Source organism: Aulonocara sp. 'chitande type north' Nkhata Bay, linkage group LG23 (assembly GCF_057382095.1).
Source record: "Aulonocara sp. 'chitande type north' Nkhata Bay isolate Kocher_YH1m ecotype deep benthic linkage group LG23, A_spYH_male_GT1.1, whole genome shotgun sequence".
In the NCBI taxonomy this organism is placed as follows: Eukaryota; Metazoa; Chordata; class Actinopteri; order Cichliformes; family Cichlidae; genus Aulonocara; species Aulonocara sp. 'chitande type north' Nkhata Bay.
The window spans coordinates 5,344,976-5,416,586 of NC_141365.1; the positions used below are offsets into that span (position 1 = coordinate 5,344,976).

The window sequence follows — 71,611 nt, forward strand, 5'->3', positions numbered from 1 at the left end:
TTCTCAGTCACTAGACGAAGCCAGGAAAGGGTTAACCTGACGGAGCGGTTGTAGCCCCGCTTGATTGACGCGTGGAGCATTGTGCTAGCTATCCCCTCCAATCGGCAAACGGTCGCCACACCCCACGTGGGTGTTCTCCATACTCATTGGCTCGTTTTACCAGTGTTTACCGTGCCGAGGCCGAGCCCCACGTGGAGATTTCATTCAATCACTGAACAATTCCTCAGAATCCCTTCTTTCTAAATACATTTTGGACTTTTTTATAAAATTAAAAAATTCCCAGTTGTGCGGATACGTCTTTATTTCCGACGCTGGATGCGAGTAAAGCTGGTTACAGTGCATCCCTAACAAGACACATGCTAAGGTTTCTTGGCAAATATCATCAGGCTGTTTGAAGAACAGCATTGTGTAAATGCTCTGATTTGCCCTCTATTTATATCCTGCATAGACTATATGTGCAATATTTCATTCTGTTAAAAGAACAATAGAAAATCTTAAGGCTGATAATTGTGAAGCAAACCGTGTCTTAAGGTTCTCCCCCAGCCCCCCCTTCCTCAAAGAAAGCTACTCATATGTAATGTCCCATTGAGGATCAGAGCAAGGGGGAGTGAGAGAAGTGAGGGACTGGGAGTGTTGTGTGAAAAGAGTGCAGGCCAACGAGCGAGACAAAAGAGGCTGCGGCTGCATTCAGTGTGCTGGTGGTGTGTCCGTCTCCGAAGCCACAAGCGAACCACATTTCCCCCCTTCCTTCTCTGGCGTTTTACGCTACAGACGGCGAATATATATATTTATATATATATTTATCGAAGAGGAGGGAAACAATTTGCCTCAGTGTAATTGCTGGAAGCGTGAAGTTGAGGACTTGGAGGAGAGCTTCCTTGGACCGGGTGTTTCTCCCTCTCCTCCTCTCCCCGTCCTTACTACTCGTCGAGCGCGGTGCGGTGTGGGGTTGGAGATATAACCCAGAACAAAGGAGTCTTGAAGCGAGGAATGAGCGAGTCGAGGCTAGCTTCGCTATTATCTTTGAAATCCGGTCAAATGCCTCTGTGAGACCAACAATAGTACATCGACTGCTCGTATTTTTCGACGAAGCTTTGGGCACCGAAAAGGGGGAAAAAGGACAAAAAAATAAATAAACGCAAAGACTCACAAGTCGGCGGCTACAATGTTTCCCCAGAACCGACCACCGGTAAGTAAGCTAGCTACTATGTAACCACGCGCTTATTGAGATTATTGTATCAGACTGAGTAGCAGTTAAATTCAGTGTGATTGAAACATTTTTTGAACCTCAACGAGAAAGTGCGAGTCAAAATTGCTTGTCTTTTGTCCTCAGTGTGTATTTCCGGGGACTCTCTTGTATGGAAAGTGTGATTCTCCGCAGGCTCTTCTCTAGAACATATATTTTTTGCCTTCGTTAGTAACGCTGGGTGTAGGCTTTGTCTTATGAAGGTCAGGAAGATTGTTGTCAGTAAGGCAAAGCCCCACTCACACAACGTCCAACTTTACCCACTGCCTTTGTGTGTAAATCTCGTGTCCTTGGTGGCCACCACCAGAAACGCAGAGCCTCCCATCTCCACACTATTGTGGACTTGACCCAGATGATGAAGTGTGTGTGTTTGTTTCTGCTTTCCTCGTGAACCATGAGGGGGGGAAGTGAGTCAGCTTGGCATGTCACCTTCCCTTAATGGCCTGCCCTTCTCAAGTGCCACTCATTGTTTTTACAAATTCGGCTTTTGCTTTTTTTCCCTCCCATCATATCAAGTGATTCATCGCCCTGATTTACCGATGTGATGCTGGAAACTATAAACCCTTTTCAAGAAGATAACTGCTAGTGCCAAACGATCTCAGTAACAGCACGTGGGCTCAAAGAAAAATAAAATAAAACAAACGAAAAGAGAAAATGACAAGGTGTTTGTGTTTTGAGATAGATTTCTGCAAGGTTAGGACAGGAAATCTGTGCTGCATGGGTTTAATTTGCTTTAGTGGAGTTTATGTGGAGAGCTTTTGAGCAGGCTGAAATACATAAACACTGGTCCTCCAGCTGTGTGAAGTATCAATTAAGACCTGCTCATTTGCCTAACCCTCCTCTACATCCCTCAGTCATGCCACCCTGCACCCCACCCCTGACAGTGTTTTGACATTCACGTCCCTCGTATTGAAAAGTTCATGGGAATGTGTGTGTACGCCATTGTAATTAACGTTTCACAAATCCAGTCAAGCAGGTGGAGACTAGAAAGACATCGTTTGGATTTTTGTGGGTTTGCCATTGTGTCTATTTCAGCATTTCAACCTATACTTCCTTGTAGGAAAGACTGCATTATTGGAGCCCCCGTCCCAAACATACAGCACATGCAGAAAGATTACACACTAGCAGCAGCTGTGCTTGTAGTATAGCTGAGTGCAGGAAGGCAGGGCAGGAGGCAGACTGTGGGTCTGTGGTTTGCACTGTAAACCCAATCCCTCTCATCCAGCCTCTCCTCACTGTGTTCCTGTGAGAGCTAAGAAACCACATCTTAATGTATGGGCAGGCGTCCCAGGGTGAGAGTAGCAGACTGTGGCGGGTCTGGGTGGGATGTTTAGGACAGCGGTCCCTTTTGATTTGAACTCTCCACAGAGCTTAACGGTACCATGTGAGGCAGCCGTCATAAGGAAGTCTACGGCCATCAGCGGCTCTTGTTTGCACCTCGGAGTGAAGGGCCACTCAACCCAGCAAACTGTTTAATCTCGGAAATGCTAGGCTGGCAGTAACCTGTCATCACTGGATATTGGTGTGCTCTGAAGGAAGTGACCCATATAATATACAAACACGCAGTCACGTATTCTGACATGTATAGTTGCCAAATGGTAACTGTAAAATGCTGCATGTATTTTCACATTCTAAGAAAGAGACTTTGCGGTTGTATCTGGCAGTCAGCAGGTAAAATAACCTGAATCGTGAGAGCTTCTTACAACAGATCTTCTTTCCCGATTTCCTTCTTTCAAATACAGGTGCTTGGTAATCACGAGCTTCAAATATTCTACTAGAAATGACTCTTACCTTCAAAAAAAATATACGCACATACTGTTGTAAAGTGCAAGAGGCAAATCAGAAATTAACTTTTCAATCACACATCTTGCACATCTTGGAAAATGAACGCTCTGCATGCCAGGGCTGAACTTTTCACCAGCTAATCAAAGTAAAATTATGTGCACAAATTAGATCCCTATGCCAAAATAGCATTAACACCGCATGGAAGAATTCAGTGTCTGTTTTCAGATTATTTTAGGGTCCAAGCGATGCCAAAAACAGAATAGGAAAGAAGTGCATAGATCATGGCAGGCATGTCTGGCTGTCTTAGGCCATTAGTGTTCATTCAGATCAGCCACAGTGGCACAAACACGCACAAACACAAAGAAGAAAAACATCAGAAACATAATATTAAAATATATTTAAATAGGAAACCTCCTACACTGACCCTAACCATTTAATATACATTAATGACATGTAAGATAAATGTGATGATTATTGGATGGCTAGTTAGATGTCAGGTATTCCTTGACCATCTGTTTTACTGATTCTTTTATTGTCAGAGTTTAGGGGCAATAACATAATTACCTACCTGCCATTTTATCCTAAGCAATGTCCTGGTCTAAGGGGAAGGGGTTGGTTTCTATTAGTTTAAGTCATTATGTCTGATTAAAACTGTCTATTATCCATTTAGTAGTGGCTAATGTTAGATGCACTGATAGAAAACTCACCTGAGGTCTCTCCAGAAATTACAGACATCAGTTAGCAAATCTAACACAACATCCTAGATGGAAATATCGTAGACTTCTGTGAAGGTGACATTATTGCTGATTAATATAAAGCATTTCTTTTTCAGCCTAACTCATTACCTCACTGATGCCAATTCACCCCAGCACCTTTAAGAGCAGGGACAACAGGAATTAGAGTTCTGGATCTCCTTTGGTCTCTCTTTTCACAGTTTGTTAAGTAAAGCTTGAGCTGCTAAGGACATTTGTTTTTGTTTTTTTTAGGTCTGGTAGTTAGTCTAGAGTAGCATAACAGACAAACATAATGAAAAAGGCTAAGATGTGCCTGATGGAAGCCTAGGGTTCAAATCCAGTGTGAGGCCAGAAATCAGCAGAAATATTTTAGGGCTTATGCCCCAGCTTGTCTGGTAGGAGGGGCTTAGATTATAGATGGGAGAGCTGCAGGAGGAGCGCCATGTGTTTTTAAATTCTGGCTTTTTCATCTCTAGATTTTCAGCGTTGCTGCTGTTGTTGCTTCAATCATAAGGTCTACATCATTTTCGAATTACTGTTTTGCTTTTGAGACCAAAAGGAGGCATGCATTTTCACCTTGTATATCTCCTTATTATCCACTAACACCAAGCAAGGAGTATTTCTTACTGAATTAATTTTATCTAGAGTGAGAGTAAAATGCAAAAAAGAAAAAGAAAAGAAAAGGTCAGAGAGACGAGTCATCGGCTCTCCTCCCTCAGAGCTAGCATAAAGCAAGACCCACTTCCGTAGTCCTAGCATGCTTTTAGCTCTTTATCACCAGTGTTGTCCTATGGTGAGAGCGTGGCTATCGATCTGCAGCTCGCCTGCTTTGCTCAGCCAGTGATTAGAGAGAGAAAGAAAAGGTAGAGGAAAATGAAGGAAAAGAGGCTGAAGGGATTTCAGGTTTATACAAGCTGTTGTGGCGATGTGTCTCGGCGGAAGGAACAAACGAGCTGAGGGGGTTACCTAATAAAAGAAGGCACCTCCAGCAATTAAGCCAGCTGACAGGCAAACTGTGGCGCTTTGCTAATGTGGGCTGACAGCAGGGAAATTTGAATAACGAGGCTTGCGGGAGGAAGGAGACGGGAATGAGGAGGTGGTTGTGGGGGGGTGCTGGTGGTGGTGGGAGAGAAGAAAACTGAGAAAGAAAGATGTGTGGCACTAATGAAACAGGTGCCTGGCAACCCCTCCCCTGTAAGAAGAGAAGTCATTGAGAGATTACCAGCAGGTTTCTCCAGCACCGAGACCTACTCGATGGAAGGTGGCGGGGGGCCAGAGGTGTGGGGGCAACTTCTCTTCCACACTGCACACTGTTTTAACAATGCAAATGACTGTCAAATGTTGACAGTCATGCCTGAATAATTTCATATGAGAGGCTTTAATTTCAAAAGCTTTTTTGAGAGGACAGGATATCGACACGTTTCGTGGCCCTCAGAGATGAGTAGGTGTGGGGGTGGCGACACACAGATACGCATTCGGACATGCTGTTCGTGGTTAGACCTATTGTCATTGCGTCCTTGGTGGTATTCAGATGAGACACAACAGGAGAGAGCTCGGTGGGTGTTTACTCTGATCGACTCTGTGGGTAAGCGGTGTAATTAGTAGCCTGACTAATGAGCTATATGAGGGGAGGCAGCAGTAAATTATTTTCCCAGTTGTAGGAGACAGACGGAGGAATTGACATTCGATGAAACAATTAAACATATATTTGGCAAGGGTTTTTTTTTTTCAGTCATGCAAGTAGAGTGACTCGAGGGATGAGTCGGTTGGTCCGCCACTTGGTGTCGGTCCAGCCTGAAATGTCTCATTAAGTCCTGGCTGGATGAAAATGAAATTTTGTTGACATTTATGCCTCCCCAGCAGTGAATCCTGCTGACTTTCACTGGTGTTATTATGTTCCTGTATATATATTTTATTTGTGGAAACAAATTTATTGACTACATTGTTACATTGCTGTTCCCCTCACGAAGGATTTCAATCATTTTCCTGACCTCCTGACTCTTTTTTCTAGTGGCATTAAGTCAGAATATTGCCATATGCTCTCTTTCTTACTTATGATGTTTCAGTACGTCTCAGCTATAGTTCGTTTCCAACCCACTACCCAGAAGAGCCTGGATACTATGTAACGAAATACAGATTGAATGTTCAAAATGGGATTTTCTATGAAATATAGCGTCTTTCTGAGTTTAAGATTATGGCTTTATTAGGAAGGTGATTCTGTTAAGCTGCTCAGCATAAAGTTTCAAAGAATTTGGATTTAAATCTGGAACCGTATCTGGAATAATCTCTGTATGCAAGGCTGAAGACTGAAAACTAAGACTGAATTTCTGTGATTTTTATTGGCCTTCAGACGGCACTGCATTAAAGCATGATTCTGTAATGGAAGCCCGCACATGGTCTCAGGGACACTCCTGAAAACATAATTTGGAGCTGCACCCACAGGTTTGGGTAAAAGACAACAAAAAACCCCAAGAAGGAACAGTCTTTTCTATTTCGCCAAGATGATGCCAGATCACGTTTTGCTTCTATTACAACACCGTGGCTCGTATGAGTCAGAGTGCTAAATTGGTTTACCTGCAGCCCAGATCTGCCACCCACAGAAATTTGGCACATTATGAAACGAAAAATATGACAAAAGCTTTTTAAAAAAACTAGGCCACGCACCACCTTGCACAAACTTGCCACGTTTTAAACTTTTTTGATGCGTGTTGCTGGCATTAAATTTTCAAATCAGCACATAATATTCAATTATGATAAAATGGTGACATTTTAAAGAAAATGCTGTGTTATTGATTTACAAATCCATTCTTTCTGTTTTGTTTACATCTACAGCATCATTTCTTTTGCAATCAGAGTTGTACTTTTGATTGGAAAATGTAATCACGCTAACACACAATGAATGTGGACATGGTAAATATATCCACTAACTGCTGACGCTGTCGTGCGGAGAATGTCTCACCTAACTGCTAGTGTTATTTGAGACTCTTAATCTTGTTTTACTGTGAGCAGGCTTATTTTTAAGTTGAACATGTTTTGCTGCAATGTAAATATTGGCGTTGGTTGCATTCTTTTGCAAAGGCACTATTCAGGATTTGCAGTGTGGAAGTCAAATCTTTTATTTTTTCTTTCTTGGATTGTGCATATGGAAAAACACATTTTTTAGTGGTGAAGACTACAGTTTAAAAAAAAGTTATTGTTTTTGTCCACTGGAAATCTCTTCCTTCCCTAATTACCTGCATCCTTATAAAGAAGACACTGAAAAGCATTCTTCAGAGTGGACACAACTACCTCATGACAGCGACGGCCCCATTTCCGCTCCATTTGCGAATTTTGTATCACTGTAGGTCAGCGTGAGTAGCGAGGACGAAGACACATCTTGCAGGTTTCCGCTGATACTGACGTTGGAGCTGCAGTCATGTGTGAATGCAATGAAGTGCATATGTGCTTGTAAATACTTGTGGAAAATTTAATGTTTATAATGGTCATGTGTGGGTGTGTTGTCTCATCTGTGAGTCTGATTGCACATGTTTGTTTGAGAGCGTGGGGGTTCGAGCAAGGATGTGAGGTCATGGCGGTTTGCTGCTCGTGGTGTAATTTGAGGTAACTCAAATAAAAACAGGAATGATATAATTCAGAAAACACCACACTGGCAATGGTCCCTTTACATCAGATTTTTAATGGGTGCTTAGTTTCTCCTTTATTCATACATTTATAATTTTGCTTGTCTTTGCACTGTCGGGTGCATTGTTGGATTGTCACGGCCACGCTGCTGTGTTTGATTTTTGGATGCAGTGTTTGATGTTAAATAATATCTGTCTTTATGGATGGCTGTGCTCTCTTCCAGGAAAGATCTTGTTTAAATCTGTGAAACTGAACTAGGCTTTTCAGTACTGACAAAGATTAGTGGCGAATATGTCTGTGTGTGTTCGCATATACATTTAATCTGATGGGGTCGCAAGTTAGGGTCCTGGACCTCTAACTTTAACTTTTCTCTCTACACAAGAATGAGCAGTTTCATAATGATTTAACTGAACAGTTGAGTAATCAGATGATCTCTCATCATAACAGATAAGCTTTCCTTCCGTGTTCCTTGCCACCCAACTTCCCGCAATCCCTGCCCAGTATTACAGAACCTGACTTCATAATTGTATCACACACAAAAAGGTCGAGCCTGTAATTGTGTAACAGTGATTTTCAGCCTATGTAAGCTTTGTTCAAGGGCAGACGGCATGTCTCTTGTTTGCCTTCGAGCCTGGGACACGGCAGAGGAGGGAGGGAATAACTGACCGTGGGATTATCAGGTGAGGCTCCCCGCCTAGATCTATTCCCAGAGGTTACCAGGTCAGCTTAATGGTCTGACCTCTCACTTTTAAGCCTGCTCAGCTGTTTGCCAGATCAGGGGTTTGGACAGACTAAGAGCGCTGGTTCGTGGGAGAGGAGTTAAGACGCTATGCTGTGATAGGATGGATGCTTTAGTGTTTCACAGGCAACATCTGTATGTGCATCAGTGTAAAAAAACAACAAAAAACCCAACAGACTGACATTTTACATAAGAGGGGAATGGTAGATTCCTTATTTTCGGAGGGGATAAAATCCTCTCTTTTTGAAGAAGGCACAGTCTCTCCTCTCACCTGTCCTTTGAAGACATGAATATGAGATAAAATGGGGGATATTTTTTTCTAACGTCCAGAATATGTTGAAGAGAAGTAGAGGAGGAAGGAGAGCGATAAAAAGTCCCCTCTTTCTTACACCTTCCACTGTCCTATAAAATGGCCATGGCCTTGGTGTTCTTTTTTCCTCTTGTGAAGAGTAATTGCTCTCCGTGTGTGCGCGCGTGTGTCTGTGTGCGTGCGTGAGAATGAGCGGAGTGTGTGCGTTTAATCAGAAGTGTGTGGGGAGTGTGTGACTGACAAAATGTGTGTGTTTTGTGGGGGTGAGTGTTTGTAATACTGGGTTTGAGTGTGTAAGGGAAAAACGGAGTGTGCGCGCACACGTGTTTGTGTGGCTTTCTGTGCTCTAGGAGGGGGATCTGGCCGACAGATTGAGAGCAGCTTGTTAGAAAGAAAGAGGAACAATGAGGCCACAGCCCTTCTTCTATCAGCCATTTTTCTTTTCCTTCCATTTCTTCTCTTTTCTCCTTTTTCTTGTTCCATTTCTCCCCCCTTTCTCTTCTCCATTTAAATCTCCTTTTAGAAAATTCTTCCTCATTCACCTCTTCTCTGTGTATCTCCAAAAATAGTCTCATCCATCTTATCTGTCCATTTTTACTTTTCATCAGTCTTACCTTTTCCCCCCTTTAAATTCTCCTCCCAATTTCATCTCTATTCTCTGTCCTTGCACTCCCCGTCTTTCCTCAGTATTTAATTTCCTTTCCTCAGATAATGTTTCACCTGCTGGCAAACCTCTCCTGGTTTAGGGTTAGGGTTCTTTCTTTCATGCGTCTGCACACATGTGGACACGCACGTTTTTATTTAACATCTTTTACACACTGTTTTGCTGCATTGTAGCTGAGCGATGTTGTAATTAAGCCTTTAATTATACATCATTAATGCCTCACAGACACTGCTGATTTGTACAACATCAGGATTTGTGGGGTTATTTTTTGAAACCAAATTAAAAATTGTCACAATCCACGCTTAGAGAAATAACCTTTTAGGTTATTTGATGACAAGGTGGGCAGCTTATTATTTTTGGACACGCTGTGATGGAGAAATTCTAGCCAGATGGCTTGGAAGACAGGATAGCATATATAATGTAGTCTCCGGAAGAACTGGATGGGAAATGTATATCGTTAAAAATGGAATCAAGCAAAAAATGTTTAACCCTGCATGTGTTTAACTTAAACACACAGTCTGCTATATGCTTGGGTTTGACAGAATGCAGGTGTGAGCACAGCTTTCTCCCTTTGCATTCAGCATAAATATTCCACATTGCACAGGGAACTTGAGTACTTCCTAGCAAATCTCCAGGCAGCGAGACAAAACGTAGCAAAGCTACATGACTACCAGTTAAGAATGCATATAAGAGAAAAATGAGTTGCACTCTTCTACTACCCTCAAAGGAGAAAATAATGCCGCAGGGTAAACACAATGTGTGTGGCACTAGTAGACAAGTCGTATCTGCCCTGGCTGGAATTGTAACACTGCCCAAACTTTTGGTTTATTCTTTTCAAGAGAGAAGAAATCTGCATTTATATCATGAAAACGCTCAAGAAATTCAACGTTCCAAGTCTGTTTGTACAATTCCTGATTTTAAAAACGGCAAAACATCGTCAGCTGTTTCAGATTTTAAATGTATCGATTAAGCAGCGCTGTGTAGAGTAAAATCTGTGGCCTACCAAATATAAGTTTTAGTACTTATGCTTTAGTTCGATATAATTTTTTAAGTGCTAGAAGCTAAAAATGAACATCTTAGATGACAATCATGAAGCTTGTGAACCGGCTGTCTTTTCTTCCCTCTGTTATTTTGAGAGAGAGCCAAACAGACAGACAAATGGACTGACAGCCCCGACCACCCTCCTAGGCCTGCTCTTAGCCCCCTTTTGTCTGCCTGTCCTGCAGCATTACCCCTATGGTTGTAGTCTCCTAATTGCTCTGGATCCCGCAGAGAGGAGAGGCTATACACAGGGGTTGGAAGGGGTCTTTGGCCACGATGGGGTCCTTTTCCTCCCCCGTTCTGCACCCCCGCTGCTCTATTTTGCCCTTTATTTCTTTTTTCTTCTACCCAGACTTGCAATTAAACAAAGTGTGCTCATTTGGCTGAGAAGCTCTTGTGTCTCTCCGCCCTATTCTGCTGACCCGCTCACATCTGGCAATAACAGTATTTCTATATTCAGCAGCTCCTCACAGACGTGAGAATAGATACGGTGCTCACGATTATTGCTTCTTTGATAACATTCACTGTAGCAAATTCCTCAAGGACACCGGGAATGACGCGATTTTGACATTTAATTCCAACAATCTTTTTAATAAATATTTCTTGTATTTTCAGGCACCTCTACAGGCACCCCCAGGATCCTCTGCGTCAGTGGTGGCAGCTGCAGCGGCAGCGGCGGCTGCAGCTTCGGGGACGCCCCAGTCACTGAAACTGACCTACCCAGAAACTTTGGACCGCATCAAGGAGGAGTTTCAGTTCCTTCAGACCCAGTACCACAGGTGGGTGTGGAGCAGTTTTCAGTACTGTTTGCAGTCTGTTTGCTTCCAGTGCCCTGGGCATTCAGGGTGAAAATTAAATGATCATGTGAAAGCTTCATGTCTGAGTCGCACCATGATCACTTCTCTGTAAACTTCACATTGGAATGGACAACAGCTACATGAGATTTTAACACTGATCATAGCTGCATAAAGTCTGAAAACAACACTTTAAATATAGCCTGCATAAGAACACTTAAATATAACCCCCCCCCCCCCCCCCCCCCCCCCAATATTTGCTAAAAAAGTATTGGTGACACGAAGGTGTTGTCCTGGTGTTAAATCAATGAGTTTAAAGCTTATCAGTCACTAAATGACTGCGGTGATTTATTTTACTAGAGGAGCTACAACCCTGGATCACAGCAGCATCCATGCTGTTATCTGTGGGAAAAGCAGAGGGCTAAATAGTAGAATTAGCATCTTCAGCGCTGCCACATGACTGTGCAGTAAAGTGTCGTGGCAGAAGTTGAGGCAGGCTCAGCTTTATTCCCAGGCGACACACTGGAATTGTTTCTCTCGCCCATGCCATACACATGCAAACACACTTGATCTGGCTGAAATAATGCAAGATAATGCTATGTGACGTTTTGACATCTACTCTTTTTGCCTGACTGTATGGTGTGCTTGATGCGCAGGAATGTGCCCAGAATGCCTTTGAATGTGGGATTTGGGCTGGCTGTGCAGTCCCAGCCTTCTCCCTCTTTTCTCTCTCCCTCTCTCTGCTCTCTTGGCACACCTTCACAGGGTCATTCCCGCCTCCCAACTCTTCTCCTCTCATCCTGCTTTGATATAGCTGGCCAGAATCTCCTCTCCCTCCCTTTCTGTCCCACTTCAAACTTCTTTTGTACACCCATCCCTCCCCGTGCACAGCCCCTCTAACCCCTGCGGCTACTGTTACCCCTGTTCACACCACTGCCTGCATGTGTTGCTGTTCTTATTTCACTGTCCGTTTTGTTCACCACAAGCTCGAAAGTATAAATCTAGAGAAAGAAAACACACAAATTTCATACTTTCCAGTGGATTGCTTCCGCATATACTGCTAATTTTTTCTATTGACTATGAACCGGAGCATAAAGTTTGTATGGAGATGCATAAGAGTCACATTGACGAAGATAAATGTAAAATCTGTAATTAGCATGGCCGGTTAGAGGCTTAGCAATGCCTGTTTGGTTTCTCTAACTTCTGGTTTGTGCAGCATTTTTTTTTAGTCATGAGACTTTTTTTACGAATACCGACTGGAGTAAACGATGTATAAATGGTAAAGCAAGCAGTGAGAAGAAGGCACCATGTGCTGTTTGTTTTAACCTCAAACCAGTAAAAACATATATCTTTACTCCAGTTTTCCAGTCTTGTCACATATGCACACTTATTCAGTGCAATGCTAGAGGTATGATGCCGGCCACGTCTAAGCCGTATGATATGTTTTTGATGTGTTTGTTTGCATGGATGAAGCAGTTTATCTCCTTGTCATCGCTGTCAGCAACAAGCCCCCCTCCCTCGTTATTTGCATTGTCCCTGCGACAGATCCAGTCATTCACTGAACACGAGTTACCTCTGAATCTCATGGTGATGAACTCCTCTGGCGGGAGCTTAGCATAACACCTCATGTTACAAAGCACCTGGAGCATCGCCCTCTTGCAAGTGCTGGTACTGAGAACTACTGAGCAGGATCAACAATAAATTAATGATGTGATTAAGAACACGACCGAGAGCGGGATTGGGATTCTATCTGCGTCGTCCAGTTTCGATAAGTCGGCGTGTTGTTTTAACGGGTTCAGGTTTCCAGGAAAGATTGTTTAACCACCCTGCAAGGTTTCTCCCAACAGCCCTGCGGGATGTTTAGAGCACAAAGAATCAGAGCAGATTAATTCACTGCATATGACTACAACTGAAAACTAATACTGTAACCATGGCTTGGAACAATAGCAACAGTTTCTGCAAGTGGAACAGCTTGTGTTATCAGACATCTTCTCACGTATCTGTCGGGTGCATGTTTAATCTGGCAGGTGGGGATGAATCTGTTAATTGGATTGACTGGTTTGGCTCGCTCATAATTGGCGTACAAACAGCAATAAACTTGAGCTGCTGCTCGTGTTGTGTTTAAGGAACAAAAACAACTATACTGCTTATCTTTTAGGAGTAAAAAAAGTTATTTTAAATGAATTATTCAATGAAGAGTCAATCAAGCCAGGATCACAATTATCTAATTGGTGTTTAACTTGTTTAACCAAATTTTACATTGTAACATATGTAAAGCAAAACAATGTACTGCTTTGTGAATTTATTACACTAAAGGTTAACTCGGGCTAATCTCAGTAGGCAGTTATTAGGTGCACCAAGCTAAATCTAATGCAGTCATGTACAACAGACCTTTAAAATAATCCTGCCACCTTGAATGTGTAGTTATGTTGGAAGTAGGGTTAGTGTGCACGAAAATCACCAAGTAACCAAAATATGCAGGCCAGCCTCGCTTGAGTCATATGCCACTGTGAGGTCATAAAACCACTGTCGTGCAGTAAAATTAGAAGTAATACTTTACCATTGCAAGTGGCGCAATAAAGCCACTTGCCCCTCTCACAATTGAGTAACTCCTGGAAGCTGTTTGGTTCGGTTACCCCCTCCCCCCAACAGTTTGGCAGCAGTTTTTGAAAGGAGCACACATGCATACAGTGACAATCAGTATGATTAGCAGTGGCCTTGTTTAGTCCAGCAGCAGACAGGTTGCACCACAGAACCACTTCTGATTGCAGGCTACACCTTTATGTAATCAGATCCACTTGTACACTATTCACCCTGCAGGGAAAACATGACCTGAACGCCCACAGAGACAGACACAAACACACTGACCCGTTCAGACAGACTCCCAATCCGATGCATATGCTTAACACGCTTAGACACATGTACGGGCCTCCCCAATTATCTTCACACACAAATAGATGTTGTCTGGAAATAGCTAGGCTTAGTTGTGTATTTTGGCCACAGGGAAAGTGGCCAGATTCTGATAGATGCCGGATTAGATGGCAGGAAAGAGATGGTGGGAAGGGATTTGGGCTGATGAGCTGAAACTGTGCATTGTGTGTGCAGGCGGGCGGATAGATGGATGGGTGGGTGGTAAGGGCGCGTTTCTAAATTTATGTGTCCCTTTTTTTTTAGGTGCTGCACGTGGTTGGTAAGATCGAGTGAGAAAGATTTCTAAGCAACCTAAAGAAAGGGAAGAGTTAATTAATTAGAGGGTCATTGCTGGGTCAGCTCGTGTGTGTGTGTGTGTGTGTACATGTGCACGCGCGTGTGTGTGCTAACTATCTAAACAGGCTGTAATCAGCAGGCTGAAGGGAGACGGGAGGAGCTGCTGACACAGAGCTCTCATTACAGTAATTTTCTTTCTGTACAAACGCACACACACGTTGTTCTCGGTGACTGCAGACGTGCTTGCATTGTAACTCTGTGTGTGTGTGTGGTCTGCAGAGTAAGATAGACTCTCCACTCACCACTAATATGCTGCCACTCATCACTAAAGAGCCCCTCCACTCATCTCTGCCCAAATACGACATAGCGGCACTGACGCACATACAGTCAGTGCTGCGCGCGTGTAATCATTTCACAATCAACCGATCGTCTGATTATTGAACCTTATACAAAAAATACCGTTTTCTAGTTTTGCGTCCGTACACGACCACACAGGGTTTTAAAGCCGACCGATCACGAGACACGTGCGGACTTTCAGCTTTAATTTTGAGGGTTTTACATCATTTTGCGTAAACTGTTGGAGAATTGTGGTCATTTTTATACACAGGCTCAAAAGCAATTGGACAATTGACTGACAAGCAGTTTCATAGCCATGTGAGGTTTGTTTGCTTGTTATTTCATAATTAGAGCGATGGGAACACTAACAAATATGGAGAAGAAGACAAACATCTCATGATCGGACACATCACACATGGCACAGGCAGCGTTATGGCATGGAAACGGGTCACTAGTGTTTATTGATGATGTGACTGCTGGTAGAAGTAGCAGGATGAAGTGCACAGGAATATACTCTCTGCTCAGATTCAGCCAAATGCTGCAAAAACCGATCAGACAACGCTTCACAGTGCAAACGGATAATGACCCAAAGCATCCCGAAAAAGCAACCCACGGCTTTCTCAAGGAAAAGAAACGGAATATTCTTCAATATCAAATAGCAAAGTCAGTCGCCTGATCTCAACCTCACAGAGCAGCTTTTCACTTATTAAATAAAAAAACTGAATGCAGAGAAACCCACAAACAAGCAGCAACAGAGCATCTTAAAGGATTCTTCTTAACCCCTTGAACCAAAGCTGAAAATCTGCACTTCAATCACATATTGATTGTTTGCTTTAAAATCCACTGAGGTGGAGCAGAGAGGTAAAAATTCAAAAACCGTCTCTATCCAACAAATTATCTCTGGGTTATGGACAATAATGGTTTGGACAATAATTCATAACACAGAGATAAGACATATGGAGACAGTGCTCAGACTGAAATCTTTTCACGGTTTCATTTATGTTAATAGGCACAAATGATAAGTTTAAAAAAATTAGTAGCGCTAATTAAGTAACTCTGTCATTTGCATACCTCTGTTAGGCAATATATTACACAGTGCTGCATGAACACCGAATAAAGCGTATTTAATTTCTTTAGAAGCTTTTGCTGTACCTCTTTGTGCTTAAACACAAGTATGTAACTACGCCTGTTGGCTCTTTACTAGAAGGTCGAGATGCACAAATACGGTGACGCGTGATGCGTTCGCTGTCATCAGTCAATCTGCAAATACGATGGCATTTAGCAATGGCAGTGGCCAGTGTTTACTTTTGTGCCGCATTGGTTTTTGGCTTGGTAGATTTTCAAAGATGAGCCATAATTTTAAAATTTTTATTTATTTATTTGTTGGTTTTTGTTTGGTTCACTGGCACAAAAGGCAGAACAAATAACAAAACAAAAAACGCCGTAGATGTTGGTATCGGCCAGTAATGTCAGAATCGCTGCATCTGTACTAAGTCGACTTACATACGCTGTCACCACCACGTGTGGGCCTGAATTGAATACGTCTTTACAGCGCATGTAAATAGATAGGTTGTGTTTGTGCGTGTTTACAGTTATAATTGGATAAAACGGGTATCCTGTGTTTAACTGTCATTCACCAAATGATAAAATTATATTTGCTTTAGAGCAGGCTGAGGGTTTGTGGTTTCTTAATGTGATTCTTTTTTTTTGTGGGTTGGTTTGTGTGATGCAACCTCTCCCTTTTTAATTCAGTGTGTGGTTGTTTGTGTGCATTTGTTGGAGACAGTTATAAAAGACCAGCCTTTACAGTAAGCCTAGCGGCATAGAGGGTAACAGTGTGACAAGTTCCTGGCTTGTGTGTGTGTGTGTGTGTGTTTGCTCTTGTACTTGCCCTTGAGAGATGATGAAAGAGTACACTGGCAAGTTGGGTGGGTCCCTGGTATGTATGTTTGTGCGTTTCAGAGACAGTGTGTGTATTTGAAGACAGAGACTGGGACGCAGGCCGGAGGTTTTTGTGGCAGAGCAGAGAGGGGAGGTTGATCAATAGTTAATGAGAGGTAAAGTGAACAGTCACATACCTGCAGGCTGGCAGGCTAAATGGTCCTGACACTGTAAAGGCACTACACTGGCGCAGTCGCTCCCATCGGTGTGTGTGTGTGTGTGTGTGTGTGTGTGTGTGTGTGTGCGCGCGCATGTGTGCATAATGCGTGTATGTTTAAAGCTGGGATTACTAGTTAGTATTCTGTATTTCTGCAGCACTTTGTCTGAATTGATGGTTCTTTCTTTGTTTCCTATCACTCTGAACTCGGTGTTTATCCTGTGATTTACAAGAGGAAATAATTGAGACAAAAATTTAAAGACAAACCGTTTTTGTTACGATCAGTCCACACATCATTTCTTCTCAGCTGGTCTTTATTCACTTTATTCAAAAGTGCTCAAAACCCAAGTTTTTTTTGTTTGTTTTGGGGGGGGGGGTCATCTATTTTTCCAAATCCCTAAAATATTTGCTTATATTAACTACGAAATTAATTAAACATCTGTGAATCTGGCACCAGCTAATGTTTGCAGTTTTTCAAGAAATATAACAATTAAATAACTCCTCTGTGTTTACGCTTTTCTGAATGTAAATAGATTTAAATGTTATATATAATGTGGTAAAAGCTTTATAATGTAAATCTAGTCCTGCCTCATTTCACACGCTCCTCTCTTCACCTCTGGGGAGAAGATTTTTCGACCACACCTATAACTGGCTTGTGGAAGGAAGAAATTAATATTTTGTCAATATTTTGATGGTCTTTAGCGACACTTGCCCAACGTGTGCAGAAAAAAATATCTGTTATCACAGGAAAAGAACAAATAATTTGGCAATTACTGTTTCATCATTTACCATCATTCATCAACTAGCTTACAGAGATCCCATTTCTGCAAATTTGATCACTCATAAGAAAAATAAAATGCTCCTCTTGTCCCCTTAGCTGAAAAAAAAATCCTCAAGTAAGCAGGAGCAATGGACAAGCGTGTTATTGAGGGAAAATATGAAAATACCTTTGTTCCTTTAGCATAAAAAAATCAATGAAGGAAAAGGAAAAGTATTGTTTAGAAAAACAAATGCTAGGGAGGAAAGCGTTGACATTTTTACAATACCCACAAGCCCAATTTTAAAACACGGCGACTTAAAAAGCAGTCGGCACATTTCTTCTCCAAGTGCAGAATTAGATGCTTTACTGTCTGTAGGCTCTCATTAGAGTGTGTGTGTGTTCCTCGCTGTGTTTATTTAGCAGCTACGTGTGCACGTGTGTGGGTGTATGTACAGTCTGTGCTCACGTGTACGTTATGTTTCCGTGCGCCTGACACATGCAGTGTATTCGGTTAATATGCTGGTTTAGTGTGTTCTCACACACATCACCATTTTCTCCCATGCTTTATGTGGTTAGTTTGCGCGTTTCCTTGTGTGCGTGCGTAAAGAGCATTTGTGTGTGAGTCTGTGTGTGTGTGTGTGTGCTCAGTAGCAGGGCAGCACTGACAGAGCTGTCTGAAGGCTGGCAGGCTGCAGATTTGTAGCGCATTCGGCTGATCATCTTATCTCCTGTCACCGCCAGTGAAAAATTGGAGGAACCGAGCCCACCATGCCACACAGGCACACACGTGTGCACACAGACACACACACGCCATTTCTTTTTTCTTCTTGCTTTTTTCTCTTGTTCGCTCGCTCAATCTTGCTTTCTCTCCATCCTCGGAAACCATCTCTCCCTCCCTCGCAGTAAATGGTGCTGAGCCAAAGACTAATTATTACAGGCAATCATTTCGACATGAAATACCTACTTCCTGCTCACCGCTCTCCTCCCCTCTCTCCCTCATTTTCTTCTCCCGCTCCAACTCTTTTATGCTCCCACAGTCCCATCATGACAACACACACTCGCGCAGTAATTCCAATCCTTGAAGTCCATTTTCTGGGGAATGGTTATTGCTTTCTGAGTACGACCTTGGGGTCTTTCTTGTAAGCACAAGAGCTGTCCATCTGCACGCTGTTTGGGTGTAGGCGTGTATATGTGCATACGTTTGTTTTTGGCACAGCGCTCCATAAATTGCTCAGCAGCATTGCAAGACTTTGTGGCTACATGGATGTTTGTTTTTCTTTTATTATTTTGTAGATCGGGGGTATGGAGGTGTTTGCACTTTAGTGGTTCATAGGATGACTAACTGTTGCTCATTTGCTGATTTAGTGAATGTGGTGATTTAGTGATTGTCTTTTAGTTGTCGGTTGTGAATTCTCTAAAATAAGTAAGGAGGCACGCGTTCTGATGGACGTTATCAGCTTTATTAAACGAAGCAAAAGAAAGTGGGAAACAATACATAACAATGTGTTGATGATAATTGGTTAAAAAGTGAGTCATTTTTTTATTATCATTATCATTATTTTATCATCATTTATTTTTTCGTTTTGCACTTTTCAGGAGAAACACTCAGGAGAAATGGCTAACTGCGCAGGGGAAATGCAAATCAGACCACTCATGAATGATTTCACATGGCATTCCCTATTTTTTGTCCTTTCAGTTTATTGTGATTGTGTGTTTTTTTTTTTTTGGAAAATGGTGAAAGTGTTGCATTATGGCCGTTGTTTCATGATTGTGTTGTATTTATTTATATAGAGAATCGCTTGATTAGCTCTGAGCCGGTGGACAGTTTCTGTGTGTTTGTGTTCACAGCTATTCTGTAAGCATATTCCCAGTTTTTCATGATTAACACACTGGAAGCCATGCAAACACACACACACACACACATACGGAGTTGCATTAGTTCCCAGCCCAGCTGTGAGTGACTTCTGCCGAGAGGCAATTCCAGTGTAATAAAATCTATAGGGTGGCGGTGGCGGGGTGGGGGTGGTGAGGTTAATCCTCACTACCCTCCCTCCTCCTCAGTCACCACCACCTTCCTCTCTCACTCTGCGTCCTGCTTCTCTCCATCTCCTCCCTCGTCCCTCTTCTCCTCAACTGACTGGCAATGATAAATGAGTCAATTATGTGTGTGTGTGCACGCTGCACTGGAGAAAGGGAGCGGATGGGGCTGTTATTACCTGTTGCGGCTGGGGGTAATGTTGCGGTATTAATCATATTCTAATTTTCCTCCGCCAAACGACCCCCACATCACCACCGACACCACCTCCGCACACTCTTTCCCGCAGCACCCACCTTTAATGTCCCACCTCACCGCAACCCCCCCCCAATCAATCTATCTGCTGCCCGCAAACAAGTTGGCGTAAACTGCCTCAGGCCCAAAATGTACTAGGTCTGTTTGGAGGGAGGGTGTGGGTGTTGGGGGTGGGGGGTTGAGGTCAGTGTATTTCTGTGTGCGGGAGATGAAGAGAGCGCTGCAGAGGTAACAAGAAAGGTGTTTGTTTGCTCGGACCTGAGCGCATTTAGAAATTGTGTGTGTGTGTGTGTGTGTGTGTGTGTGTGTGTGTGTGTGTGTGTGTGTGCAAGTCTAGCAACTGACATCATCCAAATTTAGGAGACATCGGGGACCAGTTTGGGTGTGAGGAGAGATGAGCAGACGAAGAGGACAGACAGAAATATAGGACACATGGGAGCTGTGTTTGGCTGCTATCACCTCAGATACATTTTTGTGTTTGATTGCATTAGACTCCACGCCAGGCCTCGGAGTAAGCAGCATCCCGAGACGCTCACAGACAGACACAGGTCACGTCCCGAACACACGCACAGACAAGTGAAACAGAACTGCCACACTTGACCCACTTGAAACAGAAACTTCAACTTCAGTCAAACTTGGCAAAGTTTGCAGTTCAAATTGAAGCAGGGGACGGTCAGATCCAAAGACAAACAGGCTGGCTGGCAAATGGGAAAGCAACAAAATGAGGATGAATGGATGACACATGGATAGACTGAAAAAGAGAACGAGGGAGAGACACCTCGGATGTGCCTTCCTGCCTGCAGTCTTGGCTGAATTTCAGGCCCCGAGCGTGACTTTGTCTATTTCTGCTCTGCTCTGAGGTGATAATGGGCTGTCAGCACCCCGGTCACCCTGCTCCCTCCTCCCCAGTGAATGATGGAAACAGGAGGGGTAGGGGGAAGAGAATGAGTAGGGAATAATTTGTTGTCATGTTGCTAATTACACTGTGTATTTTTTATTTTGGCGTGTGATACAAATCAAAATGGCCAGCCTATATTGTTTCCATTCTTCTCTGTGTTGCAGTTTGAAACTGGAGTGTGAGAAACTGGCTACAGAGAAGACTGAAATCCAGAGACACTATGTTATGGTGAGACACACACACACACACATCTTTCCACATTTACTCACAACAAGTGCAGAGCCAAGTCCCCTGAATCCCTTTCATCTGCTAACAGCTGCCAAACAACACCCAGCAAAAACCACACACAAGACCACACATGCACACACAAACACATATTAGCGAACTACAAAATAAACCCAAATTTTAACAGTTTTTTTTTTTCGATGGGAAAGTACTGGTACGTTTGTGTTTAGAGAAAAATAAAAATGTGGTTTATTTTCTCCAATAAGAAAACTCTTTATTAGAAATACTTTATATTCCTCGAAGGAGGAAACAGATTGGCAGAAGTGATGAATGTCTTAAAATTGTCTTGAATGTGAATTTAAGGTGGTTTATTTCGACTCTGTTGGGATCTTTTTCGTTCATTGATTGGAGCTGAAAATGATCGCCAAAACTGGCGTTACTCAGAGCGTTAGACGTCTCACCAGCACAGCTCTGATTGATCACTTCTGGTCTGTCTGTTCTGGTGCTGCTGCGTAATGTGCCCAGTCATTGCAGATATTCCACCAAGTCTGAAACATTTGCATCTCATCACAAAAATGAGAGAAAGTTATAGAAGCTGATGCAAGGCTGTGATTTGAATAGCAGAAAATATCTGTAAATCTGGGCATGACAACAAGAGTAACAAAGCGTAAAAGTGGTCCCTCTACCTCCGTGCTACTTAGAGGTACGACTGATTGTGAAGGATACATGATCAGCAGATCTTTTTCCAGATAAAGGGAAGGCCAAAACTCTTTGTCTTCTTCTCTTTTTTTGCTGTTTTTTTAGTCTGCAAACCTCCAGCCTTGATTTACCTGTGATCAGAGCCATAAACAACCACAGCTTACAGAGTGTAGGCTGCCCAGAACCCGCTGTGCCAAAAAAGAGCTATGTGGCAATCTTGGCACAGAGCGGGGGGCTTGAAGCAGGGAGGGGGATTGAAGTTTTAGCAATGGGGAGGAGGGGGTAGCTGGCATCAAGCACAGGCCAGGTCTCTTTGCTGGCTGATGATTTGGGGGAGTTTGGATGTTGCTTAGCAACAGACGAAACTTGGCAAAGCAATTGCCAAGCAGAGCTGCCAGCTGCCAGGAAAGGCGTCTTTTATGGAGGCTTACAGGCAAACACACACACACACACACACACACACACACAGGGGAACGTGCACACGCGCCTTGAAAACACACACTCACAGCAAAGCATGCACACAAAGCACATAGATGCACACGCCTACACACTTTGAGACTTGTGCTAAAAAACACATACACCTGCACAGACACACACACAAACACACACATGTGCGCTAACTGCCAGGAAAGATGTCTGGAGAGAGAGGACCCCTGCCATCTCCACTCCCATCCTGCCAGCCTGTTCTGGCTGTCCAACTGCCAATCTCATCTCTCCACAACCAGCCACGCTGAAAAGCAAATGTCAGCCTGCCACTTTTCAAGGCATCTGACTTTAAAATGTTCTCCCTTTCGGTCCATCTCTGAAAGAGAAGAGGGGGGACTGAGTGAAAGAGAGAGATCCTTACCTGTCTCTCTCTCTCTCTCTCTCTCTCTGGCATTCAACACCTCGTGCATTCCTTGCAGCTCCTTGTACTTTCGGGTAAAAGCCAGGGTCAAATAGCTCATATTAGACATGATTATTGCAATCGTCTGCCACCTTCCTCTGCCCGGTGACAATTTCCCTCCCCCGCTTTGGGTTTCTGGCTTCCGAAACACGCCTCAGGGTCATTTTATTGCCATTGACTTTCAGCAGATTCAAGGTGAAATTAGCAGCGATGAGCTTTTAGGGACATGCGGGCACTTCAGAGTGCTCATGCTTGGCCTAACGTCGGGAAACTGGGAGCAAAGGAAAAGGTTGGGAGTGGTCCGGGAGAGTTGATTTGTCTCAATTCTTTTGTGTAAGAAAATAAAAATAGGTATTCTTCTTGGGTATACACTCCTTGTCTAGAGAATATTTGTGTTTTTCAGGTGAGACAGAAATATACTTTTTATATGTTATTGAATTAGGCTTAAAGTCTATTGATCCTGTGAAAATGCCAAGACTTTCAATACTTTTGACTTAGCAGCCTAGTTTGCAGCAGTGTATTTGTTGGGCTGTTTTATCACAGCCTTATTGGTTTAATGAGAGTTGCCGAAAAATATAAACTGGGTTTATTTTATGTTAATGTCCGTGTTTTATCTTTCAGCAGATGACTTGTTTCCTACAGTGTATCCATGGGAGATGATTTCATTGTACATCCTGTGTTACCGCTGTGTTTCACAGTCTCTTATTCTCTATGTACGTTCATGTCTATTAACCGATATTCTCCTTTGTTTCAGTATTACGAAATGTCCTACGGCCTTAACATTGAAATGCACAAACAGGTGAGTCAGGATTCTCTCTCTTTCTGCACCCCCACCCCCATCTCGAAGCTTTGCATCTTTCTCTTGTATTATCACTTCTGCCTTCCTTTGCCCTCAATCAGCTCGAAAACTGTGAGAATTATTTTTTAAGGAAAATCTCCCGTCTCTGCTGCTGTTATGTCAATCCTCTCTGTGACGGACTTGTAGAGCGGTGTTATGCTGTGGAGGTGTTAATAGGATCCACAAACAGAATTCATTTCTCCACCACAGACAGATGAGAATACTCTGCCCTTCCCTCTTGCCCATCATAAATCCCCGTCTGTTATTCCCTCCCTCTGTCCTTTCAATTCTCTCACTGTCGCCCTACTTCTCCATCCCATCTTCCTTTTTTTTATCTTTTCCCTTCAATTTATGTCTTACTGTATCTTTTTAATGCTCCCCGCGCTTAATCTCCATTTCTTCACCATCTCTGTCGCTCTTCCTTTTGATTGATTTCTCTTTCTCTTTATCTCCCTATTTTCCGTGCACCCTGTCTCCACCTCTGTCTCCTTCTAGACATACAGTCCATGCTGAATTTCACTTTAAATCAGGTCACTGCCTTCCTGCTGTCTGCTCTCTTTCCTTCTCTTCGTTCATTTCGCCATCTCAATCGCTTTGCTTTTGACATGCTGCTGTCCCCCACCCCACTCCCACCTCACATACACACACACATGCACACGACACCACCACCACTTCCCAATCTCGATTTTCCTCCTCCGCCTTCCTTCTGTTCTTCTTTCTATTTCTCTTCTCCCTCCTACATCCTTCGTTCATTGGCTGTCATTTCCTCAACCCAATCTGCCCTTTTCCTCCTCCTCCTCCTCCTCCTCCTCTCCTTCCTCTGCCTCCTCTTTTCATTTCCCCTCTCTCATTTTGTCCTCCCCTCTTTATCCTCTTTCTCTCGATTGCTCGTGTTCGCTCCTTCTCTCTCTCCCTCCCTCCTGAAGATGTCATTTAGTAGTTGGAGCTCTCTAACAAGAAATCATTGTGTCTCCCTTGGGGTGGGGGGTGATGGATTCAGAGGATGGAGGGGAGAAGGGCAGGAGTAGAGGGGGGCACTCTGGCTGGCTGACAAATGGAGAGTAGAGGGAGGGAGAGAGGTGGGCAAGCAAGAGGAATGAGAGAAAGAGCATGAGAGAGGAAGAGCAAGAAAAAGGAAGGGTGGAAGTTCAGTCCAGCATCAATAAATCACTTAAGAGAGAGAATGGGGTGGGGTGAGTGTGGCTATGCACACAAACACACTCACATGGATTCTCACACATGCGAGCACACATCCACACAGAACAGGGTCTAGCTGTCAACAAGATAAACAGCCTGTGGCCATAATGATGTTGTCATGATCTCTGCATGCATATCATTACTGGCCCTAACGGCCTTGTTGGGCCTGCCGCTAAACATGCTTTTGCGTGCGTGCGTGCGTGCACACGCGTGTGTGCGTTAGACGTTACATGGCGGAGCTTGTAACACTGATTACTGTGCTAATATTAGGGAGGGAGGAATGAAACGAGGAATAGATGGATGGAAAGAGCGATAAATGGAGTGGGATGGAAGGAAAAAGGGAAAGAGAAATGGCGGTGAGTGGGGGTGGGGGTGGGGGGGCGTGGAGGAAGAGTTTGCTGTTGGCTGTGTAGTAGAGCAGATCGAGACAGACACACACCCACAGCAAGAATCACTGACCCCCAGCAGGAAACACACACACACACACTCAAGCATGCAAAATGCAAACACACACACAGACAAACAGACATGCAAGGACACACCAGGAACACATGCACACACACAAGATGGTGAGTTGGGCGTGTATCCACAGAGACACACACGATGTGTGGGCTGGCTGTGGCCACAGCAGATGCTGTCCATGAATATTTTAGCCAAACTCTCTGGCAGAGTTTCCATTTGCATGGACCAGATGTAAGCAGCTGAAATATTTACCACACTGGCCCTGGGAGAAACAGGCCACAGCCACACTGTGTGCGTGCGCCTGTGTGTGTAACCTTCACGAGGGTGTGCGTGTTCTTTGTGTTCATGCTGAATCTTGGCTGTGCGAGTGTTTGTGTGTGTGTTTATTCATCAAAGTGACAGTACCTTTTTTTCTCTTTTAGACGGAGATTGCCAAGCGGTTGAACGTGATCTGTGCTCAGCTCATCCCCTTCCTGTCACAGGAGGTGGGACACACACACACACACACACGATGTGTCACATTCAGTCCTCTTTCTTTTCTCTCCTGCGTGAGATCGACGCACACAGGAGGTGTGCACATACATACACATTCATCACTGTCACACACAGAGCTGCAGATGGACAGAGCACATTCATTTTCTTCAGCCACTAAAATCAAACAACAAATGCTATAAATTATACTTGTTATGAGTTCACTGTTGGGGGAAAAACAGACTAAATGTCCATCTACCTGCCCTTACTGACACCTTGATTTGTTCCACAGCACCAACAACAGGTGGTCCAGGCCATGGAACGCGCCAAACAGGTGACCATGGGGGAGCTAAATGCTTCGATAGGGGTACGTGGGCTCCCCCCTCTGCCTCATAGCGTGTGTACCTTATACTCCAGCATTTTTATTTTTCTTTCTGTTCTTTTCCTTTTAGTAAGAATATTCATTGGCCAGCTCTAAAATATGTTGATTTTTTATTTTTGTTTTGTAAAAAAAGACTATTTTTGACTATTTATGGTGTCTGACAACCACCTAAAAAAGGCCCAAAAGTCATAAATTTAAATGATGTCCCAGGTAGTTTGTTTGGATGCAAATTAAATTCATGGAAAATTTGGCCTTGCTTTAAAATTACTTCCCATCCCTTTCAATTCGACTGCAAAGCTTCCCATATTAAAGAGCCACTCCCTCGACCTTAACATGCCTCCTCTCGTGCACATCGCAGCAATTAGTTCCCTTCTTTTCCTTCCTCTTCTCTTCCTCTCGATCAATTCCTGTGAAGTAAGCTTGCGCTTGTAAGTCACCCAGATATTTCTGTCTCCTCTTTTTCTGTTTCTTTGTATTTCTCGTTATAGCAGCAGCTTCAAGCTCAGCACCTTTCCCAGCACGCCCAGGGTTTGCCAGTGGGCCCACACCCATCAGGACTGCCCCACCCCAGCCTGGCCCTCAGCAGCGGGTCCGGCCTCCTGGCCTTGTCTGGCGCTTTGGGTGCCCAGCTCGCTGCCAAGGATGAGAGAGCTCACCTCGAGGCAGCCGCCGCCGCCGCCGCCGCCGCCGCCGCTGCCGAGCATCACCGAGGTACAGCGGCAGCGCACTTCTTGTTTCAATTTGTTCAAAGGAAAACACGTGAAAGTCCAGATGAGTTCGTGCCCGAGAGACGAGCTGGATTACACCTCGCTGGGTTAGCAGCAGAGCAAACATCAGAATGCGCTCTATGAGCTCCAATGATCGCCTTTTGCTTTGGAATTTTGGCAGGGCACCGGAGCGCTGCTGATCGCAACACCCCTCAGGGATATTTTCCCACTGAGTCATCAGCTGCAGCGTGATGTATAGTGATGGCATGTAGTCTGACGTTTGTGTATCTTTATGTGTGTGTCTGTCCGTCCTGCTGTCCTCTGACTGGATGTGCTTCTGCATGGAATGAACAGATCGTGAAGCAGGACCAGTGAGTACAATTTACTACGCAGTCGCTTATATATTATTTGTTGATGTTATAATGGATGTTTTTTTCTTTATTTACAATTTCTTTTACTGTTGCGCATTATTTGCCTGCAGACACATTTTCCAGTATGTCGGCATAAGTAAACATTTCCTTCTTGCATGTGAGCACAAAGGCGACATGTTTTTACAGCTCTTCTCGTTCTCATTTAACAACAGTAACGTAGCTTTTAGCGCAGAGTTACTGTCAGCTATAGAGGAACCACTATGATAACAATTTTTATGCCAGCGCTATAAAATATTTATCTGGCTGGGTTAAAAAAAAAAAATGGTATCAGTGCCAAATCATGCTTTGACCACTCGGCACTCTTTTCTGCTGCCTTCAAGAAAACTTGAAAGATTCTTTCTTCTCCTCACTGAGCCGGCCAATCGATGCAGCCTGATATTCTTTCACATTCATCTCTGCAGCTTATGAGCCTGACATGATTTATGCAGTCCCTCTCACCTCATTATCACCCTCTTCCTTCGCGCCCTCACGAATATTTCTCCACTGCTCTGTCCTTCTTACCTTCATCTCCTCCTCTTCTTTGCACCTCCCCGCACACACCTCCCCCTCGCTCCCTGCCTCTCTGTCTCAATTCCATCCTCTCTGCCCTCTCTCCCTCCTCTCCGCAGAGCTCTCTGTCCAATGGGGATAAGGGTCGCCCAGCAGACTACCTCAGCAACGGCAAGAAGAGGAAAGCTGATGAGAAGGAGTTCATGACAGACTATGTGAGGACGTTTTCATAGCGCTCTTAAATGTTTGAGCAACTGTAAGAAAGTTCCATCCAACTCTGCCTCGTCAGATAAGACTGGTGGTGTCTGCGTAGCGAGAGGCCAGCAGACTTTTAAAAGCTGCTCTTTCTTCCAAAGTAATTGAAATAGTTTCACTTTCTGCTGTGCTTACTTTGCTGCTGGAGTAATTGTGAGAGATCAGATATATCAGACCTTGAGAGGATTTGTTTTAGTGAGAGATAAATGCCTCCTCTTATCCCGAAGTTCAGAATTATCAACGTGTTCAAGACCTAAAATAAAAACACAAGCCTGTTTCTGAGAGGATTTCACATGTCCGAGTTAAGAATCTCTAATTAATTACATTTCTATCGTTTATTGTCCACGTTTACTGAACTTCACCTTCACCGGGTATTAATCAAAAATTTTCCAAATGCAATAAACTACACACAGAGAAACTTGTTTGCGTGTGACTTTGTGTGTTGTATATTTCTACATGTAATCTGCATACATCAGACCGCAGAGCGGGAGTGTCTCATCTCACCTTCTTTCTCTTTCAGGGCAGCGATGCGGATAAGAGTGATGATAATTTGGTAGTAGATGAGGTTAGTAGGCGGCCGCTGGCCTCTGTTTGCCTCACTTGACCGCTTTCATCTGCATACATCATGTAAACATACCCAGCAGGAACACGTGAATAGTAATTATACTAATCCCTCTCCACCCTCCTTCACCTCCACCTGTCCTCATTTAGCAGCACAGAGCTATAAAATACATAGGTACACAAACGCCACTGTGGTTCAAGCTGTCCTCATTTTAAAAAGCCTCTTGATTAGAGGTGGGTTTTTTTTCTTCAAGTTATGAAAAAGTGGAATAAAATAATTTATTTACAGCAAAGATTAACAAAAAAAAACAGTCAGCACATTTATTCTTTATCTTAAAATTATGCAAATAAAAGAATAAGCATCAAAGCAAGGCGATGAGCTTATATCGGCTTTTAAAAATGTTGTGTTAGTTTAAAATGAATTAAACAAACAATAGCAGCAGAAGTAGATCTTCCAAGTTTATGTAAGCAATTAGTTTCCACTAAAAATAACACAGATAAAATCTGTGCATCTATCATGTTGGGTCATATATCTTACACATCTTACAAGACTTCTGCTGCCACAGTTGTTTTATGAGTCGCTTCAAATATCTAGCAGTGAGGCTTAATTGGGTTACGAGGCCATTACAATGGCAGGCTCCGATCGGTCGGTGTAGGACCTCCATTGAAGCGATGACCAAAGATTTCACAGCGATTGTTCAACCCGCGGGTCGTCTTTTATCTTCAAAAGCCCAAAATAAATTCTTTGTTTCGCAAGGTGTGAATGCAAAAGACGCGTCTTTACCGATTTGACTTTACCTACTCAATGGGGCAAAGGATGAGGACGTCATTTACACTGGAAAGCATGTCAGCCAAACATTTTTCACCTTATGAACTGGCAGAAGAATTACAGCGAGAGAAATTGGTTTCGTTATTTTGTTTCCGGGCTTTTTTGGAAAACATAGAAATGTGTCTGTTTGAAGTCGGGAAAGATATGACTTCTAACTTCTGTGTTTTCAAACTCAGGATCCATCGTCGCCCCGCAGTGTGCAGTCCTACTCATCCCGGGAAAATGGTTTGGACAAAATGCCCCCGTCCCGTAAAGAGGGTCCCCCGCAGGCCAGTCCCACCTCCCTGGCCTCATCCAGCAGTGCCACCTCCCCGTCCCGTGGCAAAGAGCCCCCACAGGTAGACAGACACAATGTTTTATCTCAAATGGAGACAAGGTGAAGCAAGAAACCCCATTAATATATTAATTTACTGTAGGGTGCATTTTATTCAGCTTTTCTCTTCATGGTTGATAGTTTGTCTCTACGTTATTTTGTTGGATGCTCCCATCCCACAATGGTCCCGTCCACTCTTGGTCTTTCTTAATGTCATCTTGTGTTTTATTTCCCATCCTTCTTCCTCACTGTCTCTTTCCTTCTGTCCTTTATTACTAAGTCCTCCCAGATTGAAAACATTCTTTTTCCTGTTCCACTCTCCCCCAAAAGAGAGAGAAATCCAGCACTCCAGGTATGAAGCCAGGGACCCCGATGTCTCAGGAGTCCAATACCCCAGGACCAAGCGGACCCCCACAGTTCAGACCTGTCCCCGGCAAGCCTGGCGTCGACCCCCTCGGTGAGAACGTCCTTAGCTTTCTTTAATTCCCCTAAAGGGCGCATAGCCTGTGCTTTATTGCTAAAACCCTTCACTGGACTTCAGGGAGACTGTAGATAAAGTGTGAGGCGGACAGCCGAGGACACCGCGGACGAGCAGTTCTTGTTGTACTATTTCCTAATCCTCTTGGAGTGTGCGTACATGCTGCTCAGAGGATCCATTAAACATATGAATCTGTATCTGCAGAGCCGAGCGTTTAGCTCTGTTACATTGGCTTTGTTACACGAAATGTTTCTAGCAACATCGGGCTGCAGTAGTTGGTATGGGTGTCAGCCAGCTCCCCACCACCCACCACCATCTGGACTTAATAAGCAGCTGTGGGCAAAAATATTCTGTGTGCCTCACTTTTTAAATGGAAAGATTAGGGGAGGTGATGGACTGTGACTGTGAGCTGCTTCATAATGAGCCTCCATCTATTCCAGTGTATCATCTCTTTTCTCTTTTCTCACGTCACCTGTTAGCCTCTGCTCCGTTTTCTGTCCGCACACACATCTACACTATTATGTATGCATGCATGCGCCGTCGTAGGTGCACCTACACGTGCAGATGGAGGGATGTAGAGGATGCTAATTTGAGCGCACAGAGACGTACATTGCGTCCCCCTGCAGGATGGTAAGCTGGCCAGCAGGGGTCAGTAGTGGTCTAGTGCTGATATCATCCAGCCTTTTGTTGCAGCTTATTCACAGCCTGTCAGTCACAGCTGTCGCTTGCTTTAAAAGACTCTGCAGAGGGAGTCACCTTAATAACATGTGTATGTTATTCCAAGCTATGTGAAAAAAATCAAAATTAAATATGAAGCTCAGGTCTCATTCAGTAATTTTGCCACCTGACTAATCCAAAACAAATCATCTTTTCTGCCCCTTCTTTTCCCTTCAGCTCTCGGTCTGAGAAACCCCCTGGCGGTGCAGGGAGCGTACCCACCGGGGGCTTTTGGCCTACCCCCTCCAGGGGTGAATGGGGACCTGCCCGGGGCTGCGGGCTATGGCGCTGGTCTCCACTTGGTCTCCCCCCAAATGAATGGAGCTGCAGCGGCGGCGGCAGCAGCTGCCGCAGGCTATGGACGGTCCCCTGTGGTGAGCTCGACGCTCTGCACATAATTTGTCTTTGCAGTGTCACTGTCATATGTCATACCTCAGCATATAAACCAGTCAGAGGGCAGAAAGAGGGATATTTATGGAAAAGAAGAGAGCAGCTGCTTTGTCATTTTTAAAATCTACAGGCTCTGCTCTTCAGAAATCATATATGTCATCTCGTTTTATTTTGATCTTTCAGATTTACGCTGCCTCTGTTTGACCAATTTTAACAAATTAACTGTGATCTCTTCTGTCCTCTACCATGAACCATCTATTTTACTTCATAGTCTTCAGTGTTATTTTCTTCCCTATGTTGACTTATCTCTGACTCTTCCAGGTGGGCTATGAGTCTCCACACCCACACATGAGGGTCCCTGGGCTGCCTGCCAGCTTGCAGTCTGCTGCCTCCGGGAAACCGTGAGTTTCCTCTTCCTTGGTTGCTATCATGCAGATCTTCTCCTGTTCACTATTAACGGCACTAGGAAGCTCAGTTTGTCCTCAGAGTTCAGTTACAGAGCTTTAAGAAAACAAAAGATGAACAATTAGAGATTTTGAAGCCTTTTGAGATTTTAAACCTTCGTTAGGCCAAAATGTACCAAGGCATTTTATTTTAAATTAGAAAGGTGGCGTTCATGCATTAAGAGCTTGTGAGTGAGTTCATCCTTAAAGCATTTGAGAAATGTCTTTAAAAGTGTTAGCAGTGTGCCTCGTTTCAATTTCTTGTAATATTTCTTACTTTAGCAGATGAATAGCCAGAGTGTTCTGTGATGTTTTAATTTAAACACAGAGATATGACCAAAGTACAAGAGCTTCATGTGTGCTTTTTTAAACTGCATACATAGAACGGTGCCCGTCACAGTAACTTGTCCTGACGTATGGTTACTGCAGCACTGAATCTGTTATCCATCTCTTTCTCTTCCCTCAGCGCCTACTCCTTCCATGTGAGCGCTGACGGCCAGATGCAGCCCGTGCCCTTTCCCCCCGACGCCCTGCTCGGACCGGGCATTCCTCGTCACGCCCGTCAGATCCACACCCTGAGCCACGGGGAGGTGGTGTGCGCCGTCACCATCAGCACCTCGACGCGTCACGTGTACACCGGAGGGAAGGGCTGCGTCAAGGTGTGGGACATCAGCCAACCAGGAAGCAAGAGCCCCATGGCCCAGCTGGACTGTCTGGTGAGAAATAAAGGAGGACAGATAGATGGATGCTGTGCAGATCGGTTTTAAAGCTTGCTGCCCATCTCGTGTCTAGTAATGTTATTTTACTGCTGAAATTGATGTGCTTGCTTTTCACACTTTGAATGATGAATCACCTTTTCAAGATCAATCCTGCAGCATCTTTATACTTTTCTGTAACCACATGCTTTAATTTATATCACATTGTTGAACTACCCAGAATATATCTGTCGGTATGATTTTATAGTGATGCATTTATCATTTTATGATGCTCAATCAGAACAGGGATAACTACATCCGATCCTGCAAGCTGCTCTCTGACGGTCGAACCTTGATTGTCGGAGGAGAGGCCAGCACGCTATCAATCTGGGATCTGGCCACTCCTACTCCTCGCATCAAGGCGGAGCTGACGTCGTCCGCTCCCGCTTGCTACGCCTTGGCCATCTCGCCCGACAACAAGGTCTGCTTTTCCTGCTGCAGCGACGGCAACATCGTCGTCTGGGACCTTCACAACCAGACGCTGGTTAGGTAAGAGGAGGAGGAAGTGGCTGATTCATCGTCTTCACCGGTTTCCTGCAGTCAGATGAGGAGAGCAGATGGGAGTGGGAAATAGCCAGATTATTTTCAGGTTGGGAGACGAGAGACTGATGGAAAAGGTATCGAGTGGGATGTTGAGAAGAGAGGGAGAGTAGTATAAGGAATTGGTGTAATTTTACAATCTGCGCTGTCAGTCATGAAATAGACATAGCGCCAGGAAAAACTGCACTTGGGGCACCAAAGCAATGACTTTTTTGTAAGTTTGGAGCTCAGGCTGTGCATTTATCTTCTAGCCAGAGTGACGACTTACAGTCTTCCTTCCTATCTGTCTTTAAATGGGTTTTACTGGTGGTTTTCCACATTCACGTGTGCAGCATTCTGCTTTTGACAGTTTTTATTTAAATACAATCTTCAGATTTACCTGTGTAGACACTTGTCTGCACTTATGGAAGTTTCAGATGTTTAAAAGTAACACAAACACTATAAATTTGTGCTTTTGATGCTAAATGCAACTTAATTTTGCTAAGTAAACATTAATAAAATCTCTGTAGCCTTGAATTCTCTCAGCATTTCATACCACAAATAGACGAGTAATGCAGAAAAAAATTGCTCACTTCAACAAATTGTAAAGATTAAATATTAAATGTACTTAAATGAAATGCAGTCAGGGCTGTGTACCTTAAGGAACGTCTCTCTGGTTGTAGTTTAGTCTAGCTGTGTTGACTACCTTGTGTCTATCCTGCAGGCAGTTCCAGGGCCACACGGACGGAGCGAGCTGCATCGATATCTCCAACGACGGCACCAAGCTGTGGACGGGAGGGCTGGACAACACAGTCCGCTGCTGGGACCTCCGAGAGGGACGCCAGCTGCAGCAGCATGACTTCACATCACAGGTGCACACACACAAGTCTAATACACATAAACCTCATTACCAATAACACTTTACATCTGTCATCATCGCATTTCCTCCCTCTTTGTCTCCAGATCTTCTCTCTGGGCTACTGTCCGACAGGCGAGTGGCTGGCTGTGGGAATGGAGAGCAGTAACGTGGAAGTTCTGCATGTCTCAAAACCTGACAAGTACCAGCTGCACCTTCACGAAAGCTGCGTTCTCTCCCTCAAGTTCGCCTACTGTGGTACGCACGCACGCACACACACACACACACACACACACACACACACACAGACGACACGTACACACACACACACAGACGACACGTACACACACACACAGACGACACGTACACACACACACAGACGACACGTACACACCGATTAGATTGATGGATTGGTTACATCACACTACCTGAGGGTATCTAATCAGAGGGAAGCAGAACAAATCTTTTGCTTCTCTCATTAGAACACAGAAGCTGTCCTTTCCCTTTCGCCTCTTCTCTCTGCTTTTGCTTCGCAGCCTCTCAGACTTCTCCATATCTCTCCTCCCCTGAGGCTTTATCTGCTGATGGCCGTGTGTGTTTTTTCCTGTAGGTAAATGGTTCGTGAGCACAGGCAAAGATAACCTCCTGAATGCATGGAGGACACCTTATGGATCCAGCATATTTCAGGTAAAACCCCAGAGTTTAATGCAAGACACGCAGCCTGATCTGATGAGAAATTTTGATCTCTGGTCTGGAAACAATTGAGCTGTCAAAGCTTTAAAAATAATACAAGCTTTTTCATTTCCCTGCTCATCTTCTTCAAATATCAGAGGGTAATTTGGGGACACAAAAGTACCTTTAAATAACAGCTGTGAATTTCTGCATTTTGATTCACTGATGATGTCGTCTCTGTCTTTTTGCTTAGTCTAAGGAGTCTTCGTCGGTTCTCAGCTGCGACATTTCACCCGACGACCAGTTCATCGTCACTGGCTCCGGGGACAAGAAAGCCACAGTCTACGAAGTTATGTACTGAACTCCGATTGGCTCCAAAAAAGCAAACTAATAATCAGGGGGCGGGGCCAAGGCTCCCTCCTGCAGCATTGACTGTACAGAGCGTTGGTGGCATGGAAAGCAAGAGACACTCAACTTGTACTTTTGTCGTTTTGGTTATGTTTGTGAAAGAAAAGAAAGCGAAGCAAAAAGAGGCAAAGTCACATCTCTGGAAAAAAGAAAAAAACTGATTTTAATGCTCTAAGAATGCTGGTTAGTCTATAGCTGCGCAACTGTGGGATTCCTCCAAAGAACTTTTTTGTTTTTGTTTCCTTTTTTTGTCCCTTTTTTTAAAAAAACAAAATGAAACCTCTGTAGTGAACAAGAAATTAGGAAAAAAATATTTTTTTAGCCTTTGAATTTTACGCAAGCAGTCGGATGGCATTGAGTGGAGGAACAAAAGACAAAGGTGTGGGACTGAGAACACGTGGGGGAGGGTTCAGAAAACCCTTGATGGAAAAATCCGGTCCATATTCTGTGCTGTGTACAAAGTCCAAGTCTGAGTCAGCTTGGCCTCGTTCGGCCCGGTCCGGTCCAGCTCTGTCCACAGCACCAAGCCACTCCTCGGGGCGGCAGATGCATGGCAGATGGCGAGACGATGTGGCGTGAGGTTCCAGCTATTTTCTTTTGCTCCTGGTTAAGTTTAAGCAGCAACACGATTGTATCATCTCTAGTGCATACATGACAAGAACAAGGCTCGGTCCTCTAAGGTGTCCTGAGACTCACATTGTCTTTGTTGTTTTACTGGTTTTTTCCTCCTGTTTCTTTCAAAAGAACAAAGACAAACGTGTTCTGAAGATGTTTGATAGAAACCAAAATCAGACGGAAGACTAAACTCAAACAAGTACTCTCCAGTATCGGGACATCATTGACACTCACTCTGCATTAAGTGTGTTTTTTAAATTTTTTTTATTTTAAATGTATTTGTTAGGGCACATAAAGACAGACAGGTAGTTTCACAGCTGCATCATGAACTTGAACCTTGCTATATATGGACATGTAAATAAAGTTCTCTAAAGGCAACCAAAGACGTAATCTGTGACTGTGAATTTTCTTGGAGTGTGTGTGTGTGTGTGTATTTGTTGGCTTTTTGGGGGGGGGGTTTAACTGCAAACCCAAGTCAGGCTCTCGGCAAGTCTGGCTCAGACATTTAAAATGAACCATTTGTTGAATATTTGTTTAAACCCTAACAGCCAGAAAAGCGCGCTCTCAGCGTGGTGCCAGAAAGCATCTTAGAAATATAAAAAAATGAGGGATCTGAATGAGGGTGCACACACTGTTCTAAGGGAATACGGTGTTTCTCCAGTCTGCATCTTCAGACATGTGAGAAAGCGTCTTGGGATTCAAACCCACAGCATGAGCGAGCTCTGATTCACAGCTCCTTTGTGACTGGCGCTCTCAGTAAATAATGCCGTCTTACAGTTGTGTGGGTTTTTTTCTTTCTTTTTTGTGCAGAGTGAGCTTGTAGTGTGATGAGACAAAGGTGATCTGCAGCACAATAAACTGTGGGATGGGTTATTATTGCAATAATGCCCAAGAGGGAGTTCTTCAGTGATTATGGGTGTCGTGGTGACTGTTCTGCCAAGACAAAGCTTTAACTGCGTGAGAAGAGAACCTGAGGAAAGAAAAACAAAACAAGTGAAGCATTTATCTCCTGTCTGGAGTGTAGGGTTGTTGGCATACTTGTGGATAATGATGCATTTAGCTTCATTTAATTTCAGTTTGAGCAGGATTGAAATGCAGGTTTTAACCCTTCAGTGCCTGCGATCGCAGCACTGATTTGCCACAAAGTTATGGCTTTTGTACGGTGCGGCAGCAAGCTAGAGCAGAACGGAAAGTGTTCAGGGAAAATGGATTTCTCACCTGCTCTGGGCATTAGTTGTATCACTGAGCTGACACTGCCAGACTGAATAGAGATAAATGAGAATGCGGACTGCCAATTAAACACAGCTTTGGAAGGCATTTGTTTGGTTTTGTAACTTCAAATTTAGGCCCAAAGTACTGGGATCTTTTTAAACGTTGACACATATGGAAATGTGTGCAAATGAGCCTGGGTATCTGCTTTATTTGATGCGTGCAACTTATTTAGAATCCTGAAGAACCTCCAACACATCAAATAGGGTCAGCGGGTGCCTGGTTTTTTAATAATTTTTTCCTGTGTATTGTCCGTGTTATGCAAAACATTGTGGCATCAATTTGTCTTTGTACTGTCACGGGTCAAACGTCATGTTTAGTGTGCAAAACGTTTTTCAGAAGAAAATGAATGAAGGGATGAAGAGAGAGGTTTGTCGTCAAATCAGGTAAAACTGAGGCGGAGGGAATGAATTTTCTCTCGTTAATCAGATTTTTCTTTCAGCATCCAAACATCAAGACTAAATGTCTGCTTCCATAGTGATTTTACATTTGAATCATTTTACATTAAAGGGAGGGATTGTTGTAGAAGAGAGTGGACATATTCTTCCACAGTGTGTCCTTTGTCCCGTCTCCCTCCCCTCACCAACAACTGGTCACAGCGATTGCCCATCCTTGAGGTTCCTTCCTGTTATAAGAGTGTTTTTCCTTCCCACTGTCACCAAGTACTTGCTCACAGAGGCCATCTGATTGTTGGGGTATTCTCTGTATTATTTGTTGGGTCTTTACCTTACAACATAAAGAGATTTTAGGTGACTGCTGGTGTCATTTGGTGCTAGCATTCATGAACCTAAAGATAATTAAAAGCTGAATTTGAAGCCCCTGCTGGTTTTATAGTATTTTCTTATAGAGTTGATTGATGCCTTTCATTTGGGTCTGATGCAGAGTTTTAGGGAACAAAACATAAATTTGCATGTTTCCTGCATCTATGGCAGCCGCTCCATTTAGGCGGAGGAGATTCCTCAAAGTTTAAAATATATATAAAATCTCCATTATAGAATTCTGTATGCATGGGGCAGAGAGGAGGACAGCACTATTTTGTCTATGACCACCTCTATGAATTCAATGCAATTTAATGATGTTCTGAGTCAACAACCAGAAGAACAACCAGAAAGGATTACTGGCAAGATTTGGTCCAATCATCCTTCACTTTTTACTTGTAATGTATAATGTGTGTGAAGACCAGAGTGATGTAAAAACTTCTGCTTAGACCTGTTTGAAAGTAGAACATTTTGTATTTTCTGATTTCATTTCATGTCGATTTTTCTTTTTGTAATGGACCAATAGCTAGACACCACACTTAGCCAATGCTAACAACAAGCCAGCAGCAAGCTTGTTGTAGCAGTTCCGAGAGACTATTAAACTAACAGAGAGAATACATTTGGACTGGAGGTGCATGGATGGAGAGCCGTGCTCTGCTGGCACATCCTCGGGCATCGCTGCCTCTGCTGTCTGGTATGGACCTGGCTCTGTGCACCTGGCACTGTATCCCATAGTGGGCAAGAAACTGCTGCACAGGCTGCAACATGGAGGGTTGTGTGTGTGTGTGTGTGTGTGTGTGTGTGTGTGTGTGTGTGTGTGTGTGTGTGTGTGTGTGTGTGTGTTATGGTGTTTTATCTTACAGCCACCCTTCAGTTCTGTCCTTAAATACACACGACTCATCACACCTAAGAAGATAATCTCATAATAATTTCAAGTCACAGTGGGTGGAGGCATTTTCATTTTAAAAAGTGTGTTTAACTGCTGTTGTTATCGCGTCCCCATTTCTCACTAAGGACATGGCTGTAAAAAAAAACGGTGTAAAAAAAAAAAACAAAAAAAAAAAACGGTGTAAAAAGCAACGGCTACCTTGTTAAAAAAAACAACTTAATTAACCAATCAGGTGAGGCTGTAATTATACAACTGCCAAAGTAAGCCTGAGCCCTTGAATACTAATAGTACTTGAACAGTATTACTATTCAGGAGCCATTCATCCTTTTGACTTTTGCACGTTGAATTACAGCATGTTATCCACAAGCGGAGCAACTGTGTGAAGGGCCTTGGGGCAGATATTTGGGGGGGGGGGGCTTACAGCCATATTATACTGTAGCAACTGTAGCACTTTCTCTCTCTCACACACACACACACACACGGTGACAATGTTTCAACCTTTACAAGCACATAAACCACTCACCCTTCAGAATTTTGACTTTTGAGCTTTGTGTTCAGCAAAGTCATTAACAGCACTGCTCAAATGCTCAGTAATGGTGGTCGTCCTGCTCATGTCTTTCTCTTTTGAGCACCATGCTCTCTTTCTTTTGTTTCTTTTTCCTCCCCCTTTTTTGCTTATTCAATGCAATTTTATTTATAAGTTCCTAATCACAAAAACATATTATATTGTAAGGTAAAGACACTACAATAATACAGAGAACAATCACATGACTGGCGAGAGGAGGAAGGAAAAAGTCCCTTTTAACAGGAAGAAACCTCAGAGGGGCAGCCATCTGCAGAAAGCACACACTGCAAGAGAGTTTCCAACAGCACATTAGGTAGCTGGTAACTTCAGTTGCTTTTTCTCTGGCCTTGAATCATTGTGGCAAAGATTCATTCTCACAATGCTGCTGTGAGATTTGTAAAAGAAGTTATCTAAAGAACACTTGTGCACAAAAATACCAGCTGACTCTGTGGAAAATAAATGTAAAGTCTGGAATATGAGTTTTAAAAAACTTGGCCACCATGAAAGAGAAAGAGAGATACAGACGGCACTTCTACAAAAACTGGTGAGCAAGACACCAGAGCACCAGAGCTGTACATAGTGCAAATTTGTGCATGGGAGAGTAGTGTTTTATGGTTTATGAAATTAATTATCATCAGTGTTGGTCAAGTTACTTGAAAAAAGTAATCAGTAACTAATTACTGATTAGTTCCCCCAAAAAGTAATCCCGTTACTTTACTGATTACTTATTTTCAAAAGTAATTAATTACTTAGTTACTTAGTTACTTTTTAAAAACACAGTTTACAACCTGAGTAGGTGATAAAGTGATAGATCTTTCAGCCCAATTCTACTTTTTCTGCACAATCCATCATACAAAATGTAATCAAATGGAAAAGTCCCTTTTTAAAACTTGTTTTATTAGTTTTAAATCTTTTAACTTTATGCATCAAGCAAAAATTTAATTATATGCAACATTCACTGACTGGAAGAAATTTGTTTAACATTTAAACCTATTTTCTGCACATTCCAGCACATAAAATTTTTTTTTTTTTTTAGATTAGATAGAACTTTATTAATCCCTCGGGTGGGTTCCTCTGGGAAATTCGATTTTTGTGTGTTAACACTCACTCTTTCAAATAGATGCAAGTAAAACACAGCAGAAAATAAATAAAGACAAAGACTCAGTGGTCCTGTTGCTCTATTTTCACCTGTAAAGCAGGAGCAGGGCAGGCGGAGGTTTACCCTGGTGCAGGTGTGCCGCGGTCAGTGGAAGAATCCGCGAGTTTCTCTGTGAGTTTCCCATTACGTCATTGCGCACTCGGTGCTTGCTCGGAAGTTTAGGGGTTTTTGTCGCTGTAAAAAGAAGTTTTCTTCCCACGCACAACAGACTAATGTTTTTGTCACTTTTTATGGAATCAAACTCAAAGTAAGGTCAGTACTTCCATGCTTTAAACGCTGCACCTCATACTCTCTCTGCACTCATATATGATCCATTGTTGATCTGCACACAGCTGTTGTCACCAACGTCGCACTCGCTTACGTCACTGTCATGAGACATTCTTGCAAAAAATCATGGTTTTAGTAACGCAGTAACGCAGCGTTCCTACGGGAAAGTAACGTAATCTAATTACCGTTTTTGCAATAGTAACGCGTTACTGCCCATCTCTGATTATCATTAATTTGCATATTCTGAACACATTTTAATGACCACTAAATCACTGTGATTTTTACGACAAAGCCCACCTTTCAGCTTTTGGAGAAAAGACCAGGAATTTAAATATGCCCCAAAGGACTTTGGGTTAAAAACGTCATAGTGCATGTTTGAGGTATATTTTTTATTTCCAAAAACAATTGTTTATTTAAAACCAGAGGTGGGACCAAGTCATTGTTTTGCAAGTCTCAAGTAAGTCTCAAGTCTTTATCCTCAAGTCTCAAGTCAAGTCTCAAGTAATGTCAGGCAAGTCAGAGTCGAGTCTCAAGTCACTGGTGTAAAAGTCCGAGTCAAGTCACAAGTCTGAAACTTTGAATTTCAAGTCCTTTCGAGTCTTTAAAAAAAAAAAAATGAAAAAATAATGTTGCAGTTATGCTAAATGTAAATATTAGACCATGTAATTTTTAAATCTGTGTTTTTCTCAACACATACAAAATAGTGAACTTAGAAAATATACACAAATTGTGAAATTGCACCTCTTTAAAATGCAGCTCAATTAAACCTAGCTCCAAGAATAATTTTCACCGACAGTTCTGAGATAAGCTGCATGTTATTCTTGGATGCGGTTGTAGGACCAGCTTTAAAATCGCATGACAAAAATATCATACATATTAAAAAAAAACTGCATCACCAACGTAGCCTGGACAACATTTGCTAGTTAGATGAAGTCAGCTATCTCATCGTAGCATATTTATATGCATATTTATAATCATACGCTTCTTGGAGTGAGCGCACACACTCATGAAGTTTAGTAACTTCAGGTCACTGCAACAAGCCCAGGTACAGTTTACCGCCGGATGGGTGCAGGACCTTGAAATGCACCGTGTAGAACGAAAGACCATCGTATGTATCATAAGTTTACCAGTCTCACAAATCGTCGTCATAAATACACATTCGTTAACCGTTTATTAATAGGACCTTTGAGCTCAATGGTAATTAATTAGCAGTGGAAATAATTTCTGGTACCCATCACAGAAATGTAGCAGTGACAATAATATATGCTGTAATCGTACTGGGCAATTAGTGATACAAAACAACTGTTTTATCCTGTGAATAAAAGTATATGTTTTTGTCAATGTACCATAATAACAGAAGCGAAACGCAATATTGTGTCAGGACAATTCACTATTTATGCACAATAAATAAAGGAGCATAGCGCGACAATTTCTGTTCAGCGCCAGACTTGCTTGTAACCTATATCACCAATTATGTTATGAAAATGACGTATTAACTACTAAAAAACACTGACCTTCGTGTAAATGCTTGGAGCAGACTAACCTGTGAGCTGGAGTGTTCTGGGACGTTATATTTGATCTTTGAATGGCTGCAATCCAGGCCATCCGTCGCGTCTTTGTTACTTCGGAAACATGGCTCGAACAATTTCTCTTCAACGACGTAATCCGATAACAACCGATCTCTTTACCCGTCGGCTTCCCGTGGCTGTCATGCGACCGGCTATTGCAGTTAATAATACAACAGCTTCTTGACATTTTTGTGTTTCTTTTTATCGCTGTATAACTGATTTTAATTGAAAGCCTGCGTGCGCTACTACCGCTTGACCGCTTGCCACGAGTTCCCAGAATCCTTTGCGGTTCTACCCGTGAATGACGTCACATTTTCAATCTCTATATAATATGCATGTTAAATTTTATATTTGGGGTAAAATATCAAGTCTTTTCAAGTCCAATTCAAGTCCCAAGTCATTGGTGTAAAAGTCCAAGTCAAGTCACAAGTCTTAGAACATTTTTTCAAGTCAAGTCTAAAGTCATAAAGAGTCCAAGTCATGTGACTCGAGTCCACACCTCTGTTTAAAACAGTATAATGTGCTACATACTGAACTTAGATGACAGAAACCAACCATCATCAATCATAATGCACTACTATCGATCCAGCATTGGTATTGATACGGTTGATATTTAAATCGCTCCACCCACCTCAAATATGAACCTCTTTCTACTTCTGTGCCTTGCTGTTGACTGAAGTGCCAGTGTACCAGTGTGTGATATTTTGATGTGGTTAAATTGTGCATTGAACCTTGCTTGGCTGGATTTAGCACCATGTGTTTGCAGCATTTGTTTGTTACCTGTATGGTGACAGATTATAACCTCCGCAGGCTTGTTTTTGGTCTGTTATGTTGTCAGGCAATGAACATTTGTGCTAAACTGAAATGTTAAGCAAGGACAGACAGTTTTATGCGTGTGAAGAAAATAGTCTTTGTAACCAGTGGCTAATACAGGCAGCCTACTGGTAGTTTAATGATAGGAACATGAAAATTTAAATGTGCTGAATATGTTTTAAATGAAAGTGTCTGAGAAAGCGGGACACAGTGTCAGTTTGATAAAGCATGTGATGGCCCTGTGTCTGATACTGTTTTTGCACAATATGATAGAGTTCAGTCCAATAATTCAGGGTTATTGTCTCACTTGAGTTCCTAGAAAGAAATTACCCCACATCACCGGCAGCAATGATTAGGGTTACAACCTGCCTTTAGAGTCAGAACTCTTTTTTCCCTTTGTGGCACAGATTCAACACATTCCTGGAAACATTCCTCTGAGATTTTGGTCTATATTGACATGACAGCATCACACAGCTGTTGCAGATTTGTCAGCTGCACATCCACAGTGCAAATCTCTCATTCCACTAAATCCAAAAACTGCTCTATTAGATTGAGTTCTGGTGGCTGTCGAAGCCATTTGACTACAATGGCTTCCACACAAACCCGTGTAAAAGGATTTGCTACATGATGTACTATTGTACTAGCACTGTGGTCATGAAGGGATGGATAGCAGCAATTCTCGGGTAAGCTGTGGTGTTTAGACAATGCTCACTTGGAACTAAAGGACTCAAAGTGTGCCAAAAAATCTCTCTCACACACTGTTCCACCAGCATCCCCAACCTGAACCGCCGGTACAAGGTTACACTTTTCATGTTGTTTATGCCAAGTGCTGACCTTACCATCTTAATGTTCCAGCAGAAATCAAGACTTGTGTTTTTCCAGCCTTCTGTTGTCCAATATTGGTGAGCTTGTGTGAATCATAGCCTCGGTTACCTGTTCTTAGCTGAAAGAAGTGGAACCTGGTGTGGTCTTCTGCTGCTGTAGCCCATTTGCTTCCAGGTTAGACATGTTAAGCATTCATAGATGCTCTCCTACATGTCATTGTTATAGCAAGTAGTTATTTTAGTTATTGTTACCTTCCTATCAGCTTGAAGCAGTCCTGCCATTATCTACTGGCAAATTTTCACCCAGAGAACTGCTGCTCACTATATACTTTCTCGTTTTTGGACCATTCTCTGTAAACCCCAGAGATGGATGGTTGTAAAAATCCCAGTAGATCAGCAGTTTCTGAAACACTCAGCCCATCTCATCTGGCACCAACAACCTTGGCTCATTCAGAGAGACTTAAATCACCTTTTCCTCCATTCTGATGGTCGGTTTGGACTTCAGACCGTCTTGCCCATGATTACATGCCTAGATGCATTTAGTTTGTGCCACGTGATTGGTTGATCAGGCAGCTGCATTAATGAGTCGTTGAATAGATATGCCTAATATAGTTGCCATGATTCGCCTCCACAGCCCACAGTGATTGTCTTTAAGACACACTGTTGTTTTACAGCGATCATAAGAAAGTGGAGATAAGTAGATGGTGTAAAGTTACATGACGAGACCATTTCACTGCACTCCTCTCTGCTCACCTGTGATGTGTACGCATGCCGTACAGGTTCTGCAAACAGTAATGAGATTATGGTAAACAATGGAATCAGTTTCTTTGGTGGTTAAACTTGCACCTCACAGCAAGGTCCTACTGGCTGACTGGGGCTTTTGTGTTTGTTCTACCTGTGCCTGCGTGGCTTCCTCCCACAGTCCAAAGACATGCATGTTTGGTTAATGGCTGATTCAAAATTGCCTATAGGTGTGAATGTCAGTGTGAATGGTTGGCTGACTCTGCGTTGGCCCTGTGATGGACTAGTAATCTGTCCAGGGTGTTCACCGCCTCTCAACCTACGACAGCTGGGATAATCTCGAGCCTGAAAACTGCTAAAATGAAAGTTAATATTTGGCTCACATTAGGATTTGGCTTTCTTCTCCACAGTGCAGTCGGTCCCCTGTGTATCTAGGTAGTGCTATCCATCTTCAACAAAGCATGCTCTCACCACTGTTACTTGAGGCTGTTACAGAGACAATAGAGAGAGGAGATGCATGTTAGGGAACTTTTCACATTGGCCTCATTTCTAGAGATGTTAAAATTTACACCAAAAGCAGAGCACCCACTGCCATCCCCATAGTAGAATAATTGACACAGAAGACACTGGAAAGGATGAACACAAGTTTGGTTTATTTTTCACACATAGTATTTCTTTTACAGCACGTGGGAAAACACTTCAGGAGGGAAGACCCAGTTAAAAAAAAGGAAAAAAAGGAGGAAGTTCCTTGGCTTTTTAAAAGAGAAACTTTACATGAACTTGTAAAATGGGGGGAAAAATAAGTTTTGAACACTGTTGGAACAGAGAAGCACAAGCAGGGGAGACGTGTTACCTACTGTTAAAGAAAAGTATCAAATACAATGTCCCAAATATTTATGCTATACCACCAAATGCATAGCCATTATACAGCATCATTTTGAGTAGATTACAAGCTTGTGTATGAGAATATTGTTTAGATTTGCCTGTGGCTGTCAGGCAGAAAGGGAAACAGGCAGGCAAAGGCATTAAACTGTACAGATTATCTCTGACTCCTGGCTGGTACACAAGCCATCTCAGAAGTCTCTCGTAAATCTCCTATTCTGCATTAGTGCTGCAGCAAGAAGCATGGAAGAGTCCTGCTGACATTTTATACAGATGAGCTAGATTGCATACTGTCACGCTAAGATTTTCTTGTGTAAAACTGCGGCTGTGAGACCGTTCGCTGTATTTACCGAACGAAACCAGATTGATTTTGTTCTACCAGCAGTGGAGCTTTAATGCAACAAACATGCAATAAAAAGTGGAACCTCGATCGATCAATCAATGGCTAAATCTATATTTTCATGTCGCAGCCAACGCCTGTTGTACACGGTCCACAGACTCAACAGAAACGGCTTATTACTACACAGTAAGGACTGAAAACAGACTAAAATACACGCACTACCACTTTGGAAAAAAAGGGGGATAATAAAAACAAGGAGTGGACAGAGGAGCTCTTTTTTTTCTTTACACTGGATTGCTGATGTTGTACACCCTCTGCCCATCACCATTACCAAGGATAAAAGGTACCCTGATTTAAAAAAGAAGACAAAAAAGTAGTCCCACCTGTGTTCCTCTTGATATTCTGTCTCCATGTGTGAGTGCATTCCTACCCATAATCATAGGCAACCCCAATACATAAACACATCATTACATAAGACAAGCAATCACTATTAAAAAAAAAAATTCAGAAATTAACGAGTAATCAAAGAAAATCTTGAAATGTGCCTTTTTAGTCTAAACATTGGTGATGCATGTTCTACAGAAGCAGAGAGCTCCGATATACAGTTTGCCTGCCAGTTTGGAATATGATACAAGTAGGAATCAAAAGTAAGGATTATATTTAAAGAAGTAGCTTGATATTTTTCTTATTTGCTGTCATAACAAGAATTAGAAAGACTGATAGTACTCTCATGTCTGTACAATAATTACAAGGCCTGATAGCTTAGTACACAGAAACGAGAACGGGTAGCCTGACTCTGTCTGAAATGTAAAGAAAAACCCCTAAAAACTCCTTACCAGCATCTCCAATGCTCATGCGTTTATCCACAAAAAGCCAAGTAAAAGCCGTACAACGTGCTAGAATACTTCAGAATAGATTAATACTCAGTGTAGCCACAGAAGAAAAACAGGGAGAATCATCGTTTTACTAGCCTGCTATTAGTCAGGGCCACTAATACGCAAGTAAGCTTAGCCCACAAACAGAAAAGTGGAGAAAGTATTAACCTCGACTTCAGCAGCGTTTGAGCGATCTGATGTGATATATGCAGACGACGCCCTCTGTGACATTTGTGGTGCTAAATGTGAAGGTGGCCACGGTAACGCATCCAATCTGAGGAAGCACCTGGCCAAACTTTATTGATGGCATGCAAACCAAATTCACCAAAAGCACCTGTCTCCAGCTTGTAAGGACATATTTATGCTCACTGACTTTACGCCTGTGCTGGTTTTTAACCACTGGTTTAAGCACATATTGGTAACAGAAGCTTGGAGAGTCACACACTACAGAGAGGGAGATGTTGCAACAGTTTGAAAACATCAGGCTTTCTGGAAAAAAAAACAACTCTGATTTATGCATTTATTTTATTTTCTGAATGTTGCCATAGTAACGATACCAATGCTGCTATTGGTACTGGATCAATACTACCCTGACAGGATTGATATGTAGTTTCTGTCCTGTAAGTTTAGCGATTTGTGTTAAATTAACAAACAGGCACTTTGAAAAATGTCTGAACCCTTTTGTGTTGACTGTCACGTCTGTTTTATTTATAGCCTGAACACACAACAGAAGCTGACCCAAAATCCCAGGTCTCCAAAAACCCCAATTTTAAAATATAAGAAAGGCTGAAAGTTGTGTTTCTAACTAATTAGTGGAAAGTAAAAATCACAGTGATTTAGCTGTCATTAAAATGTGTTTGCATAGTGATGATGATTCAGCTCATAAATCACGACACGCTGCTCTCCCCTACACGGTGGTATGGAGCTGTTTGCATGCAAAGCGACCGGTCTGGCATAAACGGGCCAAAAGAAGCTGAACTCATGGACGATACTGATTGCATTGTTTGTGACATATTGACACAAGTAATTTCAACTATTTTTATTCTGGCTGCACTGAAACTTCAGCATGCAGTTGACAGCGGTAAGGTGTTTAAGCCAGCTAGTGTAGTGCATCAAATGTTGTCAATAAAAACCGATTTGTACGCCCTTAAAAGAGTAAAATGCTCTTTTGGGCACCTGTTTTCTGTCTGTTGGCCAAGCTACATTGGAAGGCTGCTTGCGGCGAATTTACAGACATGAGAGTGGCATAAATCTTCTAATCGTAATCTCAGTGAGCAAGTGAAAATGTAAAAAATTCTTTAAGGTGTTTAGCATCTCAGTTAATAGAAATCAATAGCTTATGAAACAAGAATTAGCCCGAGCACTTGAACACTAGCACGTAAGCAGGCAGGCAGAGATGGAGATAATGACTCTGATAAACATGTAATCTCGTCTGTAAATGAAAACAGCAACTAGTTGCATAAAATTTGAAAGGAATCGGATTAGTCGCTGCTTAGTTGGCTGCTGATGATAGCGTAAACGTGTGGTGTTAATTTGCCCCCTCGTCCACCTTACAGTGAAGCTGGCGTGCTGCTACTTCATCTAGCTGACAGTGCCTTTAATGAGAGTGAGTGCAGCGCCCGGTGTCAGGAGAACAATCCAGAGGAATTAGAATGAACAGCTCGGCTGATGTTCTCTGTTTGTGTCTCTGGGCCCTGGGAGAATCCCATTGACTCCGCTGCTCATTAGACGCTGCCTTTGTCAGACCAAAATAAAATAGATATTAGCAGTGAGACGGGGAGCGCTGCGGTGAATGTTTAATTGGGTGCTCTATGTGTTGTGTGTGTTTCTCTCTTCATACGAGTACCTCAAGGGGGTGGAAGCGAGTGTGTGTGTATTCTAGCCTGATGCCGCGCGCGCGTGTGTGTGTATTAGCAGGTCTATGTTTCATGTCAGTGTATGTGGATATCTGAAGCAGCCCCCTTCCGTCTCGGAGCGTCATCATTCCCCAGCTCCTGACACCTCTCGCTGGGGAGATCGAGCTGCGGCGTCAGCCTCATTAAGGCTTCCACTGTCTGGCTAATGAATCGATTGTGTGGTATCAGTGCTCCTGGCTGGCGCTCCCACAGTGCCGCTCCGCACCTCCTCTGGGGGCCTCCCTTCCACTGAGCTCTTAATCAGGAAACAGCCCTAATTACCCTGCCTCCCTCCTCCTCCTTCTCATCGTCCTCTTCCTCCCTTTCATTTCTTCCTTCCGCACTCACTCTTTCTCTTCTCCTCATCTTTCCCTCTTTCTCCTCCAAACTTTATCTTTATGCTCCACCGCCCTTTTCCTTTGTCCTTCTTATCTTGCTGCTCCCCATTCTGCCTCTCTCTCTCTGCTATCATGCCTCATCCTTGGGCTAAAAGTGGAAGGGGGAGGAGGGGAGATGGCATTTGGGAGCTTCCACAGTAGCTTATATCACAGCAAAAAAAAAAAGAGAGGGGGGGGAGTGATGTTTTGGGGGTAAGAGTCAGGAGGACTCAAGACGACTGAGACGGAGGTGCTTCTGTTGCTGATGTAATGAGGATCAGGAGTGGTTGGCAGAGTGTCCCGCCCCTAAAATCTCCACCTTGTCTCTTCCCATCTTGTCCCGGCTCTCAGTACACCACCTCGTACACCGTGGCCTTCTTGTCCCCAGAGCCAGTTACTATGTACTTGTCGTCTGGGGAGACGTCACAGCTCAGCACTGATGAAGACTCCTTGGACTGGGAGTGTTCGAGAGGTGGGGGGTGGGGTGAGAGAGAAAGCAAGAGGGATGTGATGATAAATGGATGAAGACAGATGGAGAGAAAGGAACACAAAGAGATGTTAGAAAAGATGTGACTCATCATTTAATACTCAATCATACAAGACATATTTGCATTTCAAAACAGTCGGCAATTATTTCCAAACAGACAACTCCACAGCTCCATGATGCTGACTCATTCGTCTGCTCCAGTGTGAGACACTGCCACATTAACTCCAGGTTTTAAGCAGCATAAGCCTGGTAGCCTCAACTGGAAAAATGCACAATCCTTCCCTTTTATTCGCTCTCTTTTCCCCCTCTGTATCCCAAAGCCAGACCTGGGCACCTGGCTTTAGATGATCTAAAGCTACTTCTAAACCCCACCTCCCCCTTTCACCTCCTTTCCCCCCTACTGTTCCATCATCATTTATCTTCCTCCCTTTCCTCCCAGACTCTCCTCCTCCTCCACCACCGCTCTCTATCCTCTTAGGCTCCCCTTTCACTCAGGCCCCAGCTCTCATGTCGACTCCTCCTCTCCCTCTCTAAACTTCTCTGCCCTCTCCTCCTTTCCTCGCTACAAGCTCAGCGGGGCTGTCAATCATCAGGGCACTGGTGAGAGGCCATTTCACACAGGAATCCTCAAACTATAACAAGATAGCAGGAGGGGGGGGCAGTGACAGGTTAAAGGATGAGTTTAAAGATGAGAAAAGTAAAGAAGACATTGAAAAACCCAGAGAAACTTAAAACTCTGATTTACTTTTTGGATGTCTGTGACTTTTGTCTTTTTCACACTGTCTGCTTTCTGGAAAAAGAGTCACAGGGTTTATTTGATTCATCTTTTAGCCTAAAATGTTCGGTAACACATTAGTTACGAAGTGAACGAGCTAAAAATAAGTATCATTATTTAAGAACTTGTATATAAAAAAACATCTTTGTGATTGAAAATGTGAAGCTGCATGCTACCATGTGACGTGAACACGGTGGCATGTACCTGGCAGCACAGATTTTCAGCTAATGTGCCATTTAACTGTCATATTTAAAATTTATAGCAGGGAGAATGAACATTTATAAAAAGCAACATTTCAGAATGATAACACAGCTTGTTTTGTTGAGCCAATACCGCTGAAAGGATGAGAGCATGTTTGGCATTTCGGTGCGAAAAACAGCTCAATAAAAGCTGAAAAAAGGAAGAGGGGAAACCTTCATGGTGTGAATACCGGCTGGACAGTGAAACAAGTGGATGCCTGTGTTCTCCCTGTGCACCGCAAATAGTCGCTTCTCTAATCTCACTGATTTAAGAGAACAACTTTTTGCACTGCACAAAAGTCGCCCTCATTAAACTTTCTGAACTCGAGACTCATCGGACTGTTCCATCTGTTTTCTTTCAGTCTGCATATCTTGATTGGATTGTACTCTTTATGACCTTTGTCCTTTTCCAGTTTCCCTTGAGAGAAAGCAAACAAAGAGAGTGATGCCACACACCAGCTAAAGGACGTGAATGAAAGCGAGCATGAGGAGAAAGAGGGCGGAAACAGGAAATAAAATAAAGGAAGGCGATGAAAGCAAAGGACAGTAATAAAAAGGACAAGGTCAAAGAAGAAAGTAGATCCAGGCAGATTTGGAGGAGAAGATAAAAATGAGCAGAGGGAGGGAGGACAACAACAAACAGAGAGGAAAAATAAGACAAGAGCGAAACGGCGCTTTGAAAAGAGGCAAGGAGGACAGCGATGAAGAGGAGCGAGAGAGAGAGAGCAGCTCTGTTTAACACAGTGACAGGAGGGAGCTGTTTGGCAGGAGGAACATTTGGCATTTGGATAACAAAGCAAGATAGCCAGTATTCTCCTTTCAGTCCACGGGGAAAGACGGGAGCCGCCAACCCTGCTGCCCACTGTAGCTTACAGAAATATGACAACCACACTGTTTTACACACACACACACACACACACACACACACACACACACACTGCTCAGCTTAAATGTGCCTTCGTCTCTCGAGTTTCATTCACACCCAGATGTACTCGCTCAGCTAAAAATATTCTCTGCATATTCATGTTTCAACATTTCCTCCAACGAAGCAACTGAACGAAATGGAAAGATGGTGTTTGTCGTGTTTTGATTCACTGTGTGTGTTTGTGTGTGCGCGTCAGTCTGCACCATCTGATAAATCTCCACAAGTCACCTTGGATCAACAAATCTGAAAGTGAAAAAAAAATAGAGGTTTATCACGCTCTCTCCCTTTGAACCCTGTCATCTCTCTCTCTTTTGCCTTAAAGGCTCTGTGTTGCAGAGACTCTCTCCCTATGGCACACTGACAAAAGACATATCACACACACACACACACACACACACACACACACACACACACACACACACACACACACACACACACACACACACGTCATCAGAGCCAGTCATCGGTGCTTATCTCTCACCTGGAAAATACTAGCTCCATAAGGTGTCCTCCATGCATTCAACAGATTGTCTTTTCCTGTACTCACAAACCACTTCCCTGAAACAACAAAGCAACAGTAACACATGTTAATCAACGAGAAAGGAGTAACTAAAGGGGAAAAACAAACTACAAAGCAAGAGCGTGGAGAAGACGGACACATGTCGGTCAGTGGCTGGAATTCAATCGATTTAGGAACGGAATAAAGTGCTTGTGTTTGTACCGCAGTAGGCGAACTTGAGGGAGAGAACGCAGCTCTCGTGCAGGTGCAGCTGATATTTGTCCGGTTTGGAGACATGGAGGACTTCCACGTTACTGCTCTCCATTCCCACAGCCAACCACTCGCCTGTCGGACAGTAGCCCAGAGAGAAGATCTGGAGACAAAGAGGGAGAAAGAAGATGAATAAAGCAAAGCAGAAAGCAAAATGAGGGGCAACACAGAAGGATTAGAAGCGACAACAGCAAGGGCGCAGAAGTTATTTTTAAAAAAGTGAAAAGAAAAACAACATGAGGGGCGGGAAAGAAGATAAGGTTGATTAGAAGAGAACAAAGGAAGGAAGTAGGGAGGACAGATAAAAGAACTTAAAATTAGGGATCGGAGGATATTAAAGAGAAGAGATAAAGATGATGGGACAACAAAAGATCAGAGGTGGAAAGTAGGGAAAAGGAAAAATGAAAGAGTGGAGTGATATAAACGAGCTAAATATAGAGTGAACTAAACAGACCTCAGATGGCAGACAGAGAAAGTCATTATACTGTGGATCGAAACTCATTTGACACCAGTGGTCAGCTGTAGTCCTGTCGTCACAGTGAATAGTGAATGAGAGACAAAATGTGTGTGTGTGTGTGTAGATTATTGTTGTATTTACTGTGCACGATCCCTTATTGAGGTGAATCTTATTACAGATGCAATATTAGGGATCTATTACCATTTAAGTGCTGTACCTGTATCAACATGTTAAAAAGCGTGAGCAGAATATGATTACTGTGTGTGTGTCTGTGTGTGTCTGTGTGTGTGCGCGCACACCTGTGAAGTGAAATCGTGTTGCTGCAGCTGGCGTCCCTCTCGGAGGTCCCAGCAGCGGACTGTGTTGTCCAGCCCTCCCGTCCACAGCTTGGTGCCGTCGTTGGAGATATCGATGCAGCTCGCTCCGTCCGTGTGGCCCTGGAACTGCCTGCCGGGACAACGACCACGCAAACACGCACAAAAGAGGGTCTAAGAACCGAACTGGAAGCCCTTTGAATACACAAGCAAAGCGGACTCTGCCTCCCTGTTGTTTCTCTGCTTCTTTCCTGGTAGAGGTGTCAGATTAAATATGTTTTAATTCTTGCCTCCCCGTAGAACCGACAGTGTTCCGCATCTCATTTCCTTTTTATTTAAGCCCAGCTTTGCTAAAACAGAGCTGTTTTATCCTCTTCACATCCCCTATGGCTAGATTATCCCTTTTGTTTGCACCTGACCTTGGTGTTAGTTAAAGAAGCCACAGACTGCAACAATTTCTCACTCGCTTTCTCTTCTTACATATTTTATCTTCCCTTCCTCCATCTGAAATATTCTACCTTCTTTTTCTCACCTTTCTCTTTCTGCTCTCGTCTCACTACAGTCTACCTGCAGAGGTCCTTCTTACCTGACGAGCGTCTGGTTGTGAAGGTCCCAGACGACGATGTTGCCGTCGCTGCAGCAGGAAAAGCAGACCTTGTTGTCAGGGGAGATGGCCAGAGCGTAGCAGGCGGGAGCGGACGACGTCAGCTCCGCCTTGATGCGGGGAGTTGGCGTGGCCAAATCCCAGATTGACAACGTGCTGGCCTCTCCTCCAACAATCAAGGTTCGTCCGTCTGGGAGGATTTTACAGGAGCGGATGTAGTTATCCCTGTTCTGATTTGACAAGATAAAGAAACCAGTCAGATTACGGCTGTTGTAACTTGATCAAGGAGGGGGGGGGAAGTGCGTGAGGCTTTACAGGACAGATGGCAACACTAGGGACATTCAGGAAATTAATGTGGACGTTTTAATGTCTGTTACCAAAGTGGAAGAGGAAACACGACATGGTCAGTAAAAACAAATCTGCTCTATGGATGCATGCACCACGTGCGAGTGGTTACGAGAGTACTCTTCTCAATTTTTTAATACTTGTGTGTGCCTCATTTTCTTTCACGTCTCACCAGACAGTCCAGCTGGGCCATGGGGTTCTTGCTTCCTGGTTGGCTGATGTCCCACACCTTGACGCAGCCCTTCCCTCCGGTGTACACGTGACGAGTTGAGGTGCTGATGGTGACGGCACACACCACCTCTCCGTGGCTCAGGGTGTGGATCTGACGGGCGTGACGAGGGATTCCCGGACCCAGCAGAGCGTCGGGAGGAAAGGGCACGGGCTGCATCTGGCCGTCCGCGCTCACGTGGAACGAATAGGCGCTGAGAAGGGATAGAGAGAGGAGGGAAAATAAATCAATACAGTCAGGCAGAAAGAGCAACAGCTAAAAAACAAACTAAAATTGGACTCCTAGGTGCTATGAAGACAAGAGAGAGAAGATGAAAATCAATCAATCAGTTAGCGAGCAAGTAAAAGCAGAGTGCTAGGGGTAAATACACACAACTCATTAATGACCACAAATATGTCAGTGGGCAGTGTGACGTGTGACAACACCATAATAGCCTTGAAACTCCAGCAGTATTTCCCCGAACTCTGGCAATTACTGGGCTCACCGTAGCTACGGGCATTAATGCATAATGGCAGATTATATTACAGGGCAGAGTCAGCGTGGCTTTGCTAATGGCTGATCGATACTGTAGCGGTTGGAAGCCGAGGCTGCTTTATGATTTCAAATTAGCGCCGCAAGAATGAATTGCCACTCTGCAATGAATGACAAAAACAACACAATTCCTCAGTCTGCAAATTTGTCTGAGTAGGTGCCGGGACATTTAAAAATCACACCAGCATTTCAGACATCAAAAAAGGTTCATGGACATCTTTGAAATGCTCTCTATTTTCTTTTAAAAACACAAAGAGGAGCAGCTACAGTTCATCCTGATTCCCATCCAAGGCAAATATTTGTGGGTTATCACTGAGCTAATATTTGAAGTATGTTCCTGTTGTGTCGTTGTCCTTTTCTGCTGTTCTATAAGCACCATCAGCTAAAAATAAGATTAAAAATGTAACTGCTTCATTCAATTATACAGCACATCCATGCAAAATAAATACAATACTAATGCTATTACACGTGCCTCAAAACTGTAGATGGTTTTAATTGCAAAACAGAAAAAGACTCAGCTTCAGATAAAATTTGCAGCACATTGAATCATTATATTTTATCTCTCTTCACGCTTGAGCATCGTCTAATCTGGGCTTGTTTTAGTGCGCGATAGAAGCTCTGACTTACGGCTTGCCACCAGAGGAACCAGGGAGAGAGGAGGGCAGCCCCGGGGCCCTTAGGTGAGACCGAGAGTCATACGCCACCTGGTGGAAAGTAAAGCGTGAACAAAAAAGTGACAGACTGGCAAAGGCTACTTTAAAGATTCAGAATGATTTCCAATTATCATCCAAAGGTGCAAGAAGTTATCCAGTAGAATCTATTTTCCAAATAAATAAAAATAGTTGCAATGTAAAGCGATTAGAAGGGACGAATTTATTCTTCTACATCAGACTTTAACTGGACTCTTTCAGCTCCTTCTTGTTCACCCACGTTTCCTGATATGTAACATAGATGCAATCCATCAAGGCAAGACTCTTTGTAGTAAAGTTTCTCTTCTCTATGACTGTAGCACTATATGAAAGTGAATTTGAGGATGTAAATGTGACGGCTTCGAGTATATAACGAATGCAGTTGATGGCGCAGAAGTGATTCATCAAGTTTTTGAACAGTGCTACAAAAGTCAAAAGTTTGCATCTGAACAATAAATCAGAGCTTGACAGAGAAGATAAATTTGGCCTTTACACACCATGGGGCTTCTGGAGTACGCGCTGGCCGCGGCGCTGATTTGCGGGGAGAGAGTCAGAGCCCCTCCGAAGCCTCCTGGGCTGGCCAGCTCCCCATTCAGTCCTGCGTGGGACACCACGCCAAAATGAGCCGGGTATGAACCGGGGGGCACAGACATGGGACTGCGGAGAGCTAGTGAGGGAGGGAAAGAGGAAGGAGGAATTGAAGGATGGGATGAAGGGAAGAACAATGCACAGTATACAAGCACAGACACAGTCACAGAGGGACTGAGAAGAATGGAAAATGTTTCTTTACACTAAACTTTGTTTATACACAGAGTTTGACACCAGACCAAGAAGCGCTCAAATCCACACTGCATCCACATTATTAAGTATATCAACTTTGCTTTGATCATATTAAGCAAATTTGCAACAAAACCGTAGAGTAAGCAAGATTATTCAGTATATAAGTATAAACAAATGTGGAAATGAAAAAAGTGGGATAAGAGGTTAAAATGCATGAAGGGCAGAGGTCAGCTGGGTACAAAGCCTGAATTAAAAGATTGATTTGACCCAATTGGTTGTATGAAAAAGACCTGCAGTAAAGCAGCTCAGTTTGAAAGTCAAGGGCAGTGGTACTGTGATGATCTGTACAATTTACAAATACTAAAAAACAGTGTCACCATAGCTTAGTAACAGAGAGGGCCTTTATCTACAGTGAAATTATAATAACCAGTTATTTTAGATTTAAATTACAGCAGGCTTGTCAGTCAGTCAGGAGAGTCTCACCAAGGGGATCTGCACTGGTTGCTGCTTTGCTGACTAGGCGAAGGCAGGAGGTGCTGGGACCAGGAGCTCCTGGTGTTCCTGGGGTAAGGGCCTCACGGTGGGATGGGGACGGGGTGCCAGACTTAGACAACGGGGACTGGGACTTATCCATCTGCAGAGATGTCAAACAATAAAAAAGAAAGTGGGGAAAAAAGGAACATGGCCGATCTGTCGCAGTAACCTCCAGAATGACACTGCTTAAACATTCTCGGTGTGAAAAAAAAACAAAACTTTTGTTTTGTATCAGAGCCATTTAGTGTGCATAAATAAGTAATGTGTGAGCTTTTTTATAACCCCAGAGCAAAACTATATGATAGCGTAATATACGCCAGCAATGAATGGCCTAAGGGTAAAAAGTGAAGAGATTTTCTACTGGAAATGTTAAAAATTACAGTGCTTTGTAAGCAAAGTAGGGATTTTTATAGCAACTGTTTATCTTACCTGTCCAGGGTCCTTGGCTTTGCCTGTGGTTGGGCTGCGGGGGTTTGGCGTGGACGGTGCCTCTCCTGTGCTCGAGGACCCTGGAAGCTCTTTCCTCAGAGTGGGGGCCCGGTCTAACCCATTCCCATGGGGTGAGTGAGGAGGGCTGCCTGCGGGAGAGTTAGGCTCCTGAGCGACAAAGAGAGGTGAGAAAATATTTAATGTTCTACATGAGTATAAAAGAGATCTTATTTCTGATCGCACAATGCTTTCTTTGTTCTCTTTCTATCCTGATCTTCAAAGCGCTGCATTCTTCCACTGTGGCATATTGTCTTTCAGGATGTGACCTTCGTCCTCATTTCTGCAGTTCTTCTATAACAATTTTACCAATATATGTATACATGTCTTTTTGAAGCCAACGTGCACGTGTGAAAAAGTGCTCTGAATGATAGTTGAGTGTCATAGTTGCATTAAAAGATACTCCGAGGGGTCGGCTGGGCGGTTTATCTTTAAAAATTACGTTGAATTTTAAGCCTTTCTTTTTGACAGTGAAACATCTCAGTGAATCAGAAGTGCACATCGTTAACCAAAGAGGCGAGCTGAGGCCTTATGCACACAGCCCTGGAGATCAGTTGGTCAGCCAAAAGGCCATCAGGAAAAAAGAAAAGGAAAAATCGAACAAACAAACAAAAATCTCCCGAACTTCTGTCACTCCAGAACCGTACCGGGACAGAACAGACTGGAAGAACAGAGCAATCTTTAACCAAGTCAATTCCAGGATCAACTTCTTAGTACTTAACAATTAATAATGCTAAAAGATGATAAGTAGCACAGATGACAGGATGCTTATTGACAGCAGGCCAACAATAGTGCCAGTAAAATATTTTTGCTGGGGTACCTGGGGCTTCATTAACGCTGTCGCTCTTAGTGACAGCTTCAAGCTTTGTCTTGACCTTTATTTCAAGTTTTATTTAATTACTACAGTTACCATTACTTCTAAAAGACAAATGTGTGTTTTCCTGAGATAGCAGATCCTCATCTGCACTTAACTTACTTCTCATTTTTAAGTAGCCTAATGAAGCCAACAGCAACTCTGTTGTCACTGAGTTTATTTGGATTATAAAGGGAGAGAGAGCTCAGGAAACACCACATGAAGCAGCAGAGGTTGTCGGTGTTGCTGATGCAGTAGTGTGTGGACCTGGAGATAATGTTGCTGTTACGGATGCTTTCATCACTGGCTGGAGCCGCTGTTGAGCCAGCATTGCCTCCCCCAGAGCAAAGTGCTGGTGTCAGCACTTCTCTCTGGGTCACAGTGATCAGCACAGACGTTTTAGTGCTTATACACACACACGCACACAAATAACATCCTCTACTCCAAGCCACAGACACACACACACACATATTCATCTGCTAATTGCAGGCAAACACGTACTCACAAGCTTACATGTATGTTTAAACCTATGCATGTAGGTTGTCTCTCTAGCACACACACACACACACACTTCCCTCCCCTTTTTCTTCCATTACCCACTTTTGTCAAATTTTTTTCTCCTCTATGCTTTTGTACCAGTTTCCAAATCACACAAGAGGCTGGTTCTGCTTTTGTGTGCAATATCAAAATACAGAAGGCTTTAGATGAAACATATTTTGGTACACTGCGTGAAGTATTTAAAGAACTAAAATATTCCAGGGGCATAAACGGCTTTGCATATATTAAATGAAGCCGACTGCAGTTATCTAATGAGAGGAAGGAGGTGGAAAGAAGGAGGTGGAGCGGGGTAAGAAGAGTGGAAAAGAATGAGTGAGAGAAAAGTGGAGAGATGGAAGAACAGAAGCTACAGGATGCAAATGTACACAGAAGAGGTAAATGAGAAGAAATAGGTGAGTACCGCGTGTGTGTGTGTGTGTGTGTGTGTGTGTACAGACTTGGTTCACGAGAAGAAAGCATAAACAGTGGCAGCTGATAATGAGCTTACATAGGAGCTCTTCCTATTTACAAGGAAACTGCAGCAGAAAGCTGAACTAGCTACATACCTGCTGACTCGTTTTACATTTCACAGATGCACCCCACACACACACACACACACACACACACACACACACACGCGCGCGCGCATGCACAAACACACACACCAAGGTTACTCCAGATGGACAATATTTTTTTAAAGCAAGCAAACAGGAATCACTGAGATGCAAAGATGTTTAGACTTTGACAAATTTTAAATTTTTCTTATGAAAATGCAAAAAAAATCTGATGTTTCAAAGGTAAAACGTAAAATGAATATCTTGGTGAACATGTTTTACAACACAAAAACTACTTTTAAATAAAAGGATTACTCTATTAGTCTGAACAAAGTAATAACTGGAGTGCAACATTTTAATCAAATGATAATAAACAAACCAAAAATAATGAAATAATCAAGTCAAATTAATATTAATAATATGAAGTCTTTCTTATTCCTTGGCCAATTATGCTGTTAATGTTTATATATATATACACACACACACACACACACACACACACACACACACACACATATATATATATACAAACGCAGGGTTATGAGGAGGTGGCAGTAGGCTCCCTGAGCAACACTGGTCCTTCCAATGTTGGACTCATGCTTTATTCACGTGTGGCTGCACCTCTGTGTCACAGAGCTTGTGTTGGATAAAGAATGCTTTCAATGACTCTTAAACAGCAAAATATTTTGAAGAAAATATAAAAAATTATAAAAAAAATTAAATTTCATTTCTCTGAGATGTTTAATTAGATTTGACTATTAACAAATGTTAAGTACTTGTTGCACAGAGCTCAGTCTGTATTTTCCTGATAGGTCACTCACAAATTAGACTGAACTTCTATTAATAAGAAACCAGTGGTCTTTCAGAGTTTGGTCGTTGTGTGCGCTCTACCAGTTTTGACTGGCAAGAAAGTGAAGAAAAAATTCTGTAAATCCCGTATAATGAACTGTCATCCACCACCATGCATTCATTAATATTACCAATTAAAGATATTTTCTTCATTACTGTGATTCTGGCTCTTTTGACTGCTAACTTGTGAAAGAGATTTCGGACTCTAGCCGCTAAATTCAGAAGCCAGCCGCTAACTTTTGCTGTTTGCCATTTGGTAATGAGCAGGTCTTATGTTTTATTCAGTGGGAACCAAAATGAGTGATAGAGGCCATAAACTGAGAAGCAATGTGTTTGCCAAAGTCCCGGCAGAGAGCCGTTTTCCCCACAGACAATAAATCTTTCTGCGACCACAGCTATTGCCCCCTGGTGGCCTTTAAAGATAATGCAGCTCTATCTGGCTTCTATATTGACACACAGAATCTATATCCATCTTATATACAGCCTATGAAGATGAACATGAAGGGAAAAAAAATTAGCAGACAATTTTCTAAAAAGCTCCACAGAGTGGAGGTGGAAAAGCAGAGTCAAGTGACAATTCTCTGTGGATTCATCACTACAAGCGACCTCTTTTACATATATGCGTTCATGAAAACCTGCTGATAACAGCCACATCAAGGTGCTGTCAAAATCATTTAGAAAGACTGGCGTCTCACCTCATTGGAGACATCCACTACAAGATTGTCTTCGCTCTTGTCTCCATCGCTGTCCTGAGGAGCAAAGAAGATAGAAGAAAGGGGAAAACATGATTTTTCAAGATCCATTAAGATAAAACAGCTTTTTTTCCCTCCTCAGTCACCAGCACAGAGATACAATATGCTGCGTGTGTACATGGAGAAGTTAAATAATAAAGACACACAAGTGCGCACACAGATCGATATATCAATATCACTGGCTGCTCTTTGCTTCCTTTCGATCTCTGTCCACCGTCCATGCAACATTTAACACAGAGATATTGTATATCATATATTCTCACCAAACATCCCCCTGTACAAAGATTTTTTGATCTCAGTCATACGCACACACACACACAGCACATTTTTCCCCTCTTCGTCTAGCCATCTCTCCATCTCTCTCTCCTTTTTTTTTCTGGGGTGAGAACGATGGCACTTAGTCACCATGGCAACAGCGCTTTGATGTGATCATGGCCTGATATTCCTATTGACATCAGTGTGGAGTGACATCAGTGCCTTATTATGCAGAGCCAAAACAGGACAATGTCTACAACCTCCTTCCTGGAACAAAAACCAAAAACACACACACAAAAAAAACAGCAAGAGATGAAACGAGAGAGAGAGTGTGGAAATGATGGTGAGGAGCAGAGATGGGCAGTAACGCGTTACTTGTAACGCGTTACTGTAATCTGATTACTTTTTTCAAGTAACGAGTAAAGTAAGGGATTACTATTGCAAAATCGGTAATTAGATTACCGTTACTTTCCCGTAGGAACGCTGCGTTACTGCGTTACTAAAACCGTGATTTTTTTTGCGAGAATGTCTCATGACAGTGACGTAAGCAAGTGCGACGTTGGTGACAGCAGCTGTGTGCAGATCAACAATGGATAATATATCGAGTGCGGGAGAGAGTATGAGCGTGCAGCGTTTAAAGCGTGGAAGTACTGACCTTACTTTGAGTTTGATTCCATAAAAAGTGACAAAAACATTAGTGTCCGCTGTGCGTGGGAAGAAAACTTCTTTTTACAGCGAAAAAAACCCCTAAACTTCCGAGCAAGCACCGAGTAGCTACGATGTAATGGGAAACTCACAGAGACACTCGCGCGGATTCTTCAACTGACCGCAGCACACCTGCACCAGGGTAACCCTCCGCCTACCCTGCTCCTGCTTTACAGGTGAAAATAGAGCAAAAGGACCGCTGAGTCTTTGACTTTATTTATTTTCTGCTGTGTTTTACTTGCATCTGTTTGAAAGAGTGAGTGAAAACACAAAAAATATTTTATTTTATGTGCTGGAATGTGTAGAAAATAGGTTTAAATGTTAAACTAATTTATTCAAGTCAGAGAATGGTGCATATAATTAAATGTTTTGCTTGATGCATAAAGTTAAAAGATTAAAACTGATAAAACAAGTTTTAAAAAGAGACTTTTCCATTTGATTACATTTTGTATGATGGATTATGCAGAAAAAGTAGAATTGGGCTGAAAGATCTATCGCTTTATCACCTCTTCAGGTTGTAAATCGTGTTTTTAAAAAGTAACTAAGTAACTAATTACTTTTGAAAATAAGTAATCAGTAAAGTAATGGGATTACTTTTTGGGGGGAGTAATCAGTAATTAGTTACTGATTACTTTTTTCAAGTAACTTGACCAACACTGGTGAGGAGGGACGAGAAAAAAGTTCAAGGGGGGAAAAAAAGGGCAGAAAATAATACAGATGGAATAAAAATGAAAAGGAAACAAGAAGTAGAGCGTGGAGCATGAGCGAAAAAGCAAGAGGAACTGAGAAACAGCGGTAAAGAGACAGAGAAAGATATAGAATAGGAAAAGGCAAACAGAGAGAAATGGGAGGCGTAATTCGGCTCGACAGACGGAAAGAGAGGAAAAACATTCAGAAAGTGGAAGCTCTCTATGCTTGTTCTCTTTCTGAACTAATGGGAAGATTTGGACTGTTGCTGCTGATGCCAAACTGACTTAGCTGGAGGCCGTCTTGCACAGACAGACTCCCGGTGTCAATCAATCCTCCAGACTGCAAACACACAGCCATCTAATTCATTACAGCTATCTGCCTTGGCCATCTCTCTTCTGGCATTACATCGCCTCTGGCTGCTTGCTCTTCCCCACTGGACCCATCCAAACCAAACACGACTCTAATTGGCCACGGGCCCCCGACCCCCGGGTGGCCCGTAATGTCATAGGCAATGTCATACAGACACACACAACCACACATCAGACAGACATCTTTGGTTGATATAAAGAACAAAAGTTGTTAGTTTACATGTAACTTTTATGATTCCTCCCGTTGGTTGTTACCTCCGCTGCTGCATTTTATTTTTCTCAGTGGCATCGTTTCAGGCTCAGATTATAAGCACAAAGTCACATAACACACTTCCTGTCACCAAGGTTGAAAATTCCCACTGCAACATGCTTGGATTGGGTCCGAGATTGTGTCCACACCGTGTCCAACTCCAGGCCTCGAGGGCCGGTGTCCCGCAGGTTTAAGATACCACCCTGGGTCAACACGCCTGAATCAAATAATTCGTTCATTACCAGGCATCTGGAGAACTTCAAGACATGTTGAGGAGGTAATTTAAGCATTTAAATCAGCTGTGTTGCTGGACACTGGCTCTTGAGGCCTGGAGTTGGACACCCCTGGTGTAGGACATCTGAATCTGGGTCACTGCAATTTTTTTAAGAACATCAAGACTATATATACATTTTTTTTAAATTTTATGTCGATATGCTTTTTGTGAAGAAATTCTGAAAGAATGGAAAAGAATCCTCCCAAAAAACACTTGGATCCAGTTCTGTATCTGATCTGAGATTCACCACCTACGCAGCCCCCTCAGTCCTTCACTACTGAACCAACCCTTAATAACATTGGTGAAGGTAACAAACACATACGTAGGAATGTGGCGGGAGAGACTCTTTGTCGTCACAGCGCCTTCTCTTGGCCTCAGCTCCTCCCTGCGAGGAGGCGTAACCTCCTGATGGGCCTTGACGCTCTTCATTTGGCTGGCTGTCTGTGGATGACACCGACTTACTCTGGGGGAAAAGAAAAGACAGGAACACAATCAAAAGTATGAACGCGTGAACACGACCTCACAGCAAAAGCACAGGTAACGACCGCCCAGGGCATGACACGCAGATTCACGTCACACTTGCAAATGATCAAACACAGCAAAGTAAACACACACAGAAAAACACAAGCACAGGTTAAGACACGGTCATAGCGGCGCACAGGCCAGCCTATAAAGCTAATTACTGCTCTCCCTCGACACAGCAGTCTTCGTGTAAAATATGAGTCTCATTATTGGCCAATAAAGCTGTGCAGGTATATTTACAAGCCTTTCCTGGTGCTCAGCACTCTGAAAATCCGATCAAAGCATTGTGTTGTTTTAGGACTGGGGCAAGGGCCGGAGGTTCGGCGAGGGCCACTTGTCATTCTCTGTCCCCCCGTGGGGAGAACAAGAACAGCGAGGGTTTAACACACGAGTGAGTCACACAGGAAGGAGCCCACGGGAACGGCAGGAAGGAGCACAACACACGAGAGAAGAGGCTGCACAATGGACCTCAGTGCAGCTCCGCAAATTTCCCTCGTGTCATTCTTTTCCGCCTTTTTTCTCCTCTTCTGTTCACTTCCTCTCGCTGTCCCTTTCCCCCCCATTTCAAATTCAAACTTGTTTTTGCCAGCGTGGGGCTCTCTGATAAATGTCAATTGATATGCATCCTCCTCCTCCTCCCTTTCTTCCCCAAATGCGGTAATGCTTGGCTAAGTTCAGCAGAAACCTCCGCTCATGAGAGAAATATTTTCTTGGTGCTTAACAATCGGCATTGTGCTCGCAGTTAAATTATGCTAAGGTTTTCACTGCAGAAAGAGCGAGGGAAAGTAAAGTCAGCAGCGGCCCTAAATCATTTTTATTTCACAATAAAGCTAGAACAAAGACTTGTTGGTATTTTTAACAACACCCCACCGCTGCCAGCACATTCTCCCCTCCACCCAGTTTCAAGTTTCTTCTCTTTAGTTTCTTTTTCAGTTTTCATACAAATAATTTTGCTGCTTCTGATGGAAAAACTCCAACAGGTCAGTGCTGTAGTGAAATGTCACCTTAAAGAAAAGACAGCTACTGTAATGTCATCTGTGTCACTTTGGTTTATTCTTATTGTGCCCAATGAAACTCAGAATAAGTTACTGTACATGTAAAAACTGTCAAACAACCACAAACCCGAACAAACTAACTAACCCAAACTTCTTATATTTTTTGTTTCATGTCGAATAATCTTCTGGCATCTGGTTCATTTTATCTCAAAGTTTTTGAAACATGTTGCGTCCACCATGCATCCACTCATGTTTCCTATGTTCTGCTGTTAATAAAACATCTTTTTCAGATTTGGACATCAACACATTCTGTTTTTATTTCCATTCTGCACAACAGCCCAACTTTTTTTGGAACCGGGCTGGTAAACTGATCATTTTTGCTCTTAGAGCAACATGTGTTCAAACATTACATTACTTCCTGCAGGCTAGAAACTCCATAAGCCTTTGAACTGTTCATCCATTCATGGTGAACAGCATTTTGATTTTCTGGTGCAGCGATTTCACTTCATGGTGACGACGGCACTTTTGCACATTAGGTTTAATATTAACTAAGGATAGTTTCGACTCTGAAGCATCTAATCGCTGTTGGATCTGCTGTTCAGGAATATTTGGCGATTCACGGCCACTATTTAGCGGTTTTACTTGCATTTCTTATTTTGGGGTATTTTGGGCAGCATTTAACATTAACTCAGATATAATCCTTCCTCATGTTCTGTATATGTTGTAGATTACCCGAATATTTGTGGCGCTGATAAAGAAACAGTCCATTAACTCAGTTCGTAGGCTCCTCCAGATAACGGTCGAATGCAGCGAGCTCAGACGTTAGTATAATGTGGAAAACCTTGAGAAGCTCAAGGTTGATGGTGATGAGCTGCTATTGTGCCGGTGTTGAGCAGTGCTACTCCTGGCTGAGCTCCAGCAAAACACTGCCTTTTTTAGAGGCCACTTTGCGGCGCGTCTCCATTTCTCTCAGTTTATCACTGTCACACACACGCGCGTGCACACGGTGAAACGTGGGCGTACAAAACACTTACATCAAGGTACACACATGCAACACTACTCACCCTGCTGGGCGCTCCCTCTGGGTTGGGGCAGAGAAAGGGAAGGAAAGAAAACCGAGCAGAGAAAAAGAAGAGAGCGATGAAGAAGGGAAAATGGGGAGAAGAGAGAAAGTTTGACGTCAGTGCCGATAACAACAACAACAGTCCCCAGTCAGCCAAGGTTAGGCTGAACTACGACGACTTCTGTCTAATAAAGATACAAACCCACTATTGTGCCCGACTCCAGCCTCCTCTATCCTCTCTATCTTTCCCTCTCTCTCTTCTCCAAGCAGACAAAGCTCGCTGTCTTCCCCTGCTGCCATCAACGCTCACCATCTTTTCCCTCATTCTTCGTCTCATATGTAAGAACAGAAACACACACAGCTGCAGACATGCATAAGCTCTTACACAGATGCTTAACGTGACAATACGAACACAGTGATCTCTTTATCTTTCCCCTGTTTCTGTTCTCACCGATTCCTTCCATTTTTCTTTCTAGCTCTCAGTTTATTCATGAGAAAGTCTCTCTTGGCTCGCTGCCGGAAAAACTGCACAAAGATAAGATATTCTATCGGGGTGAAAGGAAGTTCATAGGGAGAGAGCGTTTCTCCTGCATTTACAGAAAGGCCATGAATACATCTGGTCATGGTAAGACAGCAATCGAAACAGGAAAGTTCAAACTGAGTCCAAAAGGTGAGTTCCTGGACAAATTACAAAGCAGCTGCCTGTCAGAGATGATGTATAGTGCTGCTTTGCATTTTTGACTACATTTTGTGTGGTTAAAAATGATAAAAAATGATCTTTTTCTTATTCTGCAGCTGTCACGAGTTACTATCCGCCGATTCTAGGATGACAAATGAAGCCAATTAAAGACAAAAATCAGAAATGCAAATGTTGGAAAACAGACACATTTTAGGAAGCAAAAAATCATCTCTGCGCGTTTGACATTCGATAGGTGCACGCGCCGTTTCCCTCAGCCTTTCCCTCAGCCTCACATGTACAGAACTAGCTAACCAAATCTGCTCAAAATGTTCAATACTGTCATTGATTTCATCATCGATCAAGCACTTTGTGTAAACCTGAAACAAAAACAAGTACACTGATTCTCACTGTGGAACAACCGTGGTACACTTCAGGGCTGGAGGGATTTTTAGGGGTAAAAACGTCCACATTAAGAAACAAGATGTTCTGATGAGTGTGAGTGCAAGTAAAGGCAGCCGGTTTCAATAGTAGAAAAGACTAACGCTGCTCAAAGTCACAGTCTTTTATTCTAGCTGCTCGCTCAGAATATCCTCATGACAAATACTCTACCAAAACACATAATCCTGATTTTACAGTCAAAACTGAGAACGAAGAGGATAAACGCTTCTTTACCTCTGAGATGTTCAGGGTCCAGGTGGTTGCGCTCATCTTTGGAGGCAAGGTGGGCTGAGACCCCCAAAGCCCCCGTCAGTGCCAGCAGTCCTGAGCCCCCTGCGCCCAGGGACAGCCCTGATGGGTGTGGCGTCAGGGGGATGCCAGGGGCGTGGTGAGACAGGTGCTGGAGCTGCTGCTGCTGTGGCCACAGGGAAAGAAAGTAGCGGGGAGGTAAGGAGTAAGGGGAGGGAGGGTGAGATACAAGGGAGTGTGTGGTTAGAAAAGACAAGGTAAAGAAGAAAAGGGAATGAAAAACGGGAGAAGTGAAGTGAGGGGGAAGGCAGTGTTGTGGTTGGAAAAAGAATTGAGGAAAAACATGAGAAAGGGAGAAGGCGAATTAAATAAAACACACATGGAGAGCCAAACGGTGAAGAAGGATGTTAAGATGAAAGTGGACAGGATGTGAAAGTGATTAGAGGATTAACAGGTGAAAGGATGGAGACCAAGGATGGGAAAGAGGACAAGGAAAGAAAGGCAGAATGAAATTGAATGATCATGATACACCCAGGAAGCAAAGGCAGTTGAGAATGAAACCAAGAAGTGAATAGAAGAGTGAGATATCGAGGCAATGGGATTTATTATAAAGGAGAAGAAAAAGGTAGAAAAGGGGCCATGGGAAAACACAGGGAGGATTAAAGGGAAGGATGAAAATGTTTGAGTCACAGAGCAAATGATGAGGAGAAACAGAAGGAAATAACATAGGAAGCAATGAAAAGTGAAGGAGAATTACATGAACAGGGGAAAGAGTAAATGAGTGCAGGAAGAAAGGGAAGGCAAGTGTGCAGCAGGGAGAATAAAAGGTAAGAGAAAAAAAATGATGGCAGAGAAGAAATGAGGACACGGCCGATGTAAGATGGAGAGAACGATAAAAGATTGTGGGGAAAATCCAGAAAGAAAATGACGAAGGCAAGAAAAAAAGAGAGATGGAGAAAAATGAGGAGAGAGAGAGGAGAGCAAAGGAGCAGCTACAGATAAAGAAAGGCTATTATCCTGAGGGGAGCATTATGATGTGTTTTTGTGTGCTGTTTTGTCAAGCCGGTGTATTAGACACACATACACACACAAAAGCACACACACCTTAGAGACAGCAGTGTTTGTAGTGCTGGGAGGAACAAAGGGCCTTAAGTAGACAGTAATGTGATCAGTGCTCTGACAAGCTGTGGAAAGCCCCATCTACTGCAGCACTCAGGAGCATCACTGTGTCTCTCTGTGCGTACATATATATGTATATACAGACAAGCAGATCATATGCACAATATGAGCATTGGTAAAGTTCTTGAATTGATGATTCAGGCAACTCATTATTTAGTTGTGTCAAATCTTCAGATTAATAAACCATTCCTGTTCAATCTGACCTCTTCTACTCGCTGACCTTCCGCTCACATGATCAACATTTGCCAAATGGTCTCGCTGTGCATGTAGCTCTGCAAGTAAGATGGCAGCGATGAAAGCCTTTATGTTTTGGAAGTATCCACATTATTTTAAGTCTGTGGGTGAAAATGGCAGGAAGAGGGAAATGCAAACTGTGCCCAGGTGTAAAGTGTCTGTCAGCTGCGAAAAGCTCCCCCCTTCAAATTTGAGGAAGCACCTGTGAGCTAAACATAGCTCCACAACAGTGGTGGAGAAGAGGAGGAGAACGATGCTGGCGCCACAGCTCCCACACGTTAACGGCGAGCGTTTAGTTTGGTTTAAGCTGCCGCTGCAATGAAAAATGATGAGGGCATCGCCGGTTAGATGCGACCAATATCATCTCACGGTGAAATGAGGAAACGTACATATATGTGCAATAGGGCTGCCACAAACAATTATTTTGATAGTCGACTAGTCACCAATTATTTTTGGGATTAGTCAACTAATCAGATCATGCATCCATTGGACGTAAAACTACAGCTTATTGCACCAGCATGCATCTGCTCTTATATAACTATCATTAGCTTACAGCTTTAAGTGTTTAAGGTATGTGCTAACTAAAAATAAAGACAAGATGATAGTTTTGCATTGTTTGGGTGAAGTTTAATAAACTCCTTGCTATCTAAAATATAACAGGACAAACTATAACTTCAGCCAAACCGATTTACTCAGGAATAAATACACTTCTAAAAAAAGCCAAACAATAACATTTAAGTGACTTATGTATGTTTAACCTGAGTAGCGACAGACGGCGGTGGGTTTGAAAACGATTTGCCCAGAGTCCGGTGTTCTCACGGGCTCTAGTGAGCCTTGCCCCCGCCTAGCTATCGAGCTAGTGGGTAACAGACGTCTCTGAAAACGTCGGAGCGCTTTTGAAAATATGTGGTGTCTTGATAAACTGAGCAGATATTTGAGGTTTACACAGCTACATTCTCGCCTGAAAATATGTTAAACGTTTATTTTGTGACCCAGAAAGAATAATAAGAGTAATATTAAAACTAACCAGCTGCCGCCATTGTTGGAAACTGAGCTGGGCTGCGCTATGAATTCTGGGACAGAGCTACTTCTTCTTCTTTGGGGTTTAATGGCAACTGGCATCCTTGTACATGCAGTGCTGCCATCTTCTGTTTCAGTCCGTTATTACACTCTTAAATCCTGCTACTTATTCCTGAGTCTTTTGTGATCTTACAAAGCTTCAAACGGCGTGTCAACTATTAAATCAGTCGTGACTAGTCGACTAATCGTGGCAGCCCTAATGTGCAGTGGGGCACATGCATACTCAGGACAGTATAGCCAAATGTGCAAGGGCGTGCTTTTGGTGATGCAAAAATACTCTGATAAGTCTAATAAGTTAGTATTCAAAGTATTGTGAATCAACTTTTTGGGTGACCACCTGATGTTTCTCAAGAGGAAGCAAACAGCAGGATCACTGCAAAAGAAAAGAATGACTGTGTTGCAGTGGAGTCCAAGTCCAGACCTCAACCTGATCGAAATGCTGATACGGGACCTTAAGAGAGCTGTGCATAAACAGATGCCCGCAAATCTCAATGAGGTGAAGTGAAGTTGTAAAGAAGGGGGGGGAGGGCAAAACTTCTCCATAAGGATGTGAGAGAAATGGAAAGTTACTGCTGTTAAAGGTGGTTCTGCAAGCTACTGAATCATTTTCACAGGACTGCTCATCACAGACGTTTGTATTTATAGACATTAAGAATGAATAATAATTTAATTCCCATCATTCTTAGTTCCTCTGTGTTGATGAATCAAGGTGACTCACCCCGATGATGGCGTTGAGTTCAGCCATAGTGACCTGCTTGGCCCTCTCCACAGCTTGGACCACCTGTTGCTGGTGCTACACATACACATAAAGGGAGAAAGTGAAAGAAAGACATATTACAGTGCATAATCATCCACGGTGTGTACTGGGATATATACTGTAAGCATAATGTGATGTAGAGTATATTGCATGTACACTCAGTAATGACACAACGGGGACTTTTACATTAAACAAGCTAGAGAAACGCTGCTGCCTCCATCCAAAGCCGGTACAGGTAGTGCAAATAAGATGGTCTGGATGGGGCAACCATGCATTCACACAACACAAACATTGAGAGAACGTCACAAAAAAACGGAAGCGCACACACTGTAGCCAGACACGTACAGATACGTGCGCATTCACACACACCGAGAGCAAGGCTAACGAAAACCTCAGCTCTGTTTGAACAAAATCCCAATGTAATCAGTCGCACAAACTCAAACATACATGTGTGTGCCGCTGTTGCACACCTACACACAGAATACACACAGTGTCAATATTGATCAAACTGACAAAGCTGTGACCTTGCTGTCTCCAGGTAGCGCACTCAGTGTACACTCACACTTGGAGACAAAAAAAAGGAGGGTGTCTGCAGGTTTGTATTTACACAATGTACACACCTGCACAAAAAACCCTCCACGCACACACAAATGTACAGTAAAAATCACACTGACGCAGTAGAATTAAACTATAAAAATGGTTTCCTCTCATTTAATCTGTTTTGTTGTCTCGCCCAAAGTCAGAGCAACAATGTAACAATATATCATTAATAATTCTGCTCCTCTAAGCACATACAAATTAAATTACGGCTTTAAGGAGCAATTAATGAAGCAAAACACTCGTGCAGGAATGGTGATAATGTTTCTGAATGATAAGAGGCCCTGAAGCTCTTAAAAAAAGTATGTATTTAACTTAGAGTAGTCAGAGAGCTTACTTCATGATGTGCTGTATAGCTGCGTCTATGGATAGTTCATTAGTAAATAACCCCAGAAACACATACAATGCATATGACTGTAATACCTTGTTTTCACCATGGGGCATTACATTAAATAATAATAATAATAGTAGCAAATATTAGCTGACTGTAACATGATATGGTGGCCCCTTCAAGTCAGAAATGTAGGTATCAATCACATCTGCTACACTAACTGTGAAATTGTTATTGTTATATATTATTGTTGGTTTGATTTATTTATCTTAAAAATTAGCCAGTTGTTGTGTTCGCCTAACAGAGCCAGATCAATAATTTGTTGGAGACCGTTTTTAATAATGCCGCCTCTGTGCACCGCCGCATTGGATTTAAAATCAAACACTCAAGACATGATTGAAGTGCAGGCTTTCAGCTTTAATTCAAGTCGTTAAAAAAGAAAGAAATATTCAACTGTTTAGTATTTACTGATATTTTTATACACAGTTCCACATTTTCAGAAGCAAAAAGTCTAGAACCCATGAACATCAATGCTGTGTTTCCTACCTCAGGATGCTCAACTAGACTTTTACTGCAGCTGCTTTTAGTTGCTTCTTGTTTGTCGGTTCTTTGCCTTAAGATTTGTATTAAATACCTGAAAAGCGTGGTCTATTGGTTTGAGAACAAGTGAATCACTTTTTGCCTTTAAAAAGTACCCATTTTCTTTTCATTGATAAACTCTTGGGTTGTTTTTTCAGTCTGCTTTGGTTCATTTTCCATTCACATCATCAGTAAACACTACTGACATGGTTCTACTGGCAGCCGTAACATTGCCTCCAACTTTTCTCACAGATTTGCTGTTAAAAAAGCTGAGCTGGTCAGTGGAGTCCTTATTTTTAAGAATAAACCAAATT

The 71,611-nt window shown here is 43.0% G+C and overlaps 2 protein-coding genes across 9 annotated transcripts in view; one reads left to right on the top strand and one right to left on the bottom strand.

The window, feature by feature from the left end:
- Window positions 1-630: 630 nt before the first annotated feature.
- Window positions 631-35,535, top strand: tle2a (TLE family member 2, transcriptional corepressor a). Of its 5 annotated transcripts, none has more exons than XM_086282449.1 (20): window positions 631-1,189; window positions 10,756-10,919; window positions 20,688-20,751; window positions 23,088-23,132; window positions 25,253-25,315; window positions 25,594-25,698; window positions 26,172-26,394; window positions 26,745-26,761; window positions 27,430-27,525; window positions 28,086-28,130; window positions 29,132-29,293; window positions 29,599-29,725; window positions 30,641-30,837; window positions 31,175-31,254; window positions 31,763-32,012; window positions 32,293-32,540; window positions 33,295-33,442; window positions 33,534-33,684; window positions 34,037-34,113; window positions 34,352-35,535. In XM_086282449.1, the coding sequence occupies exons 1-20, from the start codon at window positions 1,166-1,168 to the stop codon at window positions 34,457-34,459; spliced, it is 2,394 nt and encodes a 797-aa protein (XP_086138575.1). In that variant the 5' UTR covers window positions 631-1,165; the 3' UTR covers window positions 34,460-35,535. The 5 variants fall into 5 exon arrangements, with proteins under 5 accessions (XP_086138575.1, XP_086138576.1, XP_086138577.1 ...); XM_086282450.1 differs by having other exon boundaries at window positions 25,594-25,668; window positions 34,352-35,534; XM_086282451.1 differs by having other exon boundaries at window positions 25,594-25,668; window positions 26,175-26,394; window positions 34,352-35,534.
- A 9,070-nt stretch (window positions 35,536-44,605) lies between these two features.
- The window catches only part of tle2b (TLE family member 2, transcriptional corepressor b), a 78,297-nt gene continuing 51,291 nt past the window's right edge, over window positions 44,606-71,611 (bottom strand). The window contains exons 6-20 of one of the 4 annotated variants that reach the window (XM_086284366.1): window positions 69,752-69,826; window positions 66,526-66,703; window positions 65,176-65,192; window positions 62,917-63,057; window positions 59,996-60,049; window positions 56,451-56,618; window positions 55,971-56,121; window positions 55,205-55,374; window positions 54,646-54,722; window positions 53,431-53,680; window positions 52,896-53,143; window positions 52,295-52,442; window positions 51,491-51,641; window positions 51,251-51,327; window positions 44,606-48,798 (exon numbers count right to left, since the gene is read on the bottom strand). In XM_086284366.1, the coding sequence (XP_086140492.1) occupies window positions 48,691-48,798; window positions 51,251-51,327; window positions 51,491-51,641; window positions 52,295-52,442; window positions 52,896-53,143; window positions 53,431-53,680; window positions 54,646-54,722; window positions 55,205-55,374; window positions 55,971-56,121; window positions 56,451-56,618; window positions 59,996-60,049; window positions 62,917-63,057; window positions 65,176-65,192; window positions 66,526-66,703; window positions 69,752-69,826 (2,013 nt within the window). In that variant the 3' untranslated portion in view covers window positions 44,606-48,690. Of the gene's footprint in view, window positions 48,799-51,250; window positions 51,328-51,490; window positions 51,642-52,294; window positions 52,443-52,895; window positions 53,144-53,430; window positions 53,681-54,645; window positions 54,723-55,204; window positions 55,375-55,970; window positions 56,122-56,450; window positions 56,619-59,995; window positions 60,050-62,916; window positions 63,058-65,175; window positions 65,193-65,380; window positions 66,504-66,525; window positions 66,707-69,751; window positions 69,827-71,611 lie in introns of those variants that run through there. The other 3 variants (XM_086284367.1, XM_086284365.1, XM_086284368.1) reach the window with 3 other exon arrangements.

Coding starts and splice junctions, on each gene's coding strand:
- tle2a (XM_086282449.1), top strand. CDS start 1,166: ATGTTTCCCCAGAACCGACCACCG. Junction 32,013..32,292: donor TGGCCCAGCTGGACTGTCTG/GTGAGAAATAAA, acceptor ATGCTCAATCAG/AACAGGGATAACTACATCCG. Junction 33,685..34,036: donor CCTCAAGTTCGCCTACTGTG/GTACGCACGCAC, acceptor TTTTTCCTGTAG/GTAAATGGTTCGTGAGCACA.